Source organism: Ananas comosus, linkage group 25, assembly GCF_001540865.1.
Source record: "Ananas comosus cultivar F153 linkage group 25, ASM154086v1, whole genome shotgun sequence".
Taxonomy (NCBI): domain Eukaryota; kingdom Viridiplantae; phylum Streptophyta; class Magnoliopsida; order Poales; family Bromeliaceae; genus Ananas; species Ananas comosus.
Genome location: NC_033645.1, coordinates 1,051,502 through 1,121,613, shown reverse-complemented (window position 1 = coordinate 1,121,613; position 70,112 = coordinate 1,051,502). Strand labels below are relative to the sequence as shown.

The following is a 70,112-nucleotide window of genomic DNA, read 5'->3' as shown; positions in this document are numbered from 1 at the left end:
TAATTCAAAATCCATAATTATTTTATATTTTTGATGGAGTTCGTAACTTCGTATCAATAGAATAAAAATAATGAAAAATGAAAAGTTTGTTGCCTTTCTCTAAAGAAAAAAATAATTTTTTTTCAAAAGTTTTTTAAAATTATTTCAAAATCTTAGAATTTATTAATGAGATTTAAAATTTTAGAAAATATTTTAAAGTAGATTAAATTTAAAAATTTTGAATTTGAGGATATATTTATATTTATATTGTAATTAAAAAGGAAAAATAAATCCACCCCCTCGAACGATCCTTTCCTCGTCCTCATAATATTCTCTTCCCACTTCCCACTCTCACTCTTACTCTCTCTCTCTCTCTCTCTATTCCTCTAATAAAAGTGAAGCAATAAAAGATGACGAGCTCCCTCCACCCTCTCCTCCTCCAACTTCTCCTTCTCCTCCCTTTGTCTCCTCCTCCCTCGGCCTCCGCCGCGCGATTCGCGTGCGGCGGCGGCACGTGCCAGTCGCTGCTCGGCTACGCTCCCCCGAACGCCACCACGCTCGCGGAGGTGAAGTCGCTGTTCCAGCTCCGGTCCCTCCGCGGCTCCCTCCTCGCCCCCAACTCTCTCCCCCTCTCCACCCCCTCCTCCCTCCCCCTCCCCCTCCCCGCCGCCTCCCTCCTCCGCCTCCGCCTCCCCTGCTCCTGCTCCCGCGGCGTCGGCGCCTCCTTCCGCCGCCCCCTCTACATGGTCATTTTCACAAACACGTGCTGTGCAGACCTTAAGCTTAAGCTTAAGCTGATAGATAACGAACGGTATTTTTTTTTAAAAAAAAAAATAATAAATAATTCGACAGGTCAAGGCCGGCGACACCCTCGACGCCATTGCGCGGGGGACCTTCGCCGGGTTTGTTACCTCCGGCGAGATTGCGGCGGCGAACAATCTGTCGGACCCGAACCGCGTCGCCGTGGGGCAGCAGCTGTATGTGCCGTTGCCGTGCAGCTGCGACGCCGTCGGCGGCGAGGAGGTGGTGCACTACGCCCACGCGGTGGCGGCGGGGAGCTCCGTCGCGAGGATCGCCGCGGAGTTCGGGACGACGGAGGAGACTCTGATGAGGCTGAACGGGATCAAGGATCCCAACGGCCTGCAGGCCGGCCAAATTCTTGATGTCCCGCTGCGAGGTTAGAGTGCTATCCGACTGCTCATACCTAATTCTCTGTCTTTAATTTGGGGCCATGCTTTTACCGTTGTTATTACGTAATTAAGATAATGGACTAATTTTGCAAGATAAGAGATGGTAGAGTCTGAAATTCGAAGCAGAAGTATGCTTGCTAAATTTAGGCTTCATTTGGGATTGCTATGAGATTGCGTTAAGTGCGGTGAGAAAGTATGATAGAAAAATATCTTGTTTGTTTTCGTACATAATATTACGTTCCGCATATCCCGATGAGTCGGTTATGATATATTTTTTACCGTCCCATCGGAGAACGCAGAAATATATTCCTATATACTTTTATTCTAACTTCATTTTATCTAATAGCGTCAAATGAGTCTCAATACCAAACTAAGTCTTAGTAGAAAACTTTGACAAGTTACTGGATTAATGAATAATTTTATAATTGTTGTTGTTCAGTGTGATTTACTAATGGTACTGTACAGGGTGGCATGTCGAATTCTTGGGAAATTTCTAGATTAACGAACAGTTTTACCCTCAGACTGATGCTTCGTGATTGCGATATTGTTAAGATTATTAAAGTGATTATTAAGAGACCATCTCAAGAGTGGTTTAAGAATCCTCTATTCATTTTCAAGGTACAGAAGGAAAGAAAGAAAATTATTTTACTTACGAGCTGAAAAATGAGCATGGAATGTACGAACCGCATTGGTAGTGCAAATTTTAATAAATTCTTTCTCTCGTTGTTTCTTCTTTATTTGTGTTGAAATAACAACCTGGGAAGGATGTCACGATCGGAAATTATAACCACTTCTCGCTGTATAAAGTTTTCCTTAACTAGTTTTACTGTTTTTTCTTTTCTTTACTTATCGTCTCCGTTTAATGACTAATTGTTGAAACACTGATGGATGGAACAGCTTGTTCCTCATCAATAAGCAGCACTTCTATCGACCGCAATCTTCGTGTCCCAAACGGTAGCTACATTCTTACTGCCAACAACTGTGTCCTCTGCAGCTGCAGTTCCTCCTCATGGCAGTGAGTACTCACTCCACTTTAAAAAAGAAAAAAGATCTCCTTACTAATGATATTTTCTTCTTGAAATGTGATTTTGTTAGAAAATGCTATAACTGGTTTTCCAACGTGTTCTAATTCTGCGAATTTCCAGGCTCGATTGCCATCCTACACAGGGGATAAGCTCGTCAACTTGTCCCGCCGCAATGTGCGGGAACATGTACCTCGGCAATACATCATCCAGCTCACCCTGCGAACGCGCAACATGCGCATATACGGGCTACACGAATAAGACCTCCTCCTTCGCCATCCTCACGAATCTGACCATCCAGTCCTTGTGCAACACTAGTAAGTCTCTAACTCAAAACACCTCATATTATGTGTCTATCGAGATATAGCAAATAAAGCTGTTCAATTGGCTTAACAGGCGGAGCACCGCCGCTGTCGCAGCCTACCAGTGGCGCAGCATTAAGGCTGGGATTGCAGGGCGTGAAGTTGACGGAGCTTCTCATTTTCTTTCACATTGCTTTGCTGTGTCTTGCTTTTCTAAGTCGATGTTAGGAGGAGTCGATTTTTTGTCGATGTGGGTCACTTTTCTTGTGTTGTGGCACCAATTGAGTAGAGACTAATAACTAGCTGTGCTGAAACCAGACTGCTATCATGAGAGGACTCTAAAACTGTTTATATGAGAAGGTAGTTTTGGATTTAGAATGTAACTCTCTGGTTTAATGATTCAAACTATTAGACCATTTTGAAATAGGCCATGCTGATTGCTCTGATCTTTTTGCGCGCGCGCGTTTGCTCGCCTGTTTGTGTGTGTCTCTCACTATGCTACTGCAGTGGCAGGTTGAGATTTTGGGCTGAGGATTACGCGTAGTCGGCCAATTTGCCAGGCCTTGGCCCTGGCCCGCAAGCTTAGGTTTTGGGCCGGGGTTAATCGTGATTCCTAACATGAAAAGCTTCATTAAGTTAGATCATACTATTTAACCAACCACCCACTTAACCTTAAGGGGCCCACATTATTATAACCGCACATTTTTTAATCCAACTGCCGAAAACTTACAAGCACCAATAACTTGGTACTTTTAAAAACATAGGAGCTCAATTATATATATATATATATATATATATATATATATATATATATATATATATATATATTGTTATTTAAAAATAACTCTGCTGTTAGTACGTATTAAGCCATCTCGTTTTAAACCTATGTTAGATTTCTACTAGAGTTAAAAAAAAGTCAATTTTTTTTTTTGCTAGTTTAAGGGTAAATAAGAAATATTTATGATAGTAAATAGGTATATTTGAAAGGGCAAAGGTCAAAATATATTTCTTTTGCCCTTAACTTTAGAACGACTAAGAAAATTTGGTATCGGTAAAAGAGTATGTTTGAAAGATAAACTAATAATTTTACAGAGATAACAGTTATTTTTGATAGCTTACTAACAAAATTTAACTCTAACGATATTATATTAGCCTTTTAAAAAAGATAAATAAAAAATCTAAAATATTTTCAGTAGTATATAAATAATTGCTCCTTAAGTTAAAGGCGTATTTAATCTCCTAACCATTGCCACATTGATCGAGTTCAATTCAAGTGGGTGGTACTGGAACATGCCCGTAATGTGAAGAAGGATAAACAAAGTGACGGTATTTGGTTCCATCGTGCCTTGTGGTTCGTCCCGCCTCAATCTCAATCTACCAGCTCAAATCTTCAATAGGAATGTTAACGGTCGGATTCAGGGTAAATTTTCAAACACTCAAACCCGGCTCCAAATCTGAAATTCAAATCCGCATCCGAATCCAAACCCGATGAATTTTTAAAATCTATATCGAAATCCGAATCCGACTAAAAATTCGAAAGCTCGTAAGCATATTTTATTATACGATGTAAATATTAAATTTAGTCAATCTTGGGTTTTTTTTTTTTTTTTGTGTGTTTTTACAGGGCCTGTTGCAGTACTTTAATTCGGTAGAGGGTTGCATCGACTTGATCCGATCACACGAAGCGGGTCTCAACTTCACCTACAACTGGATTGTCCGGACCCGAGTTGACGGATTCTGGTCCGGCCCACTCGACCTGGATGCATTCTAGCTCGGGTCGACCTACGTTGTCCCGCAGGGCTCGCGATACGGCGGACTCAACGACCGGCTCGGCATCGGCGGCCGAGCTGCATCACTTGTGGCCCTTTCCCGGCTTTCGGCCATCTCCCGGTTAGACTGTGTCGGCTATCGTGAGCTCAATTCTGAGTCGGCCTTTAAGGCCCAATTGGACACGGCCCGTGTGAGGGTCCATGAACGTCGGTTTCCGTTGTTTTGTGTTGTGACCGATAGGCGGTATGTGTACCCGCCGGACTGTTACAAGGTCCCGGTGGCGTCGATGGGGAGCCCCGGCCCACTTAGCGGTGTGAAGTGCCGGGCGTGTCGGCCAGTGTGCACGGGCCCGTGTGCGGCCTAAATGGTGAGTGGGCTCGACAGGCGGTGGGGGTGGACCGAGTGGGAAGAGGTATTTGATGAATTCCTAGAATATGGCGCCTTTGTGGCAATCTATTTGAGTACATTATGAAGCTCGAGAAGAAAAGATTGATTCATTTTTTGCGGAGGCGGTGATCGTGCGGCGGAGGGTGACGGAGATGGGAGTGATGGAATGCATTGAAGAGTTGGAGGCCTTAGGGGCCTAGGGGGAGGGCGGCCTGTTGGAGCGGGCCGTCCTCCGACAAGATTTGTGGGTTGGGTTTGAGCCGCGCGAAGTCTACATCTAAAAAAACTACCTCATATGAACAAATTTTTTTTTAGATATTTTATAGAATTACGTTACTATACTTTCCATAGTACCAAACATTTGGTATTATAGAGTTTTCGGCCGTTGGATAAAAGGATGTGTGGTTAGGATGATAGTAATTTTCTAGAGTTGAGTGAATGGCTAGTTGAATAGTATAATCTAACGAGTGAAAAAACTTTAAGGGTAGATCTAACGGTAGAAAATACGATAGTATCAAAAGTTTGGTACTATCGATTGGACTCAATTTTTATAATATGAGAAGTAAAACAATATCATATTATCATCTCAAATAGCAATGATATATCCATGATATATCCATGATGGTTATGAAATAAAGGACAAAATTAGATGGCCTACAACAATTGTATTGGGCTTAAATATAACTCTATAAAGGAACTTAAAAGCCCAAATCCTTTCCCATTTGTACTTTTTAGACCAGTTGGTAGGGATGTCAATTGGTAAGGATATTCAAAATTTCATCCGAACCCGAACCCGAATGAAACGGATATATCCGATGGATATGTATATGGATTCGGATATGGATATCGAAAATAGAAACCCGACGGATATGGATTCGGATATGGATTTTGATTGTACCCGATCCGAACCCGAACCCGAACCCGACCCGAACCTGATCCGAATTGGCCATCAATATAAGTCATCTCACAATGTCACTTTTACAAATGCTATCCAACTATCAAATGCTGTAAACATCATTTACAAGTGTATGGCATTGGAGATGTTTACAAATTTTATAGCTTTCTTATGTTGGTGAACAAATGTGATATACATGTAATAGCAACTGGGAATAGGATAATGACAATCAATAGAACTAGATTCTCCATTCCACCAAATAGATGTTGAAGCTTAGTTTATCAATAATATGTAATGCCTTTAATATTTATATATGTACACATAAGTTAAGATGTATGTAGTTCATCAATTTAAATAATAGAAATAATTAAACGGGTCATATTTCTCAAAAAAAATAAAAAAATTTAAACGGGTCATATTAGTTACATCGATCGAGTAGCTCATTTACGAAGTGGGTCGCATTCATATTTAGAATTTTAACCTAATTACTAAATAGAACGAATTTGGATCGACCTGCCTGCTCTTTTATTTTTTTTGAAGAAAAATATTAAACTATTTGTTTCGTTCATTTTGCTTTTCAGAAATAAGCTCAGTTAAAAATATAAAACAACTAAATATCAACCTTGTAACTACTGTTAATATTTACAACTTAAAAGTCTTTTTTTTTTTTGATNTAAAAAAAAAAAAAAAAGACTTTTAAGTTGTAAATATTAACAGTAGTTAATATTTACAACTTAAAAGTCGACCACGCCATTTATGGCTTATTACTCAGACTTGCTAACTTGGTCACGTGACTCACGTGGACAAAAAGTTGGGATATTTTTGGGATTATGAGGCCCAAAGTCGACATAGATGTTGCCATTAGCTGTTTTTTTTTTTTTTTTTTTTTTTTTTTTTTTTTCATCTTGTTACGGCAACTAAAGAGAGTGATGTCCAACCTTGTTCACCTATTATTATTTTCAGGTGGCTCGTCAAACCACGAGACGTTCCACCAAATGAAAACAGCAGCTTCTCCCATGCATACGCAAGAATTTGCATGGCACCACAATGATAGTCCTGTGGGCCGAGTTCGAATCCACTTATTTAGGTTCCGTTTCGGGTTATTGCGAAAAAAAAAAGGTATAAATATTTATCTTACTTTTTTCTATTTTTAAAAATTTTTATTTTGTAATTTTTACAAAATTACAAGTTGATTCTATCACAGTTCCGTCTACTGCATATTATACAAAAAATATTCATTAAAATAGCAGAAATACACTATTTTTTTTTTAATAACAAGTATAAGAGTAATTTGATCATTTCGCTCTCTTTGTTAACGTCGTAATTGTGTAAAAATATTTCTAAAATTTTTTAAAAAATAAAATATTTCTTTTTAAAAGTCAGGAATAAAAAGTGAAAAAAAAAAGTATTTATAGAAGAATTTTTAAAATTTTAGCCATTACACGCTTTGAGAAAACACGGATTAGATATAATTTCCATTGTTTTACTTAAATTTTTTTTAAAAAAACATACTTTTATATGCTTTTCGCTCGAAATCTTATTGACTCGACAGATTTAGGCCACCATTATGTACGAAATGGGCCAGAAAGTGAGAAAAGGGAAATTAGATGTTTTCAGTTTTTTTTCGGTTTGCAGTTGCCACAAAAAAAATTTTGAAAAACACAAATGGATAATCTTTTTTATATACATGAAATTATTATTTTTTTATTATAAGTATTTTACATGATTAGAAATAGTAAAAAATATGTCGCAATACTTTTCTTTGTTTGAACAATCTATCAAAGAGGTTGAGTTGCACAGAGAAACAGCTATTAGAAACTGAAAATGTCTAATTAGCTAGAGAGATATGATCATCTGTCGCTTTTTCATCTTCAGTTGATCATCAATTATCTTCGAAAATTCTACAGAGGATGATGATTGAAATAGTCAATACTCAAAAGAGTATAGTAGCCTTACTACTGTACTTTTATAAATATAAATCCTTTTAGACTTATAAATTTTCGACCATTGGATGAAGGGATGTGTAGTTACAGTAATAATAGTTTCCTAAAATTTAGTGGGTGGTTGGTTAAATAGTATGATCTAACGGATGAAAATAATTAAATGGGTAGATCTAACAGTCGAAAACTTATGAGTACCAAAAGGCCTATACTCATAAGAGTATAGTAGCCAGACTTTCTCTCTCTACTCCAAATAATACAGTAAATGATATCAAAAATAAAAAAAAAAAAATTGCCATGATCTGTTGAGGAAATGACGTAGGTGAGAGATGCCTTCCTTTTCTTAATCTACTCCAATCTGTAGCATATATATCTGCCAAAAATTCGCCTCCCTCCTAACCCGTCCAGAATAAAACCATATGTGCAGATAACAACATAAGATAAAAATTAATCTATTCTGAATCCACTTTAGTCGATCCTCCCAAAAAAAAAAAACGTTCCTGCCCTCAAATTCGTCCGGTTTGCATTCCTAACTTGAACCTAACTTTCAAAAACAACCTAAGTTTCAATGATGCTTGAAGACAAAACCTTTTGATATTTACGTATAGACCTCTCACTAACCCAAAATTAGGTAATTGTATGCATAAGATAAGAGTCCTTCTATTCTTGTTATTATTGGGAGCTTGTCGCACACTGATTTGATTTAAAATAATATCTTTTTAGAAAACTAAACATTTACTATATATTATTTTTCATTAATAAATAATTTTTATACCGATTAAAGACAGATGCATCGATCCTTCAACGTATATAAATATTTAAATGACAAAAAAGAAAGAGGTGCTAAATAAGATCTAAAATTCACCATAGGTCTAATCCGGAGATTCTTTTCTATATTCGCATACATTTTTTCCTATTATGTAATCACATTAGCAGATAATCGAATCTCTGATCTCTTAAAATGAACATCCGAGATAACTTAAAAAGATGTTCGAAACAATTTTTTTCAACCATGACGTAGATTGCTCCCTTGCTCTCTACCACATCAATTTGCAACTTGCGTTGCGTGGAGGAATTTATAAGTGAATAAACCAACATGCTATATTTGGAAGTGTACATCAAGTTGGAATAAGTTAGGTCATCTTTTAGAACAAGAATAATAAATCCTTATTTCGTATTCATAGATGTTTGAGGCACTGTTTTTGTCAACATCAAATGGGTAATGGCCACGTCATACTATATGATTCGGGCTAAATATTGTACAAATGTATTAAGAAAATGTCAACATCCTCAGCTCACCAACCAATGCCTAGAGTTTTATTTAGTATCTTCAGTTGTACACCTCTTTTTTTTTTTCTTTTTTTTTTTTTAATTTGGCGTGTGGATCTGAATCTCACTTTGTCAACTAAACAAAAAGAATAAAAAAGTATGGAGAACCCTCAAGTACAGAAAAATTTGAAATAGGCCCAAACTTTGCATTTTTATTGATATTTCTTTTACTTTTTATGTAGAAATATGTTCAATGACCCCTCAAATTTTTTTTGAGTAAAATAATTTTCGTTAAAATTTATTTTAAAAAAATTATTAGATATTTTATCAAATTTAGTATCATTTATTATTTAGAAAATAAAATAAAATAAAATTATGATTAATAATTAATAGAGACGTTATTAAGTTTGATACACTTGTTACCGAAACTGTGTATGAAAACACAAACAAAACAAATTAGAAGTTGAGAGATTCTCAAACAAAGAAATAAAACACAGAAAAGATATTCTTGATACATTTGTACCTATTTTTTTCTTTTAATTTGAGTTAGTTTAGTCAACTATATTATAATTTTTTTATATTCATGAATAATTCTGTCAAATTTCATGGGTTTAACTGCTTTTAATCGAAGAAAATGTAAAGTTTGCTGATAATTATGTATCTATGGCTAAAATAATTAAGATCAAAATAAATGAAAATGGAGAGGGTGCTAATTCAAAATTTTGAAGTTTGGAGGCCTACTTCAAAATGGCCTAACCCCACCAAAATTTTGTTCACAAAAATAAAAAAAAAAAAATGATGGGGACAGTTCTAAACATAAAGCTATCCTATTTGTCATTCATGCGACTTTAAAATTTATATTATTTATATAATAAATGTCCGATAAAATCTGCGCACATTAAAACGTGGCTTCCATGTTGGGACCTTTTAATTTAACTTATTAACTAAGAGGTAAATTGCTTCAAAATCCTTGATCTTTTAGAGAGGTTTAAGTTTGGTCCTGGCTTTTCAAATCTAAAAATTTGAATCTTCACCCACATTGATTTGGATGCATGTATCCGCACAATCAATACATAGAAATGTTTAAAAGTTGAATCAAATGAAATTTGACTTTTTTTTTCCTTAAAAAAGAATATGTGTATCGAGCTAGCTTTGATACTATGATAAAAAATGTGAGTCGACTCACCAGATGTGACTCAAGTTTTGGTTATAAGTCGACCGTAAAATTCAAACTAATATAGAGAAAATTTATGAATATTCAAAATTATATTTCTAACGAGTTTAATTTGAATATTTTTTGAATTATTTAATTGTGATAAAATAACTCTTAAGAAGCTTAAGTCAAAGCACGCAAGCATTATATGTAAGAAGCCCTTATGTAATTTGGTTGATAATTGGACTTCGTATTGTTTTTTTTTTTTTTTTCTCTCTCTTGTCTCTTTTTTTTTTTTTATAATTATTATAGTACGTAGAGTTTATGGTGGGAGGGGTTAATTAGATCGGGTACCGTTCATTTATACAGCTGTTGTATATATACCCAACTATACGGTTTAGTTTTATTTATTAATGGAACACATTAAATTAAAATTGAATTTAGATAAAGATGAAATAATAAAATAAAAAAATGAGACCTAGCGACACCTAGCAACTCAGACCGTTTTTGAAATTGCAAACAATTGCGTTAAGTTAGTTATAATAATTTTTTATAATTTTACTATAAACTAAAAAAAAATCAAATCTAATTAAGTGAAATAACTATGTAAGAATTGAACTTGAAATGTTATGATATACTAGTGAAGTAATTCATGGGAAGACAAATAGATAATTGGCAAAAAAAGAGAAAACTTCGACAAAAAAAGAAAAACGGTGATGGAAAAAATGCCGATGAATAAAGATAACAGCCGGAGGAAGAGGGAGAGGAACAGTTAAGCCTAATACTGAGGTGTGATCTGATTAGATTCAAGCAAAAAAAAAGGAGAAAACTCGGTTCGATTCAAGCAAAAAAGAGAGAATAATTTGAGCCGGTTTGGTTCAAGTAAAAAAAAGAAAATTCGGTTTAAAGATGAAAACATGCGGAGCAGCTAGGTCGGTTCAGCCCAATGCAACAGGTTGACTCAGTTTAATTCAAGTAAATAAAAAAAGAAACCAAATTAGGTTTAAGTAAAAAAAAGAAGAAACCATATAGAAAACTTGAGCCGGTTTGGAACACGCACAGAATAATGATCGGTTCGGTTCAAGTAAAAAAATAGAAATGACTTGAGCTAGATCGGATTGAACTTCACACTAAAAAATAAAGGAAATGTTGCCATGTGATAAATTTAGGAGAAACTAGTTATAGGCACGTCACATTTAATTAAATTAAATTTATATTTATATTTTAAATTTAAATAATTATTGGTGGTATAAGTCTATTTATTAATTATTTTTTTTAACTTTAATTTTTTAATGTGTATCCAAATTTAAAAAATTTTAAGTAATTCTAAATTTTAAATTAATGAATTCAGATTTAAATTTAAAATATAAATATAAATTTAATTTGATAAGCTTATTTAAATCATTCTATTTTTCAAACATAATTTTTTTTAGTTAGTTAATTGAGAGATAGTGGATACTAAATATTTTCAAGAGANTTTCAAATTTTGAATTAAAATATTAATTCACATTTGAAATTATGAACCAAATTTAAAATTTAAAGTTGATTTGATAAGCTTATTTAAATCATTCTATTTTTCAAACATAATTTTTTTTAGTTAGTTAATTGAGAGATAGTGGATACTAAATATTTTCAAGAGATTTTTGTTTTTTTGATGAGTATGGAATATATTCTTTTATAGGGCGTTTGTGAAAAATATTTTATAGCAGATATTTTTCAGTTGACAGAAATTTAGATAAGTATGAATTTTTTTTCTATTCTCGTAAATGAAATGCGATATTTTTTCCAATATAAATTTGTGAATCACTTAATACGTTATATTTTATTGAAAATTATCTTATATTTTAAATATTAGTATATAAAATTGAGATATAAAAATATATTCACCTTTAAAAAAATATGATTAAATATTATATATATGGAAGGTGTTACGTGATTTGATATTATATAGCTAGGTGTCGGATATTGCGTGTGAGAAAGAAAATATTCAAAAAATACGTATATTGTGAATATTATTTATGATAAAATATAATATTATGTGGACGGCAGCTATTATAAAATATGGCACGCATATAGAAAGTGAAATTTGATATGATATGCACTATTTGAGAACAATTTAGATAAAAAAAGTGATAGATACTTAATTTGTCAGCCATTGAATTAAATCCGACTAAAATTAATATATTTTATGATAATTCAAATATAAAATAAAAATTATACAACTGTGATTTATTTTATTAAAGTTGAATAAATGATATTGCTAGTATGTATGTGATTGGAATTATATTAATAGGAACCGATATTTTGAAAAAGAAAAAAATTTTAAACTCTCTATTTTATAAGTAGTATAGATAATGTATAAAAGATAGATAGATATAGATATATAAAATTTGTTATTGAGTATTATTATTTTTAATAGAATAATTATGATAAAAAAAATTTATTTCTTTTATATCCTTTATATTTTTAACACGCCGGTCATGAAACGTTTATTGCATAACAACGCTTCAAAGCCCCCACCGTAGTCATGCCATGCAACAAAAGCCAACAACCGCCACGCGAGTTGACTAAAATACCCTCACGCTTCCGCCGTGCCGCGAATCCGGAGGCCCCCCGAGGGAAGGGGCAAAACTGTCCTAAGAATCCGCGTACCCGTTTCACCCCACCACCTCTCCTCCGCCACGTACTCAAAAATCTCTTTCGCAAAACTTCCCCCATTTGTTACGAGTTATAACGCTTCGCCTTTTAAACCCATTAATTAATTAATTAATTAATTGGTTAATTGCCATTTATAACCTTATTAGTTGAATTAAGGTCGTACTAGGAAATAAGTTAATGACAAAGATATTATATTAAATCAGTGGCAAAAACGTGTGGAGACCCTTCAGCTACAGCCTATTTTCAAATGGCCCCTATAAACTTTAGTTTTTTTTGTTTTTGAGGTCTACCGAATCTCCATTTTTTTTTTTGTATTTGAATGATTTCAATCAAATAAATTACATAGTGTATAAAATTTATTGGTGATTTTATTAAATAAATTTAAATACTTTTTAGCAAATAAAACTGAATCGATGATTAATTAATAACTTATCAAATTATCAAATTAAATAAAATTTTTAACTTGACTAAATATAATAATTCAAATAAAAGAAAAATACATATCGAGAAAATGGCATTTGAAAGAAAAAAAAATGAAAAGTAAAGGCCCTGTGTCAAAATAACTTATAGTTGAGGGGGTCTCGTACATTTTTCACCCAAATTAAAACTCATCACAGTAGTAACCTCCTTCGTATTCGATGCTTCCGTTCTCTCCCTCCTCTCTCTCTCTCTCTCTCTCTCTCTCTCTCTCTCTCTCATATCCTTCTCCTCCCTCCCCTCCAAACCCTAATTCCTCGTCTCGTCCCCATTTATCCCCCAAAATTATCCCCTCAAAACCCTAATTCCGTGATGCGATGACTCTCTCCGACCACCACCACCTCTCCTCTTCTTCTTGTTCCTCGGAATAACTTATTCCAGCGCTAGCACCGCCTCCGCACTCGTCTCTCTCCATCCCCTCCTCCTATTCCGCCCCCCCTCCTCTCATCATTCCCGATCCATCCCGAACAGCACCGGAATTACAAGTAACGACAACGACAATGGCGACGGCGACGAAGGATCGGATCGGCAATCGCATAGGGAGAGGATCGCGGTGTGCCTCGTCGGCGGCGCGCGGAGGTTTGAGCTCACGGGGCCGTCGATCGTGAAGCACGTGCTGACGCAGCTACCGGAAGGCGACCTGTTCGTCAACGCGCCGCTCGACGAGAATGCCTACAAGTTCGGATTGCTCCGGGAGGCGCCCCGGATCGCCGCGGTGCGCGTCGCGGCGCAGGCGCCGATCGCCGAGAGCGAGTCGCATTTGCGGGTCCTCACCCCGAGTAATTCTCCGAATGGCATCCAGGTCGATCATCCTCTCTCTATCTCTCTACGCTACGTCGAAACATACACATACATACATGCGCATATATTTTGTACATATCATTTTCATTGCTGGTATTTGTTTAGTATTAGTATCTGCTTTTGTATTTTGGAAATATATAGAGAGGGAGTTGAGCTTCTGTACCATTAATAGTTTCTTATGGATTACATAGAGAGGGAGTTGAGCTCCTTTACCATTAATAGTTTCTTGTAGATTTTGAAACGATTCAACTGTTAAAAGATTATAAGAACAAATGGTCGTTTGCTTTTAAAGGTACAGGAGCTTAACTCTCTCTCTCTCTCTCTCTCTCTCTCTCTCTCTCTCTCTCTCTCTATATATATATATATATATATATATATATAGCCATCACATGCATGTTGCTAACATTGGCAACATAACAATTTGTCTTTTGACTTGGCAATTCCATGGTGTGGTTTGTGTAACTTTCGAAATAGTCATATACATGTGATATGCAATTAAATTTTGAAAATAACGTAAGTTGATTAATTCTTTAGGAAATACGTGCAAAGAGAATATTGAGTGGGTAAAATATGTTTTATGATTCAACTAAGAATAATAATTAATAAGAAATAATGGAGAGTACTGATGACCTTTTTTTAAAAAAGAATACATGGATGTATAATTATAATGGTACGTTGTTACGTTCACATAGAAGAGTAGGTAAGGCAGGGCGTTTATATGGATGACCATTATTAATTAGTTTAGTATAGTCAACTGATGATTTTGAACCAAGAGAAGCGTCCTATTTTTAAAATTTGCTAGTGAAATGCTAACTTGGTCAGTTTCAAAAGGTTAGCTTGTGAAAGTTTTCTCAAATGTGTTCTTGAATAGCCCAATGTGATGACAATGACCAACGTAGGCAAATAATATATAATATATATATATACAGAAACATCATGAAAATGGTATACATGTCGTCTTAAATTTTCCTTTTAAGATATAACAATATTTTATGAAGTACAGAAGCTCTAAAAATTGTGATACCATTTTAGTATTGGAAAAACATCTTCTTTTTTTTTTTTTATTTTCTGCGCAATTAAACTCATGTATTTCTTAATTTATGTCCCATATGTTTATTTCTTTTCCATTATTGCCTTTTTTGGTCCACACTATTATCTCTTTCTAATTACTAATTGATTTCATGTAATCTTAACACTTAACACACCTCCTATATCTCTCTTCGCTCATCTGTAATCTTTTGATGAATTTTTGCCATTCTTTCCATACATATGTCTAATAACTTCATTACTGATTTATCTCTATAGCTTTGGTTATATTTTCAAGCTGTATTTTGCTAATTTAGTCTGAGTTTCTAAATTCTCTACAGGGTCTACTTCAATACTTTAATCTAGTGGAAGGTTGCCTAGACTTGATCAGGTCCCACGAATTGCGAACTAACATCACGTATGATTGGATCATCCGGACCCGGGTGGACGGATTCTGGTCCGGCCCGCTCGACCCGGGCACGTTCGAACCGGGCTCGTACGTCGTCCCTGAGGGATCGGGGTACGGCGGGCTCAACGACCGGTTGGGCATCGGCGACCCTGCCACCTCGGCGGTGGCCCTCTCACGGCTCTCCCTCGTCCCCCGGTTGGCCCTCGCGGGCTACCACGACCTCAATTCGGAGGCCGCATTCAAGGCCCAGTTGGACACGGCCCACGTGGAGGCCCACGAGCGCCGGTTCCCGTTTTGTATCGTGAGCGACCGGCAGTACGGGTTCCCCCCGGGCCAGTACGGCGTGCCGGTGGCCTCGATGGGGAGCCCGGGCCCGCTAAGCGGTTCCAAGTGCCGGCCGTGTAAACCCGTGTGCACTGGTCTGTGCGCGGCCCAGGTAGGAAATGGGCTGGATAGATGGTGGAGCTGGACCGAGTGGCGGAACGGGAGTTTGCAGCTGTGCGACGCAAGCGGAGAGTGGGGTAAGGATTGGGAAGATATATTTGACGAGGCAGCGGGGACGGAGGCGGCCGCAGTGCGGCGGAGAGTAGGGGCGATGGGGATGGCGGAGTGCGTAGCAGAATTGGAGGCCGTGAAGGGGCGGTCGGCCCAGTGGGACGGGCCGGACCCGAAGGAGATTTGTAGAATGGGCCTGGGCCACTCAAACTCCTCATCCAATAAGCCGGTCTCATCCTATCCCCCCTGATTCTATTCTTTTGTTTTTTGGGAATTAGTTTTTATTTTTTTCCCGCAAAATTTTATTTTTCTCTGTATAGATAGAGATATCTCGTTTGTGATTATGCACATGAGAGAAACATATAATTAGAAGTAGCTTTTCCCGGTCAAAGAAGAGAGATAGCAATCTGGAGCTTCAGCTTCTGAAAAAGCTGGATTGGGTTGGATTGGTAGTTAGGTAATTAGTCCTTATTATTAGTTCCTGGGTCAGGATCCATTCGTGTAGAGAACTTACAATTGACTTTAGGGATGATGTAGTATATATAAATATCAAGTGAACGCAACTTCATCTTTCTATGCACCATTTACGTCTAATAGGGAAGGATTTGGTAGGCACAAAAAAAAAAAAAAAAAAGTGCGACGCTGCACAGGTAATAAATCAGAAAATAGAAATAACATGGGAAGTGTTTAGATTTGAGAATCTGAAAAAAAAAAAAAAAAATTTGGTTGCTAACACATGGTATTCGTACGATAATGGAATAGGCACATGTATCATCAACACCAGTAAAATTAAAATGAAATAGGCATGTGTATTATCAACACCAGTGGACTAGGTGTATGTATTATCAGCATCACCAGTGAAAACAATGTGAAATAATCGTAAAGCAATATTTGACGTTTAATATTTAATATTCAATTTTTTTTTTTAACATTTGGGCTTGAGACTCTGGTATTATGTTAAAATAACACGAGACAAACATTACATTAATCTTTAAAAGCTTGAACTGTCAAAAAAATGTCTAATATTTTATATTCAAAGTTTCTCGAGCAATTCAATATAATATTAACAACAAGCTAATTATATTATAATGTGCTAAACTTACAACGATATGTTTTTTCTTATAAATCATCTAACAAAATAAAATATATTCTGCTAAACAAGTTATGGCTTGATATATATTGCCTGTTATAAGACAATTTATATAATTATTATCCTGTAATCATTTGTACGCTATGTGAATTTTTTTTCTTTTCTATTGTAATCTACATGTTTACTGTCATAATTTTCCCTGCTAGAAGCACCAACTATTATCCATTACAACTCTTGCTTATGGTATAACGTTCGCAACTTGATAAAAAAAGGAGTCTAACAAATAGAAGTACTTCATAAGTAATTGGAAAATGGGTTTGGAAATAATATTAAGGTTACGTTTAGAAAGCTAAAGTGAGAAAGTACAGTGACGTTCCATATATCGTAATGAGATGATTTTTACCGAAAAATATAGAAACATATTTCTATATATTATTTTTGCTCTCACTTCATTCTATTTGTTACTATTAGGAGCCGTTTGGTTAGATGCAATTATAAATGTAGTGTAGTTAAAAATATATGCAGTTGAAAATACAGTAGTTATAACTACATGAATCTTATTTGGTTGGATGTAGTAGAAAGCGCTGTAAGTATAAATAATTTATTTGATTGCATGCAGTTGAGAAATAATTTTTAAAATTTTATTATTTTATATATATGATGGTGAGATTACCTCCAATGTAGAAAAGAAAAAATAATTTTTGTTTAAAAAATATTGAGGATGTAAGTATACTTTTTATTTAAAATTACTTTCTCCAACTGCTGTAGTTGAAACTGCGGCGAATTTGAGCGTAGTTCGAACTGCTGTAGTTTGGCCTCCTCCTGCAGTTTCTACTGTAACAGTTGGAGTTAAATATATCAAACTAAACACGAAATTTGCATTTACATATAGTTATAACTGCAGTGCGGTTGCAACTATATGCAACCAAACGGCCCCTTAGATGCGTCTCAATTCCATAGTCCTAAAATTTCTTAGCAAAGTAAAAGTTGCACTACCTAAAAAAGTTTATTTTGTGAACATCACAAAAATGTCATCCTACGGTATATTCGGTAACAAAAGTTACGTGTTTCAATTAAGATGATGAAACTCAGTTGCAATAATCCAAAATGTTTGAGCCTGAAATTATTATAAAAAACTTTGAGATGTAAAATTTCATCGGATTCGTAGTTTGAGCATCAGAAGTACGGTATAGCCGTAGGTCCGTAATATTATGGTTACTTTCGCATAGACCCATAATTTTTTTTTGAGAGATAGATAGCACGCTACCCGCTTCGTTTATTTTATTTAAAAATAAACTTAGCTAGAAATGTGAATCAACTAGGATTCGAACTTAGGTCTCGGATACCAACCACCAAGCCCTTTGCTACTTATTTAGGACGGTCGGTGCGTAGGCCCATAATAGTATGAGAAAGAGCAGTGCTAGGCTTACAACTTAATCTTACAATTTTGGCCTTTAAAAATCCCTAATATTATATGGATTTTTGCATGCTTGCCCCTGCAAATATGTAAAATTGTGTGTCGTTGTCTTGTGAAACATCGTGGACCATATGAGCCAACGAGTGCGTGCAACGTGGTTCTTGTAGCCATTTCCACGAACACCTCACGTTCATGGACCATTATTTATCCTCGTACAATTTTTCTCTCTCTTTTTTTCTCCCTTTCATTATTGAGTCATTATGAATTATGATCCACGGTCGATCACGAAGAAAAAAACACGATGCGTACCACCTGTTTGTGGTAATGTGTACAAGAATCACATTGCGCACGAAGAACGAAGTGCCAACACGTGTGAGGATAAGGTTGGTCACATGGTTTTCCAGGTACTGGCGATCGATTCCTCCTTTTACATGTTTCTCTTATGAGAACACATCGAAGTTCGTTGTGTATCCTGTTCTTCAAATTTTTTTTTAAAAAAGAAAACAAATAAAAAAGATGCTCGTGTGGTGATTAATATAAGATCTTGTTGCCAACAATTGAAACATGAAGTGTCAGGAATCTCACAGATGTAGAGCATTAAAGAAGAAAGAAACAAATGCGTACAACCTGTTTGTCGTAATGGCTACAAGAATCACATTGTGGACCGAGACCCGTATTGACACCACATGAGTGCGAGAATTAATTTTTGTTAGTTATGAAACCATTATGGCTGTTTCTTGGATCTGACGCTAACATACGTCGCGTTCGTGCGGCGGACCATGCTTCTATTATTTGAAACACGACAGCCTCGCACTGAAGAAAGAAAATAAAGAAAGCAATAAGTGCTGCAAGGCCCATGCTTGAGATGAAGAGCTTCATTGGCAGCACATGGGAGCTTAAATTATTGAGATTCTCGGTGCCTCCCCTTGTAACTGTGCCGGTAAGTTTCAGGCTCTTATAAGTAGAGAAGCTTGAGAATCGATTCCATCACGGCATCTTCCTTTCACTCTTCTTTAGCTGCTTGACTAGAAAGAGAATTCAAGCACTAAGAATGCAGATGGCGTGCCATCTCCGTTCGATTAGCTTGCCCACCAGACCCCATTCCCTTGTGCTCAAGGTCGAAGAGGAGCTGCAGAAGCTGCGGGACTGCGTGGCTTCTCCCTCCTTAACGGCCGAAATGATCTGCAGCGCATTCGAAGGGATTAGAAATCTGTATGACTGCATTGAGGAGCTCTGTTGTTTGCCGAGCATCCGAAATGGTCTCTCCCATCCACAACAGAAGAAACTGGTGGAGGAAGAACTGGACAGATCTGTCAAGTTGCTCGACCTCTGCGACAAAATGAGGGATAACTTGGATGCGATGAAAACGAATGTTCAAGACCTCCGATCAGCTCTTCGCAGAGGAGCATATGCGGCTCTGGAAAGCAAACTTCAATCTTACATCCGCTCGGTAAAGAAAGGGAGGAAGGATATCGAGAAGATGGTGGTTAGCAAGTGCGCTCCTCTTTCTTCCAGCAAAGAGGATTGCGATCTTTTCATTGTCGTTAGGCTGTTTACAGAAGCAAGAGAAATCGCCGTCGCTCTCCTTCAATCGGTTTTGTCATTCTTGTGCCATCAAATCGTCAAACAAAGGTCTAGCAAGTGGACTCTTGTCTCAAAGGCATTTAACAAGAGGAAAGTATCATGCGAGGAGGCGCAAAAAGATGGTGCCTTTGCCTTTGCTTCTTATTCTTGCAATGATTTGGATGACGGAAGTGCTTCGAGGGTACAAAAACACTTGCAAACACTAGAATGGAACATCAATAGTCTAGAGAACGGAGTGGATTGCTTATTTAGGCGGCTGATCCAAACAAGAGTCTCCCTACTAAATATTCTTAGCTCATGAAGAATCTCCTCATTCCTTGTTACTTTACTCCCAATGACCAGCGTCCGCATTTTATAGGATATGCTGATTATCAGTCCTCCTAAATTTTGTATGCGAGTAAACATGTATAGTGTGTTGTTGGAAAGAAAATCATATATTTAACTTTTTTTGCAAAGACGATTCTTACTTTCACGTTCGTTTTTAGTTTTGTAAATTACACGGTCTCTTTTGCTTGTCAATCCTTAGTATCTTGGCAAATTGTAGTCGTAAACATTATCGCTTGCATAAGTCTCTAATCTTCAGACGAATTTATGGCATTGGGAATTTCTCCTGTTTAAAGTGTCATCATCATCTCTTTGAACCTTCTCAAACCGCATCCCTTTTATATCATCATTCTGCTTTTTCCATGAAGGGACCATAAATCAGAAGATATTTAATGATATGCTAGGCTTGTTATTTGTCTCTGTTTCAGTCATTAGGGAACACTTCCACAGCATCTCTTCCCCCTTAATTAAGTAGTTTTCATGAGGATTAATATTTTGTTTGTTGGTTGCTTTCTTTTGCTTTACACCATTCTTTTCTTTACTTTATGTTCTCTCCTCATTAGTAGTAATTCTCTGTTCCCTCAATATATTTCCCTTATTTCTGTTCTAGGAGTCAGCTGATTTTATATAATATGTTGTTATCAGAATTTAGTACCGAAAAGATAATTTTGTAGCTGAACTGTTGAGCATTAATAACAGCACTGATTTAGTAGAAATGCCTTTAACTTTGTCAAAATTATTTAACTGAACATTGTAAATAAAGAACAGAAGCATGTACAGCTATATATATCTATTTTCCATTGTAACATCACTTAACCGTGCAATGAGGCAGCTTTTATTCTTGCGAAGGGAAGAGCGCAAGATTACGTAGATCTGTGCTTGAGATTTTCTGTGAATGTCGAACAACAAGGCTTTTCGACAGCAAGTATGAAATCGTTTACAAGATCAATTTTCGATTTCGTTCTTGAACTTTAATCAGCATAATGTAGTATTGCATTCATTTTATAGACCATGTTATTATTTCTTCAGGTGCTTCCCATTGAAATAGAATTGCAACTTATGAAAACAACTAACCTCAATCTTCTATTAGAACAACTTATTGTTAAGTTGTTGTTTGTTTGGTAACTAGAAATTGGCTTTATATGCCAACAAATCATCAATCCACATGCCACTACAAGTCTACAACAAAAGAGTCATTCACAAAAGAGAAGCCAGATGTGCCAAGAAATCTTTGGATGAATAAATGATTTGAATTTGAACGGCGCACTATACACTGTAACATTTATACAAGGGTGAATAAATCGAAGCTGATCAACCGATCCTTTACAAAACGGATGGTTATCATTTGATAAGAACTACCAAGTTACCAAGAGGGATTATGAGCTGAGGATATTCAGAAGTGAAACTCTGCTTTGGATCAGTCGCCTGAACAAGCATTCTAATCCTCTTTCTAGACCTTCAATTGTGACCTCCAACGTCTGCAATTGATTTTGCACCTTCGCTCTCTTCTCCTCATTATCCTTAACAGAAAAAGAAGGAAGGAAAAAGGCATCATCCACGCGCTCTTCTTCGCAGGCCACTTTTCTCCTGTGCAATGTCCTGGAAACAAGAGACCAATTGCTGGTCTTCGGTTTTACCATTCTTGCGGACAAAAACAGTAGAACAGATTGTAGGAGGGAGATGGCGATCTGTCTTGCTTGCTTCAATAGCCTAATCGCATTCGGCTGATCTAGATCCTCTTTGTTAGCCGAAAGAGCTCGACACATGTTGGCTAGTTGCTTCTTGATACCCTTGCTTGCCTTCTTACTCGATTGAACAAAAGCTTGCACTTTGCTTTCAATACCTGCATCATCTCCTCTTCGAAGGGCCGATCGAACATCTTGAACATGCTCTTTCAATGCAGCCAAATTATCCCTCATTGTGCAGCAAAGGTCCAACAACCTGACAGAGCCTTCGAGCTCCGGTTCTAACCATTCCTTTCGATGTGATCGGGAGAGAACGGCGCTTTGGTTGCTTGGTAAGTGAAGGACCTCCTCGACGCATCCGTATAAATCTCCGAGCCGACTCAGTCCGCCACGAATCGTCTCGGCAGTTGCGACGGGTGAAACCACGCAAGCCTTAAGCTTGTCGAGCTCTTCTCCGCACTTGAGCTCGACGGAGTGAGACGTCGAGGGCAAGCTGACGGATCGGAGATGGCAAGCCATTCTTTGTTGTATGTCAATGCAAGGAGAGCAAAAGAAGGAAGGGTTTGTTTGTGTTGGTTCGATCCTTGGTCGCCTCTCTCTACTTATAAACCAGGTGATGGGACACTAAGAATCTTGGTCAACCAAGCTCTCATGTGCACCCAATGTAATATTTGGTTGCAACACGATTCTTGTAGCCATTTCTACAAACACCTCTAGACCCTTCTTGCTTTAGTAATGGACGTGCGTTGTCATGTTTCTACTTCTATCATCAAAGACTTAAACCACATAACGCACATGTTTCTACTTCTATCATCAAAGACTTAAACCACACGATTCATATAATTGCAGTGGAAACCATGCACGTTTGGTGAATAAATATATTGGAAGAGTTAACCAAAAAAAAAAAAGAAAAGAATTTGTTGTAATTAGCAAATGTATATAGGGAGACACCAAGAATCTAGATTAGCTATGAAGCTCTTATTTGCTGTGAATATGCTTCTTGTAGACATTTCCACAAACACCTCGTGCTCAAACTTGGATAACTAATGGTTGGTGCATTCATCCATTGGTTGTCATGTCTCCGCCAAATCATTGTAATCCCAGTGGTACGGCGCCTGGGTAAAGGATTCCGGGTGTGGATCATTGATTCTGAGTCCTAGTGGAAGAGGGGGATTCTGCCTAGAAGTGCAAGGGTTCTTCTTCTTCTTCTTTGTCGTTGTCGTTTTCTTCTTTTTCATTTCGCAAAAAAGCATCTAAGTTGCATATTTGGAATCTCGAATTTCAACCACTAAGTTATTTAGTCAATCGCGCTAGGTATGATCAGTAATTTTGATTTGTAAAGGGGGTTAAACTTCTGATCCTCAAGGGACATCTTCACCCATTAAAAAAAAAATCTTCAATATTGGTGTAACCTCATTAAACATCTTTACTACTCGAGAAGAAGACCACTGCACGAGGGAAAAGCCTTTGTACCTTTCTCGCAGTGGTGGAGAGGAGTGATCTAGTGTCAAGAAGTGTTTAAATGTGGCATTTTTTATGGCATGGGTGATGGAAGCATCATTAGGCTATGGAAGGACATCTGGATCGAGGAAACACCGCTAAGCACAGAATTCCCAAATATTTTCTTGGCTATCAGGAACAAGGATGTTCGGATTTCCCACTGCTGGAATCAACTCGGCTGGAGATGGCGTTTCATCTGCAGAGGATTCTTAGCCTCAGCCTTCTCGGGAAATAGAAGACAGTTAGCACTCCTAAAGGAACGCCTACTCCAATTCTCCCCAAGCACAAGACCGGACTCACTTATATGGAGATTGACCTCTCACGACAAATTCACTGTTAACTCCTTGTACAAATTTATCACTTTCGCCGGACAAAGTGAGCCGCTCAATCAACACCTGTGGAAACTTAAGATCCTGGTTAAAATCAAAACCTTCGTCTGGTTGCTCCTACGCAAGAGGCTGCCCACGGCTGACAGATTGATTAGGCGAGGGGCCCATTTGGACCCTTCCTGTGTCTTTTGTGCTGATTCCCTGAATGTGCCGACCACCTCTTCTGCAACTGTGTCTTTGCCCGTTTTCTTCTTCAACGACTAGCGGGGGTACACAACTTGGCCCCGGGTGGGGACGTACGAGGACTTTGGAATCTAATTTCACAGACCCCCGACGCCTCTTTAAGATCTAAAGGTCTAACCAAGCTAGCGGCCACTTGGTGGGTTCTCTGGACTGAGCGAAACAACTTCGTCTTCCGTTCAAGCCTCCCCAACGTCGAGAGAGCTTCGGACAGAGCTTCAACCCTGCTTAGTGACTGGAGCTCACTCATGTAACCCATTTCCTCTTACCCACTTTCTTTTTTATTACTTCTTCCTTATTTCTTTCGCCACTGTTGTTTAGTTTCTCTGTTTTTGGGGTTCGGTTTTTGCCAAGGAAGCCTAAGTTGCTTCCACCTTGTAAGCTTAGTTCACTTTCCTATTGAATGAAGCAGGTAGTGTGCTACCTTTCTCTCCCAAAAAAAATCTTCAATATAATTAAAAGTTTAAAACAGTCAAAGTTTAGAATCTATAAGATAGAACTACTTTTTAAATAAGAATAATTAATTTGAATGACTGGATTAGATATTAAATAATATTAAATTATTGAATAATGCTGCTGGTTATCCCAAAAGAAGGTACAAATTTTACATCTTCTTTAGGTACTCAAAGCCAAAAGAAATTTTAAATTTTAGAACGGTGGATGTATATCAAACGCTCTTCTTTTGTTGGAGTGTATAAGTAGCATCTCTCTCTCTCTCTCTCTCTCTCTCTCTCTATATATATATATATATGGAATAGGGAAAGAGTATACTACACCACTAGTCCCCAAATTTTCAGCGAAGTTCCATTTGCGTCTCTGACTTTCAAATTCAACATCAGTGGTTCCTAACTTGAGGACTAAACCGCCGGTTAACTCATAGTTCAGGGACTAGAAGTGCAATTCTCCCAACTGCAAGCAAAACATAGCATTTGAATTAAATATCAATGATTACTGTAGTCGGGATTACTTCTTGCATGTCTTGCCATAAATTTGTCAATTATGTAACAAAGCCTACTACTCGCAAACTCCCCAAGGAAAAGAAATGCTTATTGAGAAAATTGTTGCTAAATTTGAGCTGGAATTTTTTTTTTTTTTTTGATTAAACAGGGGTTCGCCTGTTTGGTAGGGGAATACAAGCAGAGGGGACAAAGGGAGGCTTGTTCAGAGGAGAACGAGCAGAGTACAAGAGGTAGAGTGGGAGAAGCAAATTAGTCTAGCTATATTGGTCGCACAAGTAACCAAACTCGGCCACGATCTGTTGGTTGGTTACCTCCTCCACACGTACATCCAGAGCTTGACTAAGCAGGTGACTGTCTTGCCCAGTTCTTCGCTAGAAGTGCGGCGATTGGTAAAGAGTCTCGAGTTTCGCTCTTTCCATATTTCCCAGCAAGCTGCCACAAAGCATAAGTCAAACCAAGCTTTTGCAGCTCCCGACAACACGTTCCTGCAGCTCTTCCATCTCGTGGGAATGTCTCCGGTTGAGCTGGAATTTCATAGTATACATCTCGTAACATATACAAATTGGAAAAAAAAAAGAAAAAGAAAGTATAGTTGATCAACCAATCCTCGACAAAATGGATTGTTGTCATTGGGCACCAGGTTACAAGGCCTAAGAGAATCTATGAGCTGAGGATACTTAAAACTTGGACTCTACATTGGATCAATCTCCTGAACAAGCATTCTAATCCTTCTTCTAGACCTTCAACTGTGGCCTCCAATGTTCGCAATTGATTTTGCGTATTCGCTCTCTTCTCTTCGTTAAAATCCTTCAAAGAATAAGAACAAAAGAACGATGCATCGATCTCGTACTCCTCTTCGCATGCTACTCTCCTCTTGTGCAGCGTCCTCGAGACGAGAGACCACTTGCTGGTCTTCAGCTTTACAATTCTCGTCGACAAGAATGATAAAACGGATTGGAGGACGGTGACGGTGACCTCTCTTGCTTTGATCAGTATCTGTATGGCAGCCGACTGACCCCGATCCTCTTTAGTGGCGTAAAGCGCTGCGAACTTGTCATGATCCATTTGCTTCTTGGCTTCCTTGTTCACTTTCTTTCTCGCGCGAATGAAAGCCTGCACTTTGCTTTCGATAGCCGCTTCATCTCCTCTTCTGACGGCCGATCGGACGTCTTGAACATGCTCTTTCATTGCCGCCGAGTTATCCCTCATTGCACCGCAAATGTCCAGCAATCTAATTGAGCTTTCCAGCTCTGCTTCTACCAGTTTCTTTTGGCGGGCACCGGAGACAGCGTTCTGGTTGCTGGGTAAGGGAAGAACCTTGACAATGCATTCATACAAATCTCCAAGCCCGCGCAATCCATCGCACATCTTCGACGCAGTCACGGCCATTGAGGCCATGCAAGCTCTAAGCTTGTCGAGCTCTTCTTCGCAGTTGAGCTCCGCAGAGTGAGATCTCGACGGCAAGCTGATGGATCGGAGATTGCAAGACATTTTTGTTCTGTAGGTGGTAGAAGACTCTTCTTGTCTATACAGATACAGATGAAGAGAAGAGAAGGACAGGTTTTCTTTGGTTGATCCTTGGCCTCCCCTCTACTTATTTACCGCAACTCTAAAATTTTCTACAGGAGACACCAAGAATCTTGGACACCCGAGTCCACATGTGCTGCCAATGTGGATACTAGTATTCAATTTGGTTATTGTAGTCATTTTCAGTAGCAGCTGATGCACGACTTCCTTTATTATTATCGCTCGTGCGATATCTGATGCTCGACTCTCTCATTCAGATGCCAGATGTGTAATGTTTCGGTCTCCAAGAACAATCACACACTGGCGAATTATACAATTGTGATTAGAAGGAATCTTTAGACACTTGGCATGACAATGTAAGAGAATAACAAATTAGTAACTCATGAATCAGCTTAATGAGGGAGACACCGAGAATCTCGACCGGTGAAGTTAGTGTGGTTCTCGGCGCTGAACTTTGTTCTAGTAGACATGACCACAAACAGCTTGCGCTTGCAGTTGGAAACCTGGCATGTTCATTAGCTCGTAGTCGAAGGGCATCAAGATTCCACTGCAGCTAGATCAAGCACACGGGCGAGGATATTGGTTCACAACCGACATGGTGGACGAGATCAAGCACACCTGGCATGTTCATTGTGTAGAAAATTTCTACGCAAGATGATTTTGTTAGCTTGTAGCGGTAAAATCTTGCTTGCTTTGGTATAAGTTTTGGGCACAGATTTCTCGCGAACTCAGTGTGTAGAAAATTTCTGCACATTGGTGATCTTGCTATCCATTCGAAATCTTGTAGTAATTCCAGCATTCACATTTTGCATGCCAGAAAAGTAGATTTGAATTGATCTGCAGAAGTTTGACTTCTTTAGATGGTTATTTTAGTTGTATTTTGAGTTTTTAGCATGAATGAGTTAACAGTGACAGTTGCAAACTCATGATTGGTGAACAGAACTGCAATATTTATACCTTAGAAGACAGATTATAAGTTTATTCCAAAAAAAAAAAAGAAAAGAGGGAGAGAAAACTGTAATGTTTAGATGGTTATATGATGTAATTTTCTGCTTGTACTAAGTCTAATATGATGTAAACGAATTTTACTTTGTGACCGACATTAACATGTCAGTTGCAGAGCTGTGATTGAGAATTAAATTATTAACAAGTGGATACTTTCTGCACTAATTAACTATTGGAGGAAAAATATAAAAATGCATTTACAGGCAACAGAGAAAAGATCAGTAAGCCGGCCATATGGAAAGAAAACAATGACATACTTTTACAGTAAGATATTTTGTTTTATAGATCATCAGCAGATTTACTAACTATGTGCTCCTATCTATAGAATTGATTGGAGTATGGAATCAAAAAAAGTTGAAGATAAAATTATCAACATGATTGACTTCCTAATTCAATTGCAAGTTCATCACATTGGAGCCGGACTTCAGAAGCTACTCACCAAGCAATTAAGGGTTTACAAGCAAAAAGGCAGTACATAAACTACGATAATGAGACCAAGTTGACAATGAAATGAAGGATCCTTCAAATATCTGAGTTTTCATTCCAAACAACACACTATACATTTTAAGTTGTATACAAAATTTGAGAGGATTGTCGTCGATCAACAAATCCTATAAAATGCGGAAGCTGATCATTGGGTATAGAAGTGAGAAGGTTTGAGGAAATTTTTATGAGCTGAGGACATTTAGAGGAGCGACTCTTGTTTGGATCAGCCGCCTGAATAAGAAATCGACTCCATTCTCCAGGCCTTCGATATTGGCCTCTAAAGTTTGCAATTGCTTTCGTATCCTTGAAACGCGCTCATTGTCCATATCCTTGCAAGAATAAGAAGCGAATGCAAAGTTGGCAACCTCTTGCCACTCCTCGCATGCAACTTTCTTCTTGTTAAATGCCTTCGAGACAAAAGACCAATTGCTGGACTTTGGCCTGACAATTTGATTGCACAAGAATGACAACACTGATTGGAGGAGAGACGCGGTGATCTCTCTTGATTCTCTCAACAGTCTGACGACAATGAAAAGATCGGAATTCTCTTTGATGGAAGAAAGAGGTCCATGCTTGCTAGTCATCATCTTCTTGATATCCTTGTCCCCTGTCTTTACCGAGCGGATGCAAGATTGAACTTTGCTTGCCATAGCTGCATATCGTCCCCTGCGAAGAGCCGACAGAAGGTCTTGGATATGCACCTTCCTTGTAGCCAATGTATCGCGCATTTTGCCACAGAGATCAAGTACCTCGACCGATCTCTCCAGTTCTTCCTCCACCAATTTCTTCTGTTGTGTGTGCAAGAGACCATTTCGGTTGCTCGGCAAACAAACGAGCTCCTCAATGCACTCATTCAGATTTCTAATCCCTTCGAATGCGTTGCAAATCATTTCGGCTGTTGAGGAGGGAGAAGCCACGCAATCTCGCAGCTTCTGCAGCTCTTTGTCGACCTTGAGCACAAGGGAATGGGGTCTAGTGGGCAAGCTAACGGATCGGAGATGGCACGCCATCTGCATTCTTAATGCTTGAATTCTCTTCCTAGTCAAGTAGCTAAAAAGAGTGAAATGAAGATGTTGTGATGGAATCGATTCGCAAGATACTCCACTTATAAGAGCCTGAAACTTCTGGCACAGTTTCATGGTGAGGCAGCAGGAATCTCAATAATTTAAGCTCCCATGTGCTGCCAATAATGCTCTTCATCTCAAGCATGGACCTTGCAGCAATTCTTGCTTTCTCTATTTTCTTTGCTCAAACTGCAAGGCTGTCATGTTTCAAATAATAGCAGCATGATCCACCGCACGAGCGCGACATATGTTAGCATCAGATCCAGGAAAAAGCCATAAATGGTTTCATAACTAACACACATTTCTGGGAGGGTGTTAATCATTTCCTTTTATTGGGAACACCTTGGCCTTCTAGCCGCAATGCTGTTCTTGTAGGCATTTCAACAAACAGGTCGTACGCATTTCTTTCTCGCGACATTTTCATCGTCGTTCAGCGCTGGCATGTTCCAATTATTAATACCATGATCTCACATTTATCACCACACGAGCATCTTACCATTTTTTTTTTTCTGAATAATCAACGCCGTTACCTGGAACACCATTGTGAACCAAGCTCACACACGTGCTCGCATTGTGGGTCTCTGTGCGCAACGTGATTCTTGTAGCCATTACCACAACAGGTGGTGATCATTTTCTTTTTTTTTGTCCTAATTTTTATTGTTCTTTATTGCTCTTGGTCAATGAGATGCATCACTCTTCATTATTATCCATGGCTATTAAAAAAGTAAAGTTGCCTTGAGCTCCCCTCAGCTATAGGCCATTTTTTTATTGACTATTTCTTAAATGTTAATTTTTGTTTCATATTACAAAAAAACTATTAATTTTAATGATTCGTGTGCTAGAACTTTGTTACTAGCAGTTGAAGCTTGACATTATTGCACGAGCATGAGTAAAGGGAAAACACACACAAGGTGTTTGTGGAAATACCTACAAGAACCACATTGCCACATTGGCACCACATGAGAACTCAGCTGGCCAAGATTCTTGGTGTCTCGTCATGTAGACAATTGTTGGGCTCTGTTTATAAGTAGAGAAGAGCCCAAGAATCTAACCAACACAAACTAACTCTTGCTTCTATAATCTGATCTTCTCGCATTTGGCGAACAACAAGAAGAGTGTTACGCCAAATGGCTTGCCATCTCAGATCCATCAGCTTGCCCTCGAGATCGCATTCTGTCGAGCTCAGGTGCGAAGAAGAGCTCAAAAAGCTGAAGGCTTGTGTGGTCACATTGTCAGCAACTGCCGAGACGATGTGCGATGGATTAAGGGGTGGTCTTGGAGATTTGTATGAATGTATTGAGGAGGCTCTTCGCTTACCGAGCAACCAAAATGCTCTTTCCTGTCCGCACCAAAAGGAATTGGTCGAAGCGGAGCTCGAATGCTCTATCAGATTGTTGGACCTTTGCGGTGCAATGAGGGATAATTTGGGTGCAATGAAAGAGCATGTTCAAGATGTCCGATCGGCCCTTCGAAGAGCAGATGATGCAGCTATTGAAAGCAAAATGCAGGCTCTCATTCGTTTGACTAAGAAGGCGAACAAGGATATCAAGACGCAAATCAGTAAAAACCGCGGAGCTACTTCTCATAGCAAAGAGGATCATGATGTACCGACAACGGTTAAACTATTGAAAGAATCAAGAGAGATAACCGTCTCCCTCCTCGAATCTGTTATATCATTTTTGTCCACCAAAACGGCGAAACCAAAGACTAGCAAGTGGTCACTTGTCTCAAGGACATTGAGCAAGAGGAAAGTGGCATGTGGAGAAGAGCACGACGGCGGCGATGCCTCAATCTTGTCATCTTATGCCTTTAAGGATAACGAGGAGAAGAGAATGAAGGCGCACAATCAATTGCAGACATTGGAGACCACCATTGAAGGTATAGAAACAGGATTAGAATGCTTGTTTAGGCGACTAATCCAAAGTAGAGTCTCACTCCTAAATGTCCTCAGCTTGTGAATTCCCTTCGATCTTGCCACCCTAAACCCAACTACAACCATCCATTTTGTAAAGGATTGGTTGATCTACTTCAAATATTTCCCCATTTGTATACATTTCAGAGTGTATAGTATGTTGTTCCAAGTTGAATTATATGTATAACGTACACTAATACATGGTTCTATTGGTATATTTGGTTTGTTTTATCATCATCTCTATGGTAATGTAGGAGAACTACTTCTCTTCTACTGCTGAATTAATGATAGTTGAGCAATGAGCTATTCTGGCAGAGGACTAGGACTAATGCTCGGATTAATGGCATGTTACAGTATGCCGTCGAAGAAATGTTAACAATCTAGTTCTAGTACTGTTTATCAAACTAGTGTAGAATATTTGTTCGGCCTATCACCAATTCACGCTTCTGACGATTTCAGAATTAAATCCTTGGACAATGAGGAACTGCCTGGCTGCCAATTCATCTCCAGCCCTAAAAAATACAAATTACAAGCATTGCTTGTTTGCGAAGAATAACCAGTAGTTCTAGGCTGCCCATAATTCGGAAGTAGAGAAATATTTTGAAGAACATGTTGAATACTCCTTACAAATTCGATATGAGTAATGCCTTCAATTTATTGCTTTCCTTCTCAGTTGCTTGGAAAATATTTCTTTTCTTTCTTCCACGAATAATTTCGTGCTTCGCTTGAGACTTGTCTATTTGGCAAATTTTTATGATGGAGAGTAGCACTTGACATGGGCTGGAATATCCGAAAAAATGGTAACAAAGTTTTTTTTTTTTTCTGTTAACAGACCTGATTAGTTTAATCTCCTAATCAATGTGTTTGCTATATTTACCATGAGCCTAAACTGATATAGAAGAATTTCTACATTTTGCAATATGAATGACATCTCACAAGAATGATCAGAAAGGAATGCACAGTTGAGGAACAAAATTTCTGAAATTATATGCTGAGATAATAAAAGACTCTAGCATTTAGTAAACAAATGGTAATATTTCCATCCAGAATGAACCAAGTAACAGATGTTAAGTGGCTATTTAGAAACTAGATTAAGAGAAACATTAAAAATGAACACGCTGATTTTACACTACTCGATTCATTCTTAAAAATGAAGATGCTGGTTTTATATTACTCGACTCATTCTTTGTAAAAACTGTTCATCATGCATAGTATTATATTGCTTGAAAAGCATATCAAAGCAGTAGCAGGACTAGTAAATCCATTCTAAGATGATCTGCCCTATCTTGAGTTTATTCACTCAAAAGTATTAATACCCAAGTGTCAGGACATCATCCAATCACACTCCAGAAGTCACTTGAATTGGAACTGAAATTTGTTTACTGCGATAAAAGAAAATGTATCTTCAAGATTTCCACAGCAAAGTCAGGCGGAAAAAAAAAACGCAGAAAATCATAATAAGAGCGTGCACATGTGAAAAACTAAATGTGTTTCAACTGGAACAGGTAGCTACACATTCCAGTTTTACAAGAGGGGAAGAGATGTATTGATCTGCGAATCCTTTAAAAGGCGGATTCCAAATCGTTGGCACTAGAAGTACAATGCCTTAAAGACTATTTATGAGCTGCAGATATTCAGAAGAGAGACTCTATTTTGGATCAGTTGCCTAAATAAGCACTCTAATCCATTCTCAAGACCTTCGATGAAGGCCTCCAATGTATGCAATTGCTTCCGCGCCTTCAAAGTCCCGTTGTCATCCAAATTCTTGATAGAACAAGAACCAAAGAATAAGGCATCATCCTTTTGCTCCTCCTCACATGACACTCGCCGCTTGTGAAATGTCTTTGAGATAATAGACCACTTGCTATTCTTGGGCTCGACCATTTGTTTCGACAGAAGCGACAAAGCACGTTGGAGGAAAGAGATTGTGACCTCTCTTGCTTCGACCAATAGCCTGATTGTCTTTGACTGATCTTGATCCTCTTTGATGCGACAAATGGCTCCACGCTGCTTCTTCATATCCTTATTAGCCTTCTTTGCCGAACGAACATAAGCTTGCACTTTGCTTTCAATAGCCGCATCTTTTCCTCTTCGAAGCGCCAAATGGAGTTCCTGAATATGCACTTTCAATGCAGCCAAGTTTTCCCGCGCTGTGCTACAGATGTCGAGCAATGCGACGGACTCCTCTAGTTCTCTCTCCACCCATTTCTTTTGTAGCGAGTGGGAGAGACCTTTTTGGTTGCTTGGCAATAAAAGAAGCTCCTCGACGGATTCATATAATCTAATATGCGCTGTTAAAGAGAGTGAAGCTGCGGAAGCTCTTAGCTTCTGTAGCTCGTCTTCAACTCTGAGCACGACGGAATGGGGAGTTGTGGGCATGCTGATCGATCGGAGATGGCAAGCCATTTTGGCTCCTAAATTACAAGGTTCTCCTTTTGCGGTAAATTGAAGAAAGGGAAAAGAGGAAGTTCTGGATGTGATGAGATTGATCATTCAACTCCCCCTGCTTATAAACCAAAGCAAATAAAGCATCATGTAGTTCAACGAGAAGACACCGAGAATCTTACAGAAACAATACCCCGTGTGCTGTCACGCTAGATCATCGTTCGCAAACAAGTTGTCTTCTACAATAACTAATTAGTACAAGAGATGAAGTATTTCAAGGCTGTCATGCTTAAATTATCGGCGGCAAGATCCACTGCACGAGCATCACAATTCAGTGCCAAATGGTTCGGTAAGATGTTTATATTGCCAATAAACCTATTTAAAAAACTTCCTCGATTGCTTGGCATTGAATCGGCAATAGATTGGCATCTCTAGCAAGTTGAAATTTGGTCGACAGCGAGTGTGCAGCAACCGAAACCTGCCATGTGCTGTCAATGTAGTAGGTCTGGCTTTGCTGCTTGATTCTTTTAGACATTTCCACAAACACATTGTGCTCAAATTTTTTTTTTCTTGTTAATTTAATTATCCGAATGATTTGGCACACGAGCTCTTCTTCGTCATTCAGGGACACCATGTTTTGATCACTGGGAGCAAGATCCACCAAACGAGCCCTTGGTGCAGTGTACAAAATATACTTGTAATTCTCATAAAGTGTTAGGCATAAAAGACAAAAAGCGAAAATCATTTATTTGTGGAAATGTTCACAAGAGTCACCATGAGAGCACATGAGAGTTTTACCCCCCCGAGATTCCCTGTGTCTCCCCATCAAACAAATTCATCAGCTGTGGGAGTTTTTTTCGTATTATTTTTCTCAACGAATCGATAAACCTTCGCTCAGCTCTACCACAATCATTTGATCCGTGCGCTGTGGTCTTTGCTAATAAATAAGGGATGGACGAGCACAAGGTGTTTGCGGAAATGGCTACAAGAACCACATTGCCCCATTGGCAACACACGAGCGCTCACCTGGCCCAGATTCTTGGTGTCTCATTCACCTTGTTTATGAGTAGAGAGGTGACCAAGGATCAAACCAATTCAAACAAACCCTTGCTTAGTTAATTTGCTCTCCTTACAGAGAATGGCTTGCCACCTCCGATCCATCAGCTTGCCGTCGAGATCTCATTCTGCTGAGCTCAAGTGCGAAGAAGAGTTTGACAAGCTTAGAGCTTGCATGGCCTCATCGGCCATGACTGCGTCGACGATCTGCGATGAATTGTGCAGGCTCGGAGATTTGCATGAATGCATTGTCAAGGTCCTTCGCTTACCGAGCAACCAAAACGCTAGATCTCTCCGGTGCCCGCCAAAAGAAACTGGTAGAAGCAGAGCAGGGAAGCTCAATTAGATTGCTGGACATTTGCGGTGCAATGAGGGATAACTCAGCGGCAATGAAAGAGCATGTTCAAGACGTCCGATCGGCCGTCAGAAGAGGAGATGAAGCGGCTATCGAAAGCAAAGTGCAGGCTTTCATTCGCGCGAGTAAGAAATTGAACAAGGAAGCCAAGAAGCAAATGGATCATAACAAGTTCGCAGCGCTTTCCGCCACTAAAGAGGATCGGGGTCAGTCGACTGCCATACAGATACTGATCAAAGCAAGAGAGGTCACCGTCAGCGTCCTCCAATCCATTTTATCATTCTTGTCGACGAGAATTGTAAAGCCGAAGACCAGCAAGTGGTCTCTCGTCTCGAGGACGCTGCACAAGCGGAGAGTAGCATGCGAAGAGGAGTGCGAGATCGATGCATCGTTCTTTTGTTCTTGTTCTTTGAAGGATTTTAATGAAGAGAAGAGAGCGAATGCGCAAAATCAATTGCGAACATTGGAGGCCACAGTTGAAGGTCTAGAAGAAGGATTAGAATGCCTGTTCAGGAGATTGATCCAATGTAGAGTCCAACTACTAAATATCCTCAGTTCATAGATTCTCTTAGGCCTTGTAACCTGATGCCCAATGCCAACAATCCATTTTGTCGAGAATTGGTTGATCTACTTCAGATTTTCCCGCCATTTGTATATTGTTTCAAAATGTATGTAGTGTCATATTGCAACTCAAATAATACAATATTTCTGCTACAGAAGTTGTTCTAACTTTTTTGCTCTTATGTTAGCATTTCTTTTAACTTACTGGGCTTGAAAATAGTTCATGTAATGGCTATGTGAGCGCCTGTTTTGCAGGACTATTGTTTCATAAAATGGTGTTATTAGGTGAAGCACTACAAAAAAAATACAATAGAAGTACTTTCTTTTCTATGTGTATTAAGTTAATACAGGTCGTAACCATTTGAAAGTATTGTAATAAAATACACTCGATATTAAAACGAAAAGTGACAAATTATACCTCATATTTTGTACGCTCAAAATCTGATTTTTGCTTCCAACTGCAATAGAAATTCTAAGTACTTACCAAATATTGTACTAGAACTTTTTTTTAAAAAAAAAGCAAAAGCACGAGCAGGTTCAAACATGCCCTAGAAATTCCAAGTACTTATTTAATGATGATGCATCATTAAACTACTAATTAACTGGTGTAGAAGTTGGCAATTTTAAAAGCCTATATGAAATGTTTTCTCATTTAAATTTTTTAACATTCTAAATCAAAATCTATAACTCTGATTTCAAATTCAAGAATTTTATCCTCTATTCTATTCAATTTTGTGATCTTTTTTTTACAAAAAAACATGAATTTTTGATCATTTTCGGCGATTCTGATATCATTAATTCAGACGTCCCATTATCAATCAGAAAAACGGAAAAGTCCAGGAGCTATCTAAGAGTGACCTGCAGTTGAACTATTCTGCATACATTTTTACCCTTTTTGTTAATCTCGGAAGTACAAACCGTTTAACTACCAACCCATGTAATGAAATGTTGGTATGTAGAGGTCAACGCATTTCTTGGAGTGTTTTTTTTATATAAAAAAAAAAAATCATCTTTTTTTGCTTTAATAGGCCTTGGCTTGGACCTGAAGCAAATTAAGATTCTCGTTACCTTGTATGAGTTGTGTGGTCTCCAACTACGAGCACAAGCTGTTTGTGGTAATGTCTACAAGAATCACAAACAGCACCAAAACCCACGCTAACAACACATGATAGCTCCACTGGCCGAGATTCTCGGTGTCTCCCCCATCAAACCAATCCCCAGGTTCTGGTTCATTATTCGCGTCGCGAAATCGCGCCGACTACGTAATGATTCCTTCTAACCGCCGTTGTATAATTCGCGCGGTGGGTGTCTGCTGTTGGAGATTGAAGCATGACATAGCTGGCATATGAATTAGGAAGTCGGGCATCCGAAATCGCACGAGAGATGATAATAATAAAGAAAATTGTCCATCAAATGTTTGTGGAAATGGCTGCAAGAACCATCTTGAATACTAGCATCCACATTGGCAGCACATGAGCACTCGGGTGGCTGAGATTCGCGTTGTCTCCTTGAGAAAATTTGAGACTGCGGTATATAAGTAGAAGGCGAGGCCGAGGATCAGGCCAAGCAAATTTCATAGAGATTAGAAGAATCTTCTACAACCAACAGAAAAAGAATGGCTTGCCATCTTCGGTCCATCAGCTTGCCCTCGAAATCTCATTCTGCGGAGATCAAGTGCGAAGAAGAGCTCGACAAGCTCCGGGCTTGTGCGGCTTCATCCTCCGCAACTGCGCAGATGATGTGCGATGGCTTGAACGGGCTCAGAGATTTGTACGACCGAATCGACGAGGTTTTCTGCTTACCAAGCAACCGAAATGCTCTCTCCCATCCTAACCGGAAGGAATTGGTAGAAGCGGAGCTGGAAGGCTCTGTCAGACTGTTGGACCTTTGCTCCGCAATGACGGATAGCTTGGCTGCTATGAAGGAGCATGTTCAAGATGTTCGATCCGCCGTTCGGAGAGGAGATGATGCGGCTATTGAAAGCAAAGTGCGATCTTTCGTTCGCTTGAGTAAGAACACAAACAAGGATACCAAGAGGCAGATGGGAAAGAAATGTGTAGTTGCAGCCATCAAAGAAGATCGAGATCTATTAAACGCAATGCGGATTTCGATGGAGGCGAGGGAGATCACGTTCGCTTTCCTCCAATCTGTTTTCTCATTCTTGTCTACAAGAATGGTGAAACCGAGGACGAGCAAGTGGTCTGTCGTCACGAGGACGTTGCACAAGAAGAAAGTGGAATGCGAAGAAGAGAACGACGATGTATTGCTCTTTTCTTCATATTCCTGCAAAGATAGCAAGGAGAAGATTGTGAAGCTACAAAGACAGCTGCAGATGTTGGCGCTCACCATTGAAGGTCTAGAAAACGGACTAGAAAGCTTGTTCAGGCGACTGATCCAGAGCAGAGTTTCGCTTCTAAATATCCTCAGCTCATAAATTCTCAACCTCCGATCCCTAACCCTCATGATAACGATCCATTAGCAGAGGATCGGTTTATCAATTTCAACATTTTTTATTGTATAGAGTCTATATAGCATCATGTACAAAACATCCAACAAATTGTATATCTGATTCGACAATACAAAGACATTTATCTAAATTTATTGTCTTTTAACAACCATTAGATGTCTTAAATGGTTACATAATGAGACTGAAGGTTGTTTCACTCACTGATATCTGTCTGCTTGCTTATTTACAAAGTTTACATATTTCTCTCTTGCTTACCTGAGGCACTCATTTCGACAAACCTGTAAGACAAATTGTGGCAGTTTCATATACAGATCATAGCAAGTGAAGCAACTCGTTGAGTGTAAAGAAGAGTTGGATCTTTAAAGCTCTCCAAAGAACACATAGAAGGGTGTATTGTTCCCAACAAACTGTAATCATTTTTCGGTTCTTAAGTTGCTAAGTTTAAATTTTTCCTTTCCGCTCTACCTTAAACACTTGGCAAATTCCCAGCATAGAGTAGCTTGACAGCTAGATCATAATTTTTTTTTTTTTTTTGAGTAAACAGGGATAAACCCTATTTGGGTAACAACAAAGCAAACGAAACAAAAACAATCGCCGCTAGATCATAAATTGAAATTGTCTCTTTTACTCTACATTCAATCTCATTTGATGGTTGCTAAGTAGAAAAGCATTTGAAGAAATGGTGAATGATGCGTCATTCTTTTGTCATCACTTTTCATGTGCCAGGAGCATCAACAGATGTAGAGAAATTTTATTTCTGATTTTCAGTACTAGTTGGTTAGTAGTTAGTACAGGAAGAACCAAACAATCAGAAAAAAGAAATCTTAGTTGAGGATCAGAGAGTACTAAGCGCTAACAATCTTACCTGCTTATCGATCTTCAAGTCAAATTTTTGCGAGTATTGACTGATGCATAAGAAATTACTCTGAAAACATTCATCCAGATACACTAAGCCTTATTAATCAATATTCATAATTATGTCCTTTTCCACCCAGATGTGTGTAAATGTTCTGAGTAGCTGAAACTAATTTACACATCATGCAAATCTTCTGTGGAAGCAACAAAGTCGTTCAAAACCAGTACAAGCAAAAGACGAGAACTAAAAACTTAGCAAAAGCATAGATCTTGTGATCAAAAAGGACTAGACACGCAATCTCAATTTGCAACTGCATGCTATACATCATTTGAGTTGTATACTTGTGTACAAGGACGAAAGATTTCCAATCAGCGAATCCTCTAAAATGCGGATGCCAATTAATAAGTGCTAGAGGATCAAGGTATGAAGAAATCTTTCATAAGCTACAAATATTAAGAAGCGAAACCCTGCAATGGATCAGTTGTCTAAATAGGCATTCTAGTCCAACCTCTAGACCTTCAATGATGGCCTCTAATGTCTGCAATTGGTTTTGCGCCGTCAGAGCATTCTGTTCATTGAAATCCTTGCTAGAAAAAGAAGCAAAGAATAAGGTTTCATCCTCTCGCTCCTCATCGCATGCTACTTTCCTCTTTTGAAATGTCTTCGAGAGAAGAGGCCACTTGCTAGTCTTGGGCTTGACCATTTCTTTTGACAAGAATGACATAGCAGTTTGGAGGAAAGAGACAGCGACCTCTCTCGCTTCGATCAATAGCCTGATTGTGTTTGATAGATCTTGATGCTTTTTCATGTGAGAAATAGCCCCACACTGGTTAAGCATCTGCTTTTTGATATCCTTATTTGCCTTTTTCACCAATCGAATGTAACCTTGCATTTTGCTTTCAATGGCTGCATTTTTCCCTTTTCGAATCGTGAATTTGAGTTCCTGAATGTGCGCTTTCATTGCAGCCAAGTTCTCCCGCATTGCACTGCAGGTGTCGAGCAATGCAACAGACTCTTCCAGTTCTCCTTCCACCCATTTCCATTGTTGCGGGTGCGATAGACCATTTTGGTTGCTCGGCAAAGAAAGAAGCTCCTCGATGCATTCATACAAATATCCGATCCCTCTCACCCTATCTAACATCATCTGCGCGGTTGAGGAGGAAGAATCCACAGAAGCTCTTAGCTTCTGCGGCACTTCTTCAAACTTCAGCACGGCGGAGCGTTTCGTAGGCATACTTATGGATCGAAAATGACAAGCCATTTTTGCTCCTAAGTTATCAAGGACTTCTTCTTGTGAGAGTGATAAGATTGATCATTCAACTCCCCCTTTGCTTATAAACCAAAACCATAATGTAGTTGGATGAGGAGGCACCAAGAACATCATCAAACAAATCTCCCATGTGACACCCATTTAAATCTTCTTTTGCATGGTTCTTGCATCCATTGCTGCAAACATGTTTCATATTTAACAACTCAATAGTACAAAGAGATGAAGTGTTTTAAAGGTTGTCATGCTACTATTATAGGTAACAAGATCCACCACACGGGGGTCTCACAAGTTAGTAGTGCATTGAGAGCAGAGACATTATAATTCACCCTAGATAATTATGGTTTGGTGAGAGTATTATAATAAATAAACAATTATCCAAGGCTGAGATCTCGAGCTCTTTAAAATGCTATTGGGTGCTTGGTGTTGAAACTTGCAATGGATCACATCTTGATTTCTTCCTTGAGTTGATGTCTCACTTAGATTATAATCATCACCAAAGTTTTATTTTACCCAACTAGTTAATAACAACAAATACTCAACTAGTTTTATTTCCACCCAAAAGACCCAAATAAAGAGAAATTAGCCAGTAACTTTGCGATGTACAAACTTTTGACTACTAAATTAAAATATAAAGAAAAGTATTAAATATTAGTTTAACTAATTTAAGAAGTTTTTTTTTTCTTTTTTTGGATTGGCTCACTATTTCAAGAGATAGCTTAGATTACATATTTGGGGCAATTTCAAACCAACCGCTCAAAACTTCAAAATAAATGTTCGCATATACATAACCATATACATATCAACATGCATACATATGTCATTATTAATTAATACATACATGTATACATATACGAATGTGCATCCTTGCATCCTCACTTTGGTTACAAATAGAACATTAGTGTAGTTTACGAACAAAGAGAAAAAAGAACTTGAAAATAAAACATTAGTGTAGGTTACAAATACAAACATTAGTATTCTTACAGGAACAGCAGAAGATATATTTTTTCTTGTTTGGCAGAATAATTCACTTGTTCTTACAAAGAATTGTTCGCTTTAACAAATCAACAAATATTCAGCTGCTCAACTTCAGTACAAAGTTTGCCTTTACTTTTGAAGGTTCAATTGGTAAGAAAGAGCATGTTGAGGCTGCTATCAGTGACTTTGCCATTAGTTTTGCCATTATTTTTGAAGGTTCAATTGGTGGGAGCATGTTGAGGCTGCTAATATGTGTAGCTGCCCCAGAAACTGCTCGATTACATGCGGGGAACATGACCATGGCCATAATCCATTAATAACCTGCTGTTACAATTAAACACATGTTTGTGCACAGAATACCTGATAACTAAGAAGCTATTCAGTAAAGAACACCATAAATAAGCTCTCTTCCCGAAATTTAAAAAAAAAATACCTCCAGTAATAGCTCATTACCAGTTTGCTGACTATGCATGAAAATGATTCTGCCCGCCTTTAGGCTTGCTTCACACCTCCACCTTGACATTCGACTACCACAGAAAAAGGAAAAAAGAATATCACATTTACATCTTTCAAAATATTATCTCAACGATTAAAGCAGTTAAGTCATAATATAAGCCGAATCTAAATACAGCCTGATTTCAGACACAAAAATTGTCCGCCTTCAACATAAAATGCTTTACACCACAAACTAATCAAGTCAGAGCATGAGCTGCATGAGGCCTCTTTCTTCATATAACCATGTCGACAATTATACTTTCACATCTCAAAGAAGGGAATGAATGAAAGAAATTTCGGCATTATAAGAATATACATGCTGTTGATTTTCGGAAAAAGCCCTCAATGCATAAATTTTGCAATACAAAGATGCAATAAAAATCCAGAAGAGGCCCTGACAATCAGAATCCTTTACAGACAGAAACTGGATAAGCTAAATAAGATTTACATTGCACAGAACACCTTCATTTGAGAAAAGCATGCAGAAAAACACCTTGTTATTTTAACAATTCTTGAGCTGGATTTTAGATGATTTAGTACATCTTCAACATCCTTTCTACGTACTTGCTTCCGTCCCAATACGGTATTTGAAGCAGTTGTTTGAATTAGTTATTATTTCTCCCGAGTTGAAAGAAAATAATGGAGATCTTTCTTTTTCAGAGTTATAATCCCAACAAATTATCCATTGACTACAAACGAAACTTACCATCAATTTCGAATCAAGCTTTTCAATTAGTCAATGGAAAAGACAGCAGAGATAAATAGTAAAAATAGGAAAGGCAATTATTCCTCAAGCAGAGATAAATAGTAAAAATAGGAAAGGCAATTATTCCTCAAGTAAGCTCACCAGTTATTCTAATGTTACTTCATGAGAGATCTGACGGAATATTTTGATTTGAATATTTCTAAATCAATAAAATAACAATTGATGAACTACTGATATAAATGGTGGCCGCCCTCCACCAGAGTTCATTTTAGCAACCTTAAGAGTGGCAATCAACAGAGAGTAAACAATCACTTACTCGCACATGCAATCTCACGCATGCAATCTCGCATTGAAGTTTCAAAAGCAAATATATATTTCCTTTTTACCCCCCAAGCTAGGGATCTCTTTGCCTATCTCCGTGTTCACTTATTTTATCTTAATTTCCACTAAATTTTTGTAACCTGCAAGAATTTCAGCGACAGGTAATATACTTATGCAGAACTTTTCGCTTTCTCTCATCTACATAGCATCTAGGCTCAACTTCATACTTTCATTTCTCATGAAATACTAGCAAAAAGTAAATTTCAACATAAATCCGGGGGTTTATAAATGCCAAACTTACCAACGAATTGATTATACTCTTCCCTTTCTCAGCCATTTGAGCGAGTTCTCCAAAGCCATATAAGCAGCCACGTCCATCAAGCTCTTGCTGCCCACTGCATAATCAAACACCTCATAAGCCTCAGCGACCCTGTTCGCCCGACAGAGCGCCCTCAGAAATGTCGCATAAGCCGGCGAATCCACTTTCATACCGCCAGCTGTCATCATCCCATACAGCTCCACCGCTTTATCCAAACACTTGGCCTTGCACAGCCCCATCAGCAACGTATTATACGTGCACTCGTTCGGCTCGCACCCCTTCTGCTCCATCTCCCCCAGCAACCCTAACGCCCCCGATGCATCACCCTTCCTGCACATCCCGCTCATCAGTGCTGTGTACGTGATCGTGTCGGGGAAATGCCCCATCTCGGCCATCACGCTCAAGAACTTCCTCGCCTGGCTGATCATCCCAGCCTTGGAAAGCCCATACACAAGAGTATTATACGTTACCTGTCGAGTATAACCGATTAATTACAAACAAGGTTCTCTAGCAGCTTCAACTTTTTGATAAATTCGTATGGTTTACATGGTATCGGACCAGGTGGAGGCCATTTAATTTTCTACAGCTTATTTTAAACTCACATATTGGACCATCATGAATAGAACAGCTTTAAGTATTTGAGGAAAAGGAGCTTTTTTTTGCATTACCAGGTCGGGCTCCACGCCCTCGTCCCGCATCCGGTTATACACCTCCATCACGCCGCCGCACTCATCCATCATGCAATACCCCTTCATGATAGTGTTGTAAAGGTAGCAATCGGGCTTGAACCCAGCGTCCGTGAGGACTCCGAGGAGCCTCACCGCCTCTCGGAGGTTGCCGCTGCGGCACACCGCATCAATGAGGATGGTATAAGTGACGAGGTCGGGGCGAAGCCCCGCGTCGCGGCGGAGCTCCTCGATGAATGCGTAGACAGCGGAGACGGGGCGGGAGCGGGCGAGGCGGCGGACGAGGAAGTTGTACGTGTAGGCGTCGGGCGGGGCGGGGCGGGGATCGGTACGGAGCGCCGCGTGGCGGACGAGGCCGCAGGCGTCGTCGAGGCGGCCGGCGGAGCAGAGCGCGCGCACGGCGAGGTCGACGGCGGCGGNCGTCCGGCGCGTGCCCGGCGCCCGCCATGAGGTCGAGGACGCGCACGACGTGGCTCAGCGCGGCGTCGTCTGCGTTGTCGTCTTCAGCGGCGGCGGCGGAGTGGGAGAGGAGGAGGAGGAAGGTGGAGCGGTCGGGGGAGAAGGAGGGGGAGAGGTGGAGGAAGAAGCCGACGGGGCCTCTCCCTCGCCGGAAGAGGTGTACCTCCACCCAAGGCGCGCTCTCCCCCTCCGGGTTGGGGTTAGGGTTAGGGTTTGCTTCTTCTTCTCCTTCTTGCTCTTGGGCTTGGTGAGGGTTTTGGAGGCGAAGAAGGGGTAGGGTTTGGAGTGCGGAGGAGCAGGAGAAGTAGAAGGAGAAGGAAATGAAGAAGAAGGGGAGGGTTTGAGGAGGGCGAGGGGGACTTTGGCGGAGCGCATGGAAGGAGGGAGCTTCCCCATGGCGGGGCGATTCTTTGTATTAGGGTTTCAGTTTCTTCTTCTTCTTCTTCTTCTTCTTCTCCTTCCTCGAATACTTGCTGGAAATGGAGAGAGGCGAGACTGAGTAGGGTTTTAGAATTCATAAAAGGGCTCGGTTGTTAATAGGCTTGAATTCAGATAATGGGCTTGAATTCACAACTAGGCCTTACATGGGCTGATCTCGCTTAGGCTCCGCTCTAAATTGGCCGGGCCTGAAACTAAAAAAGTTAGGCAAGGACCGGACCGGACCGGACCCTACCGGCCCCGTCGGGACATTAATGTATGTTTGTGTCTAGTTTTGCTTAGGTTAAATTTCACTTCTGGTCCTCAAACTGTGACCAGTATTACAGATTGGCTCTCAAGCCTTAATTTATTATAACATCTAGCTCAAACTTTCTAGACTATTACATTTAAGCCTTATAGGCCAATTTAATTAACTAAATGTTGATTTGTTGCTGATGTTGCGATAATATATCAATTTTGTAATTAATGGTGTAGCAGTAATTAAGATATCACATCAGCATATCAGCATCTAACCAACTAAATTAGTCTAAGAGACTTAATTGCAATAATTTTAGATGTTCGTGTCAGAAATTATAATAAAATAAAGTTTGAGAGCTGAAATATCACCATTTTATAGTTTCAAGGCCAAAAGTGCGAGTTATATTTTTGCTTTTGCATTTAAGCAATGCTACCAATATATTCTAAAAGAGGTGTAAGATATACATACATTCATCTTAAAATTTTTTTTTATAAAATTTGAGAAGTATTATCGGAAGCTTTATTTTTGCTTTTAAGCTTCAAAATTATGTCCTTGCTTTCTAACATAGCAAAAGTCAGTCGCAAATATTTTTTATTGCTAAATACTTCCCAAGGCCGAAATGGAAAAAAATCTAGAATACACCGGGTATATTGGTGACATAGCGTAACAAATTAATCAAATCTCTCCGTTTAGATATATACATGTCCCATCATTAGGGATGCAAATGAGGCGGATCTGGAGGGGGAGCCCTGCCCCTCCTCCCGCTCCAAATCCGTGACGGGTTAAAACATACATCCCATAATCCACCTCGCTTCTTAACCTGCCTCCCCAAATCCGCCCCGCCAACTAATATTTTTTATAAAATTATAATGTTATTAATATTTTGTAAAATATAAAATAATAATTTTTAATAATATTATATATATAATTTAATAATATTAATTATAAAAATCAAAACTATCAATTACAATTCAAAATAAAATTCAAAAATTTCAAATACATTAGAAATGCGAGTACTAACTTATTTTTATTTTAAATTTTTTTGTAAATACATTATTTTTTTAGGCATTAAAATATAAATAATTTTCGGAGCGGATTCGGGGCGGGTCAAAATTTCTCCCGTTTCTTGCCCCGAATCATTCTGGGATTGTTAAATTTACCTTGTTTTCTGCCCCGAATCCGTTTATTAATTTTCTCCCATTTATTGCTCTCGTCGGGACGGATCGGGGCGGGAGCTCCGCCAACCCGGATCCGTTTGCATCCCTACCCATCATGATTATAAAAAAATAATTTTATTGTACTTTTGTTTGAAAAGAAAAAATATGATTGGTTTGTTATTGATGACGTGGTGTAAGTGTGACAGTGTAGAATTCCTCCCGAAATGGACAGACTCTCTGCTGACAACAGCTAGAGAAGCCAAAGTCTTTATTAAGGTGGCTTCCAGAAGCAATGGGTCCCCACTTCCTGCTTGCATGTATAAAAAGATGAGCTCAAAATTGCGCAACTCTGGCCCGTTGCTGATGGGAGGTTCCACTTAACCCAGTCCACAAAGAATTAACTAACCAAACACTGTGAGCCAAGGGTTTAATGACCTGCGATGTCTCAAGGACTAGATTGGCAACTCGAATTGGCGGGTCGTATTCGTGCTCTCGACAATTTGTAGATTGTCTAAATATGGATTCAGATCTAACAGCTTAGTTTTCGATCGCATTCATAACTCTCTCTCGGCATATAGAAGTAGCATGAAAATATATCTGCAATCGTATAATTTACGTAATCTTTTTTTTTTTTGAGAGAGAGAGAAAAGTAATAATAATAGATTCTGCGACACACAAGCTATGATCATCTGGTAACTGTTGAAGTCCAAGTAGTTTTGTCTTCCACTATAAGGACTTGCTTATTGTTCTAGTGGGAAGACTTCAGTATGGTCCAGCATCTTGAGGCTGACTCCACCAGTCAAGGTCTGCAGCTTAGAAATTCGGCAACGGAGACAAATCCAGTACTGGCCATTGGCCAAACAAACAAAGAAAGCACAGACATTGTTATGAGTTGGTAGAAATAGCCAAAGACTTGGACAACTGATCAAAAGAAGTTACTCATGAAACAAACTCTTTTTTTGGGCTTAAGTTTGAAAGCATGGTGATCAAAGTCCAACCAGATTTAGTAGCTTAGAAAGTATGGAATATTCAAAATTCTTCTTCTTTAGATGCAATAAAATGGTGGTTTGAATTGTCACCGGAGGAGCATCGGTCTTTCATATTTGCTGCTCCTACCATTATTATCAAAAAAGCACTATTCGCCAAAATCAGTGTAGAAGATCCTAAATTCGAATTTCCCCAAGACTCCTAACTTTGTTTAATTTTCTGTCGTTTAATTTGAAAGCAAATTAACTACGATATGATGGCTCACATTAATTCGCATCCTCTATTTGGTAGTGGCGAAGTTTTTTCTCACTTTGGACTTATCAATAGGTCTTGAGTCCGGTCATAAAAGAATTACTGAAGATATAATTAAAGTTTAAGAAAAAAATATCATTCTAGAGAAACCTAAGCTTTGAAAGTAATCGATAGTTTCACTGTCATTTATAATCCTAGCTTTTAAGCACTTACAAATTTTTCGAATCCTCCAGAACATCAAAGTGTGCACGTTTGACTGCTACGACTACAGTTAATGGAGCCGAATCATTCTACGGTCAGAGATTATGAACAACCACTTTCTTCAGTCGGTCACTATTACTCGCAAATTATCGTCCTTCAGGTTCGAGGTTCGATCATAAAAATAGCATACGAAATTATGGCAAGTGTGTTAATTTGAATTCCTGCAGTTCCTAGGTTGGGGTCATCATTTAGGCAGCAGATGTGTGACCACCACATCTTCTCAGGTAGCGAAAAAAAAGTCCAGATTCCTTATTCGTATTAGCGGAATTAAACAGCCACAGCTATGCATGACTCAATTCAGTTTGATTTTTTTTTTTTTTTCTTTTTAGAACTTTCTAATCTTTCTCTCTTATGTAGGATTGACCTTGACTCAAATTTATTGTCACACTGGTCCACTGTATCATTTTAGACCTCCCAGCCAATTTATCTTTCATTCCTGCAGTTATTAAAATCTTCATCACTTAGTAAAGTTTACTAATTTTGATGTTATTTACTTATAAAGCTATGAAGATTAAAAAATGTATGAAATGGAGGAGGTCTAGGCAACAATTTCTTTTTTTTTATTAGGCCATGGCCTTCATCTAGACCTGGCAATTGGGCTGAGTCCTATTCATGATCTCATCCTTTTCTCCATCTCATTGTACTCATCTAAGAAACCGGATTTTTAACTAAATGTTACCCAGCAAATCGATTTGATAAGCAGTTGTTAAGACATAACCTTATATACATATTCCTGCACGGCGAATATATATAATGTAAACTATTTCACGTGAACTGATATTGACAACAAAAAGAAGAAAAATCCGATAAGCAAAAATATTTACAATACGACCTAAGCAATTCAAGTTCATGAACTTGTGTTCATGTTTGATAATCGTATTAGTTGAATTACTCTGGATATTGTCTAAAATATTTACAATACGACCTAAAATATTCAAAGTAATTTACTTTTTATTTTGTATCATATCATATCATGTCAATTTCGGACTTCTTAAGTGGTGTTTGGCTCGGGTATAAAGAGGGAGATAAGAGGGTTATCCCCCCTTTATACCCAAACAAAGATTTGGGGGGTGGGAACAACTTGTTCCCACTCAGGTATGGAACAAGGGGTGGGAATAAGTTGTTCCCACCCCTGGGTAGAGAGAGAGAGATATTTTTATTTTAAATTTAAATTTAAAAATTTATAATTTAAATTTATAATTTAAAATTTTAAAGTTTAAATTTTAAATTTGATATTTTTAGTTTTGAAATTTTAATTTGCTATTTTATATCTTTGAAATTTAAATTTGGTCTTAAATTTAAAATTTGATATTTAAAATTATAATTTTAAATTTTAATCTCAAATTTTAAAATTTAAAAGTTACAATTTTTAATTTTCAATTTAAATTTATAAGTTTAAAATTTAAAAATTAAAATTCAATTATAGGGATAATATCATTATTTTCTATTTATAACTAATAACTATTCCTCTTATTCCCAATAACCATCCAAACGTAATTTTTCTAGTTCCAGCTTATACTCATATTTTCATACAAACAAAAAAATACCATTGTTCTTATAAAAATTCATCCTTGTACCTATCCCTGGTATAACTAGTTCTTGCTTATACCCGAACCAAATGAAACCTTAAGGTATTCACACTGATTAAAACCAGCACGATCTGATATCATATCCTCACAAGAAAACATCATGTTGGAACACTTCAACACATCTAGCACAGGAATATTTAGGTGAACATGACTTGTTCAACAAACACATATATGGCCAAAAAAAAAACAGCACCCTAATTTTGGAACAATGCAGGAGAACACTACATATATATATATTGACTCAGTAAATGGAGAATAATAAGTGGTGAATATCTCCTTCGTATTATCTGGTCCCACCAATTGTTTTATTCAACGGTCTTATTCCTCTTATTCTCTCTTTATTCCAAGCAATCTCTTTTAGGTCAAAGTCAACATCACCATTTAGCATTTTCTCACACTAGTTTCAACTTTCAATGAGTTTAACATAGCTAGCTATCTTTTACCATCCTACTACAGGAAAATGGTGTTAATAAAATTAAAATGGACAACAAACGAGACTTAATTGAAAGATTACGTGTTAAATAGTTGACTTAATTACTTTATTACTTCAATTAAGTTTATCATATTTCAAAATATCAAAATTATTCTTCATAAAATTCTTCGTTACTCACACGATTATAATTGAATTTACCAATCTGGGATTGTAGTATTACAAAACAATATTTCTCCTAATTATAGAGAATTTTTAGCTATATTTTAACTTTCTCTACAATTATTTATTTGGGTAACTTATAGCCTTTTTTTACCCGACAATTAGGAAAGTAAATAGACAAAATAAGTAAAATTTAACAACAATAGGAATCAAATATATATGAGACAATCGATTAAAGAATCTAGCTAGAAACTATAGAAGATGATCAAAATCCCACAATTTGATTAGAAATATCACTCGAGGTTCTTAGAAAAGACATAACCTTCTTTTTTTATTTAATGCTTAGGGGGTGTTTGATTCCTCGGAAAATTGTGAACAGAACAATTATTTTCTAGAAAAGTAGTTTTCATGAGAAAAAAAATTCGTTTACAACACTTTTCTACAGATTTTAGATTTTTTTTTTTCAGGGAGACTACATGTTCTGATCAGAACGAAATAGATGAAAAATACTTTTCCAAACCAAAAGCTCTTTTTTTTTTAGAGAGAAAGGTAGAATGCTATCTACTTCGTTTATTTCATTTAGAAATAAACTTAATTGAAAATGTGAATCAATTAGGATTCGAACTTGGGTCTCGGATACCAGCCACCAAATCCTTTGTCACTTGCGTTAGGGACGGTCAGTTTTTTAAACCAAAAGTTATTTTCAGAAATATTTTCCTGGGAATGAAACACCCCCTTGATTAAAAGTCCACATAACTAAACATAGATTAACACAATTAATAAAAGAAATGAAAAAAAAAATTGTAATTCAAGGATTGAGTGTTTGTGGTTAACAAATTTCTTAAAAGACCAATGACTGGTGAGTGTAAGAGTCCTACAATTCTAGAAAACTCAATTATTAATAATCTCTTAATTATGTGGGTCAAAAATGGTTAGTTACTTAACAAGTTAATTAATTTATTACAGTTAAAAAATTAATTTATAAGATGATTCCACCCGTGTTTCTTCGAGAGCAACGGCAATCCTATCCATTTGATGATATGGCTCTCCTAATTAATATTTTATCTAATGATATATCTAATCTTAATTATTAATATTCCTATAGAAAAATAATTAATTACCTCACATTTACACTTGCAAATGATTACGTATGAAGAGGTAAACATAATAATGCGACGTGGCATATTAAACTAAGTTTAAGGAAACCACCTTGTAACAAACCCCTGATTAATTAGTGCTAATCAATTCAATGACGCGTCTCCTTTAATTACATGTCTTTTTCTCGTTTGGTAAAAGTTCAAGTCCTCCTGATCACTTTACTCGAAAAAATATATAATATAAATTAAATAAAAAAAAAATATCAACCTGATCGCTAGGAGAAATTATGCCTGCACCGGGTGTATCCGCACATCTCATGTACCATACTTAATATTGGTGTAAATATCTTTTATCATGAATATTAAAATATTTCGTTTCATCTAATTTAATATGATGTTAGATTAGGAAATCAATGTGAGTTCGAGTCCTACGAGACTTTATAGCTTTCTTTACAAACGTTTATTTTACATAATTTTAATTTAAAATTTTAATTGTGGAAAAAATATTTCTTATAAAAGATTATAATATTTTGGAGAAGATGCGTTATCTATAGTGTGAAAGTGTAATGGACGAAAAATAATTCGTTTATTTTTGTCAAAGATACATATATTGCAAATATCACAAACATTATAATTTTTACTATTCCACCAAGTAAAAAAAATAAAAAAACATATCTTTATATACTTTTGCTTTTTTTTTTTGGCACAATAATATCAAACAGGATTAATTTTTAATGCAAAGATTTTTTTTATTAAAGTAACTTATAGCTAATTTGGTTCACATTTTTTAATATTTTGACACATACTCATATTTTTCACTGAATATATTCAAATCGTTACACAATTCAATCCATGTTGGATTGTTATAAAATGTAATAGTGAAGTAATAAAATTATTGTAGATTTTTAGATAGTAGAAATATGAGATTATTATGAATTATAAGTTGTTTTTATTTTTATGCTTGGTAAGAATCATTATTATATATTTGTTATTAGCAATCTCTCGGTTCAAATGACTTGGTAAATTAGTAAAATACTTGTCATATCAAGTATAAAATGTATAATATTTTAGAAATTTTAGAAATATTATAAATTTTGAACCAAACGGCTCTTAAGAGTCATGGTGCATGAAATATATTGACACATCGATCAGGTGCAGGAAAAATAGTCCCCGATCAAAATGGAATTGGGAAGCTCTGGTGGGCCCCACGATTTCTCCTCTATATAATCCACCTCTCATTTACCTCCCTCCTGAACCAGCATAGCCCCAGGAGAGAAGTGTGAACAACGACTATACGAGATTAAGAAAAAAAGAGTATAAATAACTACAGCTACAACATACAAGAAGGAGAAACAAGAAGAGGTAACTTACACCCAAAAGGAAAAAAGTAACTGAAATGGAGATGCAGCGGAGTAGTGGAACAGCGGAAGTGGAGCTCCCGGGATTCAGGTTCCATCCGACGGAGGAGGAGCTCCTCGACTTCTACCTCCGCCGCGCCGTCAACGGGAAGAAGCTCCACTTCGACGTCATCGCCACCGTCCATCTCTACCGCTACAACCCCTGGGACCTCCCAAGTAACTCCTTTTCCCGCTCCAAATCTCTTGTTCGAATAATTATTGTTCTCCAAAAACTTAAATTGTATTCATGTAACTTCAAAATCATTGTTCTCCGAAAACTTAAATTGTATTCACGTAACTTCAAAGTGTACATTTTGGAATGATCAATGCAAAATTCTAAAATAAGTGATACAACTTAAGTTTTGTTGTTGTTGTTGTTGTTGTTGTTTTTTGGTCGAAACGGTAAGACCGAAGATAATATTTAAAGTTAAATATTATTAAAGGAAAATATTAATTTTGTTATTAATTATATCGTGAAGTTTGTTATAATGTAGAGATTTTGTGCAGGTCTAGCAAAGATAGGCGAGAGAGAGTGGTACTTCTACGTGCCGAGGGACCGGCGGCAGGCGAACGGGGGGCGGCCGAGCCGGACGACGGAGCGGGGCTTCTGGAAGGCCACCGGCTCTGACCGGCCCATCCGCAGCGCCGCCGACCCCAAGCGCCTCATCGGCCTCAAGAAGACCCTCGTCTACTACCAGGGCCGCGCGCCCCGCGGCACCAAGACCGACTGGGTCATGAACGAGTACCGCCTCCCCGACGCTAATGGCGCTGCCGCTTCTGCAGCAGCCCCTCCCCAAGTAATTATTCTGTAACATCCCAATAATCCCATATCACGTAATAAGACGAGAGCCTTACATATTTATAGCTGCGGTTTTAGTGCTAATAATTTGGATTAATATATTCTGGGCTAGGGTTTATCGATCCTTTCATAGAAAATAATTTTTTTTTGAGTAATGCAATATCTGAGCCACTTTGGAGAGTAAAAATCAAAAAAACTTTAAGATTCATGCATAATGGTATCAACACTCCGATCTTATAGTTTATATAATATCAGAGTCACTTCGGAGAGCCAAAAATCACTTTGGAGGAAAAAAAAGAAAAATAATTATCAGATTGGTCTTTTGAGATATGTCTCTCTCTCTCTTCTGCCGCTGAATTGTATTTTAGGACGCTTTAAAATTCATGTAAGAGTGAAATTTGATAGCAAAAGATGCACCTAAAAAAGACTCATTTGGTAGAAAGGTTTCTGATCAATCCTGAGCCTCTTCACACCGAGAGGTCATGAATTCGATTGGGACTAATTCTGCGCAGTTTGCTTTTTTGTTTTTTGTCTATCTTTTCACTGAAAAGAGGTGATTGATGCATGCAGGAAGACATAGTGCTGTGCAAGATATACCGGAAGGCGACGTCGCTGAAGGAGCTGGAGCAGAGGGCGGCGATGGCGCCGGAGGCCCCGCAGATCTCCGCTTCGCCCGCGATGGACTCCGTTTCGTGCTCTGATCAGGAGAGCTCCCAGAAATGGACGCCGCCGCCGGTGGACGACATCGTGAGCCCCCTCGAGTTCGAAACGAAGGAGGTGGGGGCAGCAGCCGACTACTGCGAAGAGGTGGAGGCGGAACCGACGCCGTCGACGATCGAATCCGCCGCTCAACCGGCCGACCGACTTGTCCGACCGACCGGCCTCGCCGAGCTCGAGGTTCCCAAGTATAGCGGGTTGGAGTGGATGCAGGATCCGTTCCTGACGCAGCTACGTAGCCCGTGGATGGAGCAGTGGTCTCCTTACTACGCTAGTGGTGTGCTCAATTTTTGAGATTTTTGAAATTGAAATTTAAGCGAGAGGAATTAATAAGGAGCCATTCATTTTTGGATCATAAATATTGGATCACATCGTGGTGGAGATCATGAAAAAAAAGAAAAAGAAAAAACAATTTATGCATCTATTTGTATACGTAAATTTATTTTTACTACATTGTTTTTATGTACAGTTTGCTTTTGCTAAACCACTCTACTGTAATGCATTCGATTTTAAGTAAACTTTTAATTAGCTGAACTTAAGAGCCTAATCTCAATTTAGGGCTCAGTTGATCTTATTGTCCTTTTGTTTTAACTTTTTTAATATAAATTTCACGCGATGGAGTGTGAGAATAAATTATGAAATGCTGGCGCTATTTATTTATTTGGCAATGAAAAAAAATTTAGCAGCTTTCTTTTTCTTTTTCTTTTTTTTTTTTTTCCGTTCTCTATTTTTTTGGAAGGATGTTAATAATAATAAAAAATTTAATTTACCAACGCAAATTTTATATAACAAATAAGAGAAAACAAATAATAATAATGCTAAAGGAGGCTTCCATTTTTTGCATTCTAAAATTATAATAATATTTTTTTGAGAAAAATCTAGTACGATTTTCATGTCGCTTACTTTTTTAGAAATAAATTTACATAAGCAATAACGTTTAGAATCTCAAATACCAATCATCAAGCTAGCCCTTAGCTAGCTAATTATGCTAGATACAGTCAGTCAATGAAATCGTAATCAAATATTTTTTGAGATAGGTAGCACGCTACCCGCTTCGTTTATTTCATTTAGAAATAAACTTAGCTGGAAATGTGAATCAACTAAGATTCGAACTTAGATCTTGAGTGCGAGCCACCAAGCTATTTGCCACTTGCTCCAGGAACGGTCAGTAATCGTAATAAAATCTTAAAGTATCATTCTCCATCTCCTTAAATTTTAGGTTAAATTATAGAAAACCCTCCTATAATAACCCGCTTTTTCACTTTTCCCTCCTGACATTTAAAAACCTACACTTTGCCCTTCTGTAAAATGAAAAATATTCACAAGGAGGTTACAGTGTGTAAAATGACCATTTTGTCCCTCGCCATTATCGTCTTCTTCTCCATCTTCTCTCCTCACTCTCCTCCGCCGGCCTCGCGGGGCGCCAAACTCACTCCGGCGAGTTTCTCTTCGGGTCGAGCAGGAAGGCCGCTCACAACTCTGCCGGCGCCGCCACTTCCAAACCCGGGCGCCGCCGCTTCCAAACCCGGGCACCGCCGCACGGGCTTCGTCCCGATCATCCCCACCGCGGCCTCCACGACGAGCACGGCACGGCGCGGCGCCGTTGAGGCCCGGCGAAACCCGGTGCGGCGCCGCTGAGGCCCGCAGCGCGAAGCGACGTGCTCGCCTCCGGCACCGTGAATTACGGCCACGGGAGCATAATGCGGGGCGGGGAGGCGGCAGCAGCAATGGCGGAGGGGTATTTTTGGCATAAAAAATTATTTTATAACGGAACCCTAACGGTAGGGGGTGAAGTGCATATTTTTTATTTTACATGGGGGCAAAGTGTAGATTTTTAAATGTTAGGAGGGAAGTGAAAAAGTGAGTTATTATAGGGGGGTTTTCTGTAATTTAGCCTAAATTTTTAGTAAAAGTTGTGTTATGGAAAATGTAGACTTGGGAGCTCAACCTCCCACAGTTTTGGAAGTCTCAATTCTCAAATTGGCCAATTTGATGGGACCCATTTGATCTGACCCACATGGATCGCACATTCGTAAACATTCGGGTCAACATCATTTTACCGGCTAACGCATTGGATTTGGGTTCAGGTCCAGGACCCTGACCCAAATGTCTCAATTATAGGATTAATTTCATACAGATCCCTATAAATATAGTAAATTATAAATATATTTTATAAAGTTTAATTTTTATATGTTGTCTATATAAAAATTCTGATGTTTTTAAATATACCTCTGCCGTTAGGATCCGTTAGAAAAAATTAGTTAGCCATAGGTAAAAATTCTGATATTTTCAAATATATTTCTGCCGTTAGGATCCGTTAGAAAAAATTAGTTAGCTATAGGTAAAATACTTAACCCTATTTAGTTAATAAAGTAAATTGACCATTTTACACCTCTTTAATTAATAGTTGGGACTTTTAAAGGAACATATTTGTGATGGTAAAAAGGTCATTTCACTTATAAAATAAATCGTATTTTAATGGTAACAAACCAGAAGAATATATTTAAAAATATTACGCCTTTTGTAGAGATAATATATAAAATTTAAATTTTGTAAGAATATATTTATAATTCACTATATTTGTAGGGATCTATATGAAATTAACCCTATATTATATACTATTTCCTTTCTGTTTCTATTTTTCCTTCTTTTTTTTTTTTGCCCTTTTCTTTTACAAAAATTTAAGTTAGGCCTTCTCTAGTTTAGGCTTGCTTGTTTTTCTGGATCCTTATGCTATGATATCATGTGAAATAATCATTATAATTTAAAATTTTAAGTTGTTAGAAAATAATGTTTATATATTTTTATATTTAATAATCTCCGAACTCTTCTAACACGAATGTAACAAACTTGCCCTTAGCCTACTTGTATTTTGATATTATGTCATTTTCAAAGTTAAAATGTATGACCGAGTTCTTAGCATAAGTAGCAGAGGATTTTATATTATCAACTAATATTAAAAAAAAAAAAAGTAAAACAGATAACATACTATCTTCCTCTCTCAAAAAGAAAAAATAATATGTATAGAGACTCCTCAATGATAGGTCATTATTTTGCAACAGACCCTGAACATTATTATTTTTTTCATTGAGACTTTTTTAACTTTTAGTGTTTTTATTGTAAAAATTATATCATAATTACAAACAAATTAAACGCTTTTTCATTGTACATTCTCATGGTACGTATATAACATTTACTTCCGCTAATTATAAAAGGAGCCTTTCCTGGTTAAAATTTTAACAGCAAAAATTATACCGTAATTATAAATAAAATATTTTTTTATCATACATTCTTGCAGTGCTTACATAATGGTGTGCGGCCCATGGACATGTTTTTTATTAAAAAAAAAAAAAATTTAACCTGGGTGATTTCGGAACCCAACTTGAGAAAGAAACATGCGAAAGGATTAGGACTGATAATTGGTCCGAAATGGAATTAAGGCAGAAAATAGTGTTTTGTCATTTTGCATTCAAGTGCATTTTATTGAGGAGAGCCTCGTACAAGTTTTTTTTTTTTTGAAAAAAAAAGTAATACGCTATCCGCTTCATTCATTAAAAGTATGAACTAGTCTACATGGTGAGGCAACCCGGACCTCGAGAGAGCGAAAAAAAAAAAAAAAAATCATCAAGGGATCTGCTTTGCTGGAATAAGATAATCCCACCTCGGCCTCATACAAGTTTTTGTTGAGACAATTTGGTAAGACATACACCAAGCCGCATTATTCATCCCGTGTTCGAATTTTAAATATCCGTTCCAATTCCAAAAGTACTTTTGTCCAAATCTTAAACACAGTATCGATCGAGCGGCGGATTGAGAGGGGGACTAAATAAGATTGATTTTGATTCTTCACCTTTTTATTCGCTAGCTATTAATTTCTTTTTCAAAATCAAGAAAGCAGATTAATTCATATTTTCATGCCAATCAGGTCTTTTGTGTGAAGCATATCCCATTTGCGAAGACGATCTCCAAAGCTACAGTATGTGGAGATACATTTTAAAGCTTTGATTTCAATTTAATTTTGAAGGTATCATCTCTTTTATTGATCAATCATCATTTAAGAACAAAAATTGTTTTGGTCCGTATGGAAAACTAATTTTAAAGAGAAATGCTTTGGGTATCTCATGTTGGAATACCCTCCAATATTATTGATATGTTCACTAATACATATAGAGAGATTAAGATTTAGAGTTTAAGATATAATAATAATGGATATTTAGAGTATAATAATAATAATGTCACTTCATGAATGGTATTATACTAGTTAAGCGACCCGCGCGATGCTGCGGGTAGTTATTTTAAAATTTAATTTTAAAAATTAGTTATAAAAATCAATTTCAGAATTTAAATGGTGCAATAAGTACATCAAAAAATTTTAATGCACCGATCGTCCCTAAAACAAATGGCAAAGGGCTTGGTGGTTGATACTCGAGACCCAAGTTCGAATCCTAGTTGATTCACATTTTCAGCTAAGTTTATTTCTAAATGAAATAAGCGAAGCGGGTAGCGTGCTATCTATTTCTCAAAAAAAAAAAAAAATTTAATAGGCATAGTACTCCCCCATTAGTTAGTGAAATAATTTTAGCAGGTATTGTAGGCCCCCAGTAGTTAGTGAATAAGAAGAGAAATCATTATTTGTGATTCTCGCAATTAATTTCATCAATGCGCCCGCTCCAGTCGCGGCTCCCCACGCGGCCGCCCACGCGCCGCGCCCTCACCCGCGCCTCTGCCTCCTCTTAACACGTGTGTAGTTATTGAGGAATAATATATAGTTATAGATGGTACCTTCTAGGTATCGGCATGTGATAGCATTCAACTTTAAAGTAAGTTAGGGATTACCGGTAGTAGTTTTATAAATGCTTCTACAGTACCGACCGTTTCAAGAGCAAGTGGCAAAGGGTTTAGTGGTTGATATATGAGACTCAAGTTCGAATCCTAATTGATTCACATTTCCAGCTAAATTTATTTTTAAATGAAATAAACGAAACGGATAGCGTGCTATCTATCTCTCTCAAAAAATAAATGCTTCTACATTGAATGTATGTGCAAAGTACATTGGCCTTTCCTATCTGATAGCAGGATAAATCACACTTTTGTCCTCAATATATGAGTCCCTTGCCACGTTGATTTTCAAAATTTAATTTGTTGTATTTTTTAGTTTGAACTTTTTCAAAATTTATTTGTTGTATTTTTTAGTTTGAACTTTTTCAAAATTTAATTTATTGTATTTTTTAGTTTGAATTTAATTTATGAATTGTTATTAATTATTCCTACTGCAAGTGGCAAAAGACTAGGTGGTTAGTATTCGAGATCCCAAATTCAAAACTTAGTTGCTTTACATTCTCAGCTAAGTTTATTTCTAAAAGAAATAAACGAAACGAGTAGTATACTATCTCTTTCTTAAAACAATTATAAATTGTTATAATTAAGTCTTACGATTAAATGTAATTAACTAAATATTGGTAAATTATAGATAAAAAATTTATCAATATTTAACCAACTAAATTAGACTTAGAATTTGATTACAACAATTCAAATAATTCGAACGAAAAATGATAATAATTTATAAATTCTGTCTAGAATTTATAATAAAATAAAATTTGAGAATTTCACTCTCATTATAATCTGAAAATCAAAAAATGGCTTATTCATTACAGTCTTATTCATTACATAATTTTCTCCAACAGGTGATTATTTATTATAATCATGCAAGTAGCCTCATTAGCTAACTACCCGAATTAAAGGGCTTCTGATTGTAGCAGTCCAAGTTATCCCCATAGCTGACTCCGAGAATGTCACAATATCTCTTGTAGAACCCTATCCGATCCGCGACGCGGCTGTCGGGCCCGTGACCGCACTCGAGTCCGCCGTTGATGATGTTGGTGATGACTCCGTACCCCGGAAGCCGACCGGCCGATATGTCGGCGGCGGAGGGGGTCCAGCGATCGGTGATCACGTCGTGCCACGACGGCATGGGCGGTTGAGGGGTCATCCAGAACCAGAGTGCGGTCTCGAACGAGATTGTCGGATTCGTCGCCACCAAGTCCGGTTTGTTGAGCAGGTCCACTCCGAGGGCTTCCCCCACCAGGCCGTAGTTGAAATTGCTGCAATAATTCCAATCAAAACATCTGTCGGAATTTGACTAAATTCAACCAGAAAAAAATGTTGACTTGGTTTCTACACATTATCTTTCTATTAACTAACTAAATATTGGAAACTGATCAATTCGACACATTATTAATTAATAGTTCAAAAAACATTACTACTATACATACTAGGAGATTTGAATGGGCCCACGGCCGTAGTACTCCTTCCCGGTTGCGCACGGCCACTGCGTGCTCGGAACGCAGTAGTCGGCGGTGGCGCCCACCCGCCTGTATTATATCCACCTGTATACCAGTCATTTCGATCATATTTTGTATTTTTGTATGTGTGAAGTCGTTTGAATCGATCGTACTAGTTCAATTCAATCCACATAAATTATATAAGAACATACCGGTGGTCTCGTGCGACGTCTGCGCCAAGAACGCCGCGATCTCCCGCTTGCGGGTGTCGAGGTCGCCCGTCGTCCCGAAGTCGACGAATGCGTTGGTGGCCGCGATGAAGTCTTCGTACTGGTAGAACCCGTGGGCCGGGCAGGCGGCGTCATTGCGGTGCATCAGCATCTCGTCGAACAGATCGGAGGAGATGATCGATGCGACTCCGTCGCTGCCCGGCGAGGGCGCCGAAGGAGGGAAAGGCGGCGGTGAGGGCGGGGAAGCCGGTGGCGGGGAGGGCTGGGAACACTGGCTCTGACAGCCGTCGTCGCAGTAAGGGGGAGTGTTTCCGCAGTAGCCCCACTTGCTGCAGCAAAGGCCGCCGGAGCACAGGGCGCCTCCGGCTTGGCTGCCGCACTGCTCAGCAAGGACGCCATGCAGCGAGGCGGTAATTGAGACAAGTAAGATGATGAAGACAGAGAACTTCATTTTGTTTTTCTGATGTGGCGAATGGGAGGAGCGGGGATTGGTATTTGTAGAAGAAAGAACCCAATAAAAACCTCGTTATTCAAGTGTCTTTTCTTTTTTCTTTTTTCTTTTTTTTCTTTTTTTTTTTAAAAAAGAAGAGGATCACAAATTGGCCTCTCCACTGTTGAAATGCCAACCTCACAATGATTTATTTTTATTTTTATTGTACTTGTTTTTTAGTAAGTTTCGGCTTAATGTAGATGATATCTTGTTTGAAGCGGCATTTGAATTTCAGATCCATTAAGTGCCATGTAGTTACTGCAACCAAAGATTGTATCTGGATCCAAAATATCATACGGAATGAATGAGTTCAAATTCAATGAAAATCTCAAGAAAAAAAAAAAACTCCCAAAAAATACCTTATTTGCAAAGTAGTAGTTGACACGGTCTTCTTGTATATCTACCAAAAAAAAAAAATTTATTTAGGACAAATATATTTTCAATCAATAATTATCAAAGACAGAAAATTTGACGGAGACTAGCCAAAATTTGTCTCTTTAGGGACCAGTACTAGACTTCGCATTCCAACTAAAAATAATAATATTAAGATCGCATCCAGATGCGGTCAAAGAGAGGGCGTTCGACTCGGCGCTTTTTTTTTTTTTTTTTTTTTTTTTTTTGAGGGATAGGCTATCCGCTTGATTTATTTCATTCAGAAATAAACTTAGTTAGAAATATGAATTAACTAGGATTCGAACTTGGGACTCGGCGCTTCAAGATCGAACTTTCTTGCGATCTATGGTAGTGCTTTATTTTATCGGGCTGGGCCTTCAGGCATTCTTGAGTGGACCTAATGGTTGCATTCAACCTGCAGACTTATCTTGGGGGCCGCCGTTACTGTCAGGGATGGGTCTGCATGTAATATTAGAGGGGCTGGGATTGAATGCTTGGGCTCAGATTGGTGTGGCGAGCTTGGGCGTACTCATGTTGACCTGCATTTCAAGGAGTAGGTTGGGAGCCTGCCGTGAATCAAAAATCACCAAACTGGAAATCATTCAGTCCTGTTGAGCTAATTTTATTGAGTCTATTTGTTATTAGGGTCTTACTATTTGGACTATATAATTTGATAAAGTCAAAATCTGCTATTTCTATATTTTCTTATTGTGTATGTGGGCCCCTATTTGTAAGCTTCTGGATCATTTTATTTTTTTATCCAAATGCCCATATTGATAGGTTTTTCTCTTAGGAGCTAAAGTAGGAGTGCAAATGGATCTGGGTTGGTGGAGTTCCCGCCCCGATCCACCCCGACGGAGGCAGCAAATGAGAGAAAATAAACGGATTCGGGACGGGAAACGGAATAAATTTTATGATCCGGAACGGATTCGGGGCAGGAAACGAGAGAAATTTTGATCCGCCCCGAATCCGCCCCAAATCCGCCCCGCTATGATCCGCCCCGAATCCGCCCGTCCCGAAAATTATTTATATTTTAAAAAATATTCCTAAAAAATAATGTAATTTACAAAAAAGTTTAAAATACAAATAAGTTAGTACTCTCATTTCTAATGTATTTGAAACTTTTGAATTTTGTTTTGAATTGTGATTGATGTTTTTTATTTTTATAATTGATATTATTAAATTATATATATAATATTATTAAAAATTATTATTTTATATTTTACAAAATACTAATAATATTATAATTTTATAAAAAAATATTAGTTGGCGGGGCGAATTCGGAGCGCCGACTGGAGGCGGGTTACAAGACGGGGCGGATTATGGGATATATTTTTTTAACCCGTCACGGATTCGGGGCGGGAGGCGGTGCGGGATTTTGCTAGTCTGAGTGGGAGGTAGGCTGGGCGGGGCTCCCGCCCCCAAATCCGCTCCGTTTGCATCCCTAAGCTAAAGTGCGATTTTAGAATATGAAGAAAAAAAAAAGAGAGAGAACTAGAGAGTGAGAAAAGAAGTGGGAGAAAAGAGAGAAAACTCTAGAGTTTGGTTTTGATCTTCGTTCTGTCAAGAAGGATGTGAGATCTTTCTTGTGATGTATGGTTTACACTATTTGGGTAGAGCCAAAAATTGTTGGAGCTCTCTTTTGTATATCTTGAAGTTAATATGATATTTCTCTCATTTGAATCTCTCTTATAATCTTCAAGTTTATAGTGAAATCTTTTTTTGTATTGTTCTTCCGTGGACGTAGAAATAGCCGATATATCTTAAAGTTAAGGTGATATTTTTCTCATTTGAATCTCTCTTATAATTTTCAAGTTTATAGTGGAATCTTTTTTTGTATTGTTCTTCCGTGAATGTAGGAATAGCCGAACAACGTAAATCCTTGTGTTCTTATGGTTTTGTTTATTTTATTATTGCTCTTGTGCTTGAAGTTTTATTTGATACTTATAGAGAGTAGATTGTGAAATTATCCACCAAGTATTTGTAAAATTACCATCAATATTTTTTATCTTTATTTAACAACAAATCCGATCGTTTGTCATGTGTATGATGAGCGCGTGCACTATAGCTAATTTAATTAATTCTGCACTCCTTGTGGAAGTAAAAGAAAAAAAAAAATTAATTTCTCATATCCATTTGCATGTTTAATGTACGCATAATTGCAATGCATAATTACAAAGCTCCTAGAAAATTTCTTATTACAGCTAATAGTTTTTTTTTTTGAGAATCGGTAGTACGCTACCTGCTTCATTCATTGATAAGTGAATTAGGCTACAGAGGTGAGACAATCAGGGCTCCAAAAGAAAAAAAAAAAAAAAAAAAAAAAAAAGAATTTCTACGGCTAATAGTTATCAATAGAAACAATACATACGGTTGGGAAAGAATGAATTTCTAATATATTTGCATAATGGCATCGACATTCGGATCTTCTAGTTTATATGATATCAGAGTCACTTCGGACAGCCAACAAATAATGATAATAATAATATTAAAGTCACTTCCGAGGAAAAAAAAAAAAGAAAAAAAAAATAATTATCAGATTGGTCTTTTGAGATTCGTCACTCTCTCCTGCCGCTGAATTGTATTTTAGGATGCTTTAAAATTAGTGCAAGAGTAAAACTTGACAGCCAAAAACGCATCTAAAAAAAGACTAATTTGATAGAAAGGTTTCTGACCAATCCTGAGCCTCTTCACACCGAGAGGTCATGAATTCGATTGAGTACTACTTACATCCACCACGTCGCTGAAGGAGCTGGAGCAGAGGGCGGCGACGGCGCCGGAGGCCCCGCAGATCTCCGCTTCGCCCGCGATGGACTCCGTTTCGTGCTCCGATCAGGAGAGCTCCCAGAAATGGACGCCGCCGCCGGTGGACGACATCGTGAGCCCCCTCGAGTTCGAAACGAAGGAGGTGGGGGCAGCAGCCGACTACTGCGAAGAGGTGGAGGCGGAACCGACGCCGTCGACGATCGAATCCGCCGCTCAACCGGCCGACCGACTTGTCCGACCGACCGGCCTCGCCGAGCTCGAGGTTCCCAAGTATAGCGGGTTGGAGTGGATGCAGGATCCGTTCCTGACGCAGCTACGTAGCCCGTGGATGGAGCAGTGGTCTCCTTACTACGCTAGTGGTGTGCTCAATTTTTGAGATTTTTGAAATTGAAATTTAAGCGAGAGGAATTAATAAGGAGCCATTCATTTTTGGATCATAAATATTGGATCACATCGTGGTGGAGATCATGAAAAAAAAGAAAAAGAAAAAACAATTTATGCATCTATTTGTATACGTAAATTTATTTTTACTACATTGTTTTTATGCACAGTTTGCTTTTGCTAAACCACTCTACTGTAATGCATTCGATTTTAAGTAAACTTTTAATTAGCTGAACTTAAGAGCCTAATCTCAATTTAGGGCTCAGTTGATCTTATTATCCTTTTGTTTTAACTTTTTTAATATAAATTTCACGCGCTGGAGTGTGAGAATAAATGGTGAAATGCTTGCACTGTATATTTCTTTGCCAATGAAAATATTTTCTTTGCCAATGAAAGTATTTAGTATCTTTTTTTTTTCTCTAAATTAATAAAAAGCCAACGCAAATTTTATATAACAAATAAGAGAAAACAAATAATAATAATGCTAAAGGAGGCTTCCATTTTTGCATTCTAAAATTATAATGATAGTTTTTTAGAAGGAATAGTATGTTTTCCGTGTCGTTTATTTTTTTAGAAAAAATTTACATAAGTAATAACATTTCGAATCTCAAAACCAACCATCAAGCTAGTCCTCAACTAATTACGCTAGATGCAGTCGGCCAATGAAATCGTAATAAAGTGTCATTCTCTTCTCAAATTTTTAGTAAAAGTTTTTTCTGAGAGATAGATAGCATGCTACCCGCATCATTTATTCTATTTAGAAATAAATTTAGCTAAAAATGTGAATCAACTAGAATTCGAACTTAAGATCTCGGATACCAACCACCAAATCTTTTGCCACTTGTGTTAGTTTTGGAAGTCTCAGTTCTCAAATTGGCCAGTTTGACGGGACTCATTTGATCTGACCCATATGGATCGCACATTTGTAAACATTCGGGTCAACATCATTTGCCAGCCAACGCGTTAGATTTGGGTTCAGGTCCAGAATCCTGACCTAACTGTCTTAATTAGAGGGTTAATTTCATTCAGATTTCTATAAATATAATAAATTATAAATATATTTCTATAAAGTTTAATTTTTATATGTTATTTCTATAAAAATTCTGATATTTTCAATATATCTCTGCCGTTAGGATCCGTTAGAAAAAATTAGTTAACCATAAATAAAATACTTAACCCTATTTAGTTAATGAGGTAAATTGACCATTTTACCCCACTTTAATTAATAGTTGGGATTTTTGGAGGGATATATTTGTGATGGTAAAAAGATTATTTCACTTATAAAATAAATAATATTTTAACGGTAACAAATCAGAAGATATATTTGAAAATATTAAGACTTTTGTAAGGATAATATATGAATTTGAATTTTATAGGAATATATTTATAATTCACTATATTTACATGGACCTATATGAAATTAATTCTATATTATATACTATTTCCTTTTCGTTTCTGTTTCTCCTTTTTACAAAAATTTAAGTTAGGCCTTTTCTAGTTTAAGCTTGCTTGTTTTTTCAGATCCTAATGATATGATATTATGTGAAATAATTATTATATTTTAAAATTTTAAACTGTTAGACAACGGTGTATATATATTTTTATATTTAACAATCTTCGAGCTCTTCTGATCCGAGCGAAACAAACTTGCCCTTGGCCTACTTGTATTTTGATATTCTGTAATTTTAGAAGTTAAAAATGCATTAGTAGAGGACTTTATATTATCAGCTAATTTTTTTTTAAAAGAATGAACAAAACAAATAACATACTATTTTTCACTCTCAAAAAAAAAAAAAAAAAAATGTATAGAGACTCCTCAATGATAGGTCATTATTTTGCAACAGACCCTCAACATTATTATTTTTTTTTATTGAGACTGTTTTAACTTTTAATGTTTTTACTGTAAAAATTATTATGTTATAATTACAAACAAATTAAACACTTTTTTATTGTACATTCTCATGGTGCGTATATAACATTTACTTCCACTAATTATAAAAGGAGCCTTCCGTGGGTTAAAATTTCAACAGCAAAAATTATACCGTAATTATAAATGAAATATTTTTTATTATACATTCTCGCGGTGTTTACATAATACGTTGTGCGATCCATGGACACAATTTTTTATTAAAAAAAAAACTTCAAATACCACCCCCGTAGTTTCCAATTTTTGCTCTAGTACCCTATGCTTTAAAGTGTATCGCTTTCGTACTGTATGATTTTATTTTTCTCTTTTTGTTATTTTGCTTTACTAATTTTTTCATCAGATCAGTGATAAAGTTAAAACTAAAGGGCACTAAAGTGAATATTCGATAAACTATATAGATGGGATATCTGAAGTTTTTTTCTATATATTTAATGAAAAGTTGGTATTTGAAGTTCACAGAATACTAAATTAATATACTTTAAACTATGAGATATTAAAATGAGAGAGTGCGAAATAACAAAGGTAGTATTTGGAGTTTACCCAAAAAAAAAAAATTAACCTGGGTGATTTTGAAACCCAACTTGAGAAAGAAACATGTGAAGGGATTAGGACTGACAATTGGTCCGAAATGGAATTAAGGCCTGCTGGGCGGCAACTGATCCTAAAATGGCCTTTCAAACCAAAAGATTAGGCCAATTTGGGACTGACTTTTCTATAAGAAATAACTGGTTCATGCAAAATTTTAATGGGCTAGAAAATAGTGTTTTGTCAGTTTACATTCAAGTGCATTTTATTATTGAGGAGAGCCTCAGCAAGTTTTTGTTGAGATAATTTGGCAAGGCATACACCGTGATGTATTATTATTCACCCCGTGTTCGAATTTTAAATACACGTTCCTACCAAAAGTATTTTGGTCCAAATCTTTAATACGGTATCGAGCGGTGGTTGATTGACTGGGGTTCTAGATAAGATTGATTCTGATCCTCCACTTTTTTTACGCGCTAGCTACTAACTTTTTTCCAAAATTAAGAAAGCAGATCAATTCATATATTCGTGCCAATCAAGCCATTTGCACGAAGCGTATCCCATTTGCGAAGACTCTCTCCGAAGCCATAGTATGTGGAGATACATTTTGAAGGTTTGATTTTAATTGCGTCACATAAGATAAAAATTATATTTTTTAAATAAAAATATATATATACTATTTCTTTTTTTAAATAGTGTAATTTATATTTCAAATAGTACAATAAGAAGATAAATAATATAAATATCTCTGAAAGAGTATAATTTTTATTTAAAGAGTGTAACTTTCATCTTAAATGATATAATTTATATTTCAAAGAGTGCAACTTAGGTTCATAATAGTGTAATATTTTTTTAAAATAGTGTGATTTAATTTTAACAGTACAGTTTCATCATCTTCTTTCTTCTTCTATAATTTTTTTTTTATTATTCTCTACTTTCGGCCTTTAGTTTTTTTTTAAATTTTAAACAAACAAAACTGCTAATTCAGAGATGCTCTTGTGCACCCCTCGTTTTCTTCTCCTCCGCCACCGCAAAGGTCGCACTCACAGCTGCCCTATGGGATAGGCCGGTGGGCCGCGTGCCCTCTCCATTGCTATCGAGCTTTTTGGCGACGAAAAGTGCTTCTTCTTTATTGTCGGCGGCAGTGGTAGGAACGCGGATTTCTAAAAATAGATTTGGTAAATGCAAAATCTACTGTAGTAGAGGTGGAGGGCGAAGGTGAAGGAAAAGAACGCGTTACCGTTCTCGTTATCAGAGCGAGTTGCGGAGGTGATGGAGGAGGATCAGAAAGAAAAAAAAAAAAAATAAATAAATAAAAAAAAAAAAAAAAACACTATGGTCTTGACCACTATTTCAGAATATCTGAAAGAGCAAGATTTAAAGNGTCAAGTGCGACGATGCGCGAGGCAGAGCCGACGTCTCCGCCTCCGCTGCCTCTTCGGAAAGGAGCTAGAGAAAAATATATATATATATATATTTTAGCCAGTTTGCTGAAAATTTAAATCAAAATTATAAAATCCATCTGTAAAATCTAAAAGATCGGTCCAATTTTATAAAAACTTAAACTTGAGAAATTTTTTATGCAAATTAGCCAAAAATAAAAGGAATAAGAAAAGGGCACTCCATATTAAGATACTGCTTCTTTTATTGGGTAACAGCAATACGACAGCGATCATCACATTGCCAGTATTATAGTCTTATTCATTACATTCTTTTCTCCAGCAGGAGATTATTTATCATAATAAAGTGGCCTCATTAACTAATCTTATTCCACGGCTATACCCGAATTAAAGGGCTTCTGATCGTAGCAGTCCAAGTTATCCCCATAGCTGATTCCGAAAATGTCACAATATCTCTTGTAGAACCCGATCCGATCCGCGACGCGGCTGTCGGGTCCGATCCCGCATTCGAGCCCGCCGTTGATGATGTTGGTGATGACTCCGTAGCCCGGAAGCCGACCGGCCGATACGTCGGCGGCGGAGGGGGTCCAGCGATCGGTGATCACGTCGTGGCACGACGGCTTGGGCGACTGAGGGGTCATCCAGAACCAGAGTGCGGTCTCGAACGAGATCGTCGGGTCCGTCGCCACCAAGTCCGGGTTGTTGAGCAGGTCCACTCCGAGGGCTTCCCCCGCCAGGCCGTAGTTGTAATTGCTGCAATAATTCCAATCAAAAACATCTGTCGGAATTTGACTAAATTCAACTCGAAAAAAATGTTGACTTGGTGTCTACACATTATATTTCTATTAACTAACTAAATATTCGAAACTGATCAATTCGACACATTATTAATAGTTCAAAAAACATTACTAGTATACATACTAGGAGATTTGAATGGGCCCACGGCCGTAGTACTTCTTCCCGGGAGCGCACGGCCACTGCGTGCTCGGAACGCAGTAGTCGGCGGTGGCGCCCACCTCCTCCAGAAAGCAGTAACCCCACGCATACGGTCCATCCGGCGCGGTCGGCCACCCGCCTGCATTATATCCACAAACCAGGTATTTCGATCATATTTTGGATGTATAAAGTCCTTTGAATCGATCGTACCAGTTCAATTCAATCCACATAAATTAAGAATATACCGGTGGTCTCGTGCGACGTCTGCGCCAAGAACGCCGCGATCTCCCGCTTGCGGGTGTCGAGGTCGCCCGTCGTCCCGAAGCCGACGAATGCGTTGGCGGCCGCGATGAAGGCTTCGTACTGGTAGAACCCGTGGGCCGGGCAGGCGGCGTCATTGCGGTGCAGCAGCAGCTCGTCGAACAGAGCGGCGGAGACGATCGACGCGACTCCGTCGCCGCCCGGCGAGGGCGGGGAAGGCGGGGAAGGCGGCGGTGAGGGCGGGGAAGGCGGTGGCGGGGAACACTGGCTCTGACAGCCGTCGCCGCAGTAAGGGAGAGTGTCTCCGCAGTAGCCCCACTGGCTGCAGCAAAGGCCGCCGGGGCACAGGGCGCCTCCGGCCTGGCTGCCGCACTGCTGAGCAAGGACGCCAGGCAGCGAGGCGGTAGTTGAGACAAGTAAGATAGTGAAGACAGAGAACTTCATTTTGTTTTTCTGATGTGGCGAATGGGGAGGAGGGGGGATTGGTATTTATAGAAGAAAGAACCAATAAAAACCTCCTTATTCAAGCTCTTTTTAAAAAATAAAAAAAAAAAACAAAAGAAGAGGATCACAAATTGGCCTCTCCACTGTTGAAATGCCAACCTCACAATGATTTATTTTTATTTTTATCGTACTTGTTTACTTCTTGTGTAAGTTTAGGCTCTTATTAATGTAGATGATGATGTTTTGTTTGGAGCGGCATTTCAATTTGAGACCCATTAAGAGCCATGTAGTGATTGCAATCAAAAATTGTATCTGGGTTCGAGATATCATAAGTTAGATGCCGAACGAATGAGTTCGAATTCAATGAAAATTTCAAGAAAAAAAAAAACCCACAAAATATCTTACTTGCAAAATAGTAGTTGACATGGTCTTCTTGTATATCTATCAAAGAAAAAAAAAAAAAAAAGACAAATACATTTTCAATCAATAATTATCAAGGAAAAAAATTTGATGGAGACCGGCCGGCCTACATTGGTCTGTTTAGGAACGGCACTAGATGGAGAAAATTTGCTTTACATTCCAACTAAAAATAATAATATTAAATTACTGGTTCCCATGTATTTAAATTCATAAGAACGAAACTTTTGAGACTTTATTTTGACATCAAATTTAAAAAGACTAATTTATATAAAAAATTTATTAGTTTTGAGTTTGAAAAATATGGAAAGTACCAAATAAAAACCTCCTT

The 70,112-nt window shown here is 37.9% G+C and overlaps 13 protein-coding genes and 1 pseudogene across 14 annotated transcripts; 7 read left to right on the top strand and 7 right to left on the bottom strand.

Annotated features, from left to right (window-relative positions):
• LOC109728970 (chitin elicitor-binding protein-like) lies at positions 284–2,937 on the top strand. Its single transcript, XM_020259543.1, has 5 exons — positions 284–725; positions 832–1,156; positions 2,067–2,184; positions 2,315–2,508; positions 2,588–2,937. Exons 1-5 carry the CDS (start codon positions 390–392, stop codon positions 2,719–2,721), a joined length of 1,107 nt encoding a protein of 368 aa, XP_020115132.1. The 5' UTR covers positions 284–389; the 3' UTR covers positions 2,722–2,937.
• On the top strand, positions 13,374–16,358 carry LOC109703707 (the record flags this gene model as incomplete). Its single annotated transcript, XM_020224427.1, has 2 exons — positions 13,374–13,844; positions 15,211–16,358. Coding segments are annotated over 2 exons (1,284 nt in total), but the record flags the coding sequence as incomplete, so codon positions are not given.
• LOC109703679 lies at positions 18,285–20,319 on the top strand. Its single transcript, XM_020224394.1, has 2 exons — positions 18,285–18,684; positions 19,087–20,319. Exon 2 carries the CDS (start codon positions 19,332–19,334, stop codon positions 20,163–20,165), a length of 834 nt encoding a protein of 277 aa, XP_020079983.1. The 5' UTR covers positions 18,285–18,684; positions 19,087–19,331; the 3' UTR covers positions 20,166–20,319.
• On the bottom strand, positions 20,353–23,415 carry LOC109703682. Its single transcript, XM_020224396.1, has one exon. The coding sequence runs from the start codon at positions 22,390–22,392 to the stop codon at positions 21,565–21,567; it is 828 nt and encodes a 275-aa protein (XP_020079985.1). The 5' UTR covers positions 22,393–23,415; the 3' UTR covers positions 20,353–21,564.
• LOC109703706 lies at positions 25,241–27,472 on the bottom strand. The gene is made up of 2 exons (XM_020224426.1): positions 25,597–27,472; positions 25,241–25,425 (listed from the first exon to the last, which is right to left on the bottom strand). The coding sequence occupies exons 1-2, from the start codon at positions 26,390–26,392 to the stop codon at positions 25,241–25,243; spliced, it is 981 nt and encodes a 326-aa protein (XP_020080015.1). The 5' UTR covers positions 26,393–27,472.
• Positions 27,769–29,077, bottom strand: LOC109703678. Its single transcript, XM_020224393.1, has one exon. The coding sequence runs from the start codon at positions 29,056–29,058 to the stop codon at positions 28,102–28,104; it is 957 nt and encodes a 318-aa protein (XP_020079982.1). The 5' UTR covers positions 29,059–29,077; the 3' UTR covers positions 27,769–28,101.
• Positions 29,114–31,089, top strand: LOC109703680. The gene has a single exon (XM_020224395.1). It carries the CDS (start codon positions 30,111–30,113, stop codon positions 30,939–30,941), a length of 831 nt encoding a protein of 276 aa, XP_020079984.1. The 5' UTR covers positions 29,114–30,110; the 3' UTR covers positions 30,942–31,089.
• On the bottom strand, positions 32,258–33,397 carry LOC109728995. Its single transcript, XM_020259577.1, has one exon. It carries the CDS (start codon positions 33,386–33,388, stop codon positions 32,513–32,515), a length of 876 nt encoding a protein of 291 aa, XP_020115166.1. The 5' UTR covers positions 33,389–33,397; the 3' UTR covers positions 32,258–32,512.
• LOC109728996 lies at positions 34,539–35,604 on the top strand. Its single transcript, XM_020259578.1, has one exon. It carries the CDS (start codon positions 34,549–34,551, stop codon positions 35,251–35,253), a length of 705 nt encoding a protein of 234 aa, XP_020115167.1. The 5' UTR covers positions 34,539–34,548; the 3' UTR covers positions 35,254–35,604.
• On the top strand, positions 35,973–37,888 carry LOC109728992. The gene has a single exon (XM_020259573.1). The coding sequence runs from the start codon at positions 36,868–36,870 to the stop codon at positions 37,684–37,686; it is 819 nt and encodes a 272-aa protein (XP_020115162.1). The 5' UTR covers positions 35,973–36,867; the 3' UTR covers positions 37,687–37,888.
• LOC109703533 lies at positions 38,845–41,347 on the bottom strand. Of its 2 annotated transcripts, none has more exons than XM_020224180.1 (2): positions 41,274–41,347; positions 38,845–40,021 (listed from the first exon to the last, which is right to left on the bottom strand). In XM_020224180.1, exon 2 carries the CDS (start codon positions 39,834–39,836, stop codon positions 39,012–39,014), a length of 825 nt encoding a protein of 274 aa, XP_020079769.1. In that variant the 5' UTR covers positions 39,837–40,021; positions 41,274–41,347; the 3' UTR covers positions 38,845–39,011. The 2 variants fall into 2 exon arrangements, with proteins under 2 accessions (XP_020079769.1, XP_020079768.1); XM_020224179.1 differs by having other exon boundaries at positions 41,254–41,341.
• LOC109703705 (pentatricopeptide repeat-containing protein At2g17670) lies at positions 40,663–51,679 on the bottom strand. The gene is given in 5 exon segments (XM_020224425.1): positions 40,663–41,347; positions 42,644–43,131; positions 43,330–43,767; positions 43,769–44,193; positions 51,661–51,679. Coding segments are annotated over 4 exon segments (1,359 nt in total). The 3' UTR covers positions 40,663–41,347; positions 42,644–42,654.
• Positions 51,683–53,936, top strand: LOC109703579 (putative NAC domain-containing protein 94). Its single transcript, XM_020224243.1, has 3 exons — positions 51,683–51,991; positions 52,322–52,611; positions 53,184–53,936. Exons 1-3 carry the CDS (start codon positions 51,814–51,816, stop codon positions 53,622–53,624), a joined length of 909 nt encoding a protein of 302 aa, XP_020079832.1. The 5' UTR covers positions 51,683–51,813; the 3' UTR covers positions 53,625–53,936.
• On the bottom strand, positions 58,954–69,436 carry LOC109703704 (annotated as a pseudogene).

What these genes read in the sequence shown, in the direction of transcription:
- LOC109703680 (XM_020224395.1), top strand. Translation starts at nt 30,111, where the DNA reads ATGGCTTGCCATCTCAGATCCATCAGCTTGCCCTCGAGATCGCATTCT.
- LOC109728995 (XM_020259577.1), bottom strand. Translation starts at nt 33,388, where the DNA reads ATGATCAATCTCATCACATCCAGAACTTCCTCTTTTCCCTTTCTTCAA.
- LOC109703682 (XM_020224396.1), bottom strand. Translation starts at nt 22,392, where the DNA reads ATGGCTTGCCATCTCCGATCCGTCAGCTTGCCCTCGACGTCTCACTCC.
- LOC109728970 (XM_020259543.1), top strand. Translation starts at nt 390, where the DNA reads ATGACGAGCTCCCTCCACCCTCTCCTCCTCCAACTTCTCCTTCTCCTC. An exon ending in TCCGCCGCCCCCTCTACATG is followed by an intron (nt 726 to 831) that starts GTCATTTTCACA and finishes ATAATTCGACAG; the next exon opens with GTCAAGGCCGGCGACACCCT. An exon ending in CCAGTCCTTGTGCAACACTA is followed by an intron (nt 2,509 to 2,587) that starts GTAAGTCTCTAA and finishes TTGGCTTAACAG; the next exon opens with GCGGAGCACCGCCGCTGTCG.
- LOC109703533 (XM_020224180.1), bottom strand. Translation starts at nt 39,836, where the DNA reads ATGGCTTGTCATTTTCGATCCATAAGTATGCCTACGAAACGCTCCGCC.
- LOC109703678 (XM_020224393.1), bottom strand. Translation starts at nt 29,058, where the DNA reads ATGAAACTGTGCCAGAAGTTTCAGGCTCTTATAAGTGGAGTATCTTGC.
- LOC109728996 (XM_020259578.1), top strand. Translation starts at nt 34,549, where the DNA reads ATGAATTGTGCAGGCTCGGAGATTTGCATGAATGCATTGTCAAGGTCC.
- LOC109703706 (XM_020224426.1), bottom strand. Translation starts at nt 26,392, where the DNA reads ATGTCTTGCAATCTCCGATCCATCAGCTTGCCGTCGAGATCTCACTCT. An exon ending in GTTCAGGAGATTGATCCAAT is followed by an intron (nt 25,426 to 25,596) that starts GTAGAGTCCAAG and finishes ATGAAATTCCAG; the next exon opens with CTCAACCGGAGACATTCCCA.
- LOC109703679 (XM_020224394.1), top strand. Translation starts at nt 19,332, where the DNA reads ATGCAGATGGCGTGCCATCTCCGTTCGATTAGCTTGCCCACCAGACCC.
- LOC109728992 (XM_020259573.1), top strand. Translation starts at nt 36,868, where the DNA reads ATGGCTTGCCATCTTCGGTCCATCAGCTTGCCCTCGAAATCTCATTCT.
- LOC109703579 (XM_020224243.1), top strand. Translation starts at nt 51,814, where the DNA reads ATGGAGATGCAGCGGAGTAGTGGAACAGCGGAAGTGGAGCTCCCGGGA. An exon ending in CAACCCCTGGGACCTCCCAA is followed by an intron (nt 51,992 to 52,321) that starts GTAACTCCTTTT and finishes GATTTTGTGCAG; the next exon opens with GTCTAGCAAAGATAGGCGAG. An exon ending in CTGCAGCAGCCCCTCCCCAA is followed by an intron (nt 52,612 to 53,183) that starts GTAATTATTCTG and finishes TGATGCATGCAG; the next exon opens with GAAGACATAGTGCTGTGCAA.